The sequence below is a fragment of the Sciurus carolinensis genome, chromosome 12 (genome assembly GCF_902686445.1).
Source record: "Sciurus carolinensis chromosome 12, mSciCar1.2, whole genome shotgun sequence".
In the NCBI taxonomy this organism is placed as follows: domain Eukaryota; kingdom Metazoa; phylum Chordata; class Mammalia; order Rodentia; family Sciuridae; genus Sciurus; species Sciurus carolinensis.
Window position 1 is genome coordinate 12,177,617 of NC_062224.1, and position 60,948 is coordinate 12,238,564.

The 60,948-nt window shown below is 34.6% G+C and overlaps 1 pseudogene; it reads left to right on the forward strand.

Annotated features, from left to right (window-relative positions):
- Positions 1 to 39,769: 39,769 nt before the first annotated feature.
- Positions 39,770 to 59,408, forward strand: LOC124961657 (aldo-keto reductase family 1 member C1-like; annotated as a pseudogene).
- The last annotated feature ends 1,540 nt before the right edge of the window (positions 59,409 to 60,948 follow it).

Sequence of the window (60,948 nt, forward strand, 5' to 3'; positions counted from 1 at the left end):
TTCATTTTACATAGGTCATATGGCTGTAGACATTTGTCAATGTCTTCAATGTTTTCTATTTTATTGGAGTATAAATTTTCATATTTTTTCTGATTATCTCCTGTATTTCATTTGTCTGTTGTGATATTTTGTTTTTCATCACATATTTTAGTACTTTGGGTTTCTCTATTTTCTAATTGTTAGTGTCAATAGGAGTTTATCAATTTTATTGATTTTTTCAAAGAACAAATTTTTTTTGCCAATTTTTTCTTTTGTTCAATTTAATTGATTTTAGCTCAGATTTTAACTATTTCCTGTCTTCTACTGTTTTTGTTTTTGATTTATTCTTCTTTTTTTAGGACTTTGAGATGTAATGTTACTTCATTTATTTGTTGACTCTTTATTCTTTTAACATATGAGCTCAATGCAATGAACTATCCTCTAGTACCACCACCTTCACAGTGTCACAGAGATTTTGTTTTGTTGTATTGGTATTCTCCTTTACCTCTAAGTATTTTTTTTTTTTTCATCTTTGATTTCTCCCTCTATCCATTCATCACTAAATAGTGCATTATTTATTCTCCATGTGTTGGAGTAGCTTCTATTTTTTATTTTATTGTTGATTTGTAATTTCAGTCCATTATGATTTGATAGATTGCAGGGCAATTATCTCCATTTTTTATTTGTATTTACTAACATTTGATTTGTGGTTTAAGATATAGTCTATTCTAGAGAAGGATCCATGTGCTGCTGAGGTAAACGTTTATTCACTTGTCCTTGGATAGAACATTCTATTTATATCCACTATATCTAAATTATTTATCATATTATTTTGTCCTATAGTTTCTTTATTTAGTTTTGTTTAGAAGATCTGTCCAGTAGTAAGAGAGGTGTGTTAAAGTCACCCAGTGTTACCTTTCTATGGTCTATCTTTTTCTTGAAATTGAGTAGGGTTATTTTTTACATACATAAATGTTGCATTGTTTGGAATATAAATATTTAGAATCATTCTATCTTGCTGCTGTATAATTACCTTCAGTAGAATGAAATTACTTTCTTTGTCCTTCCTGGTTAACTTTGGCATGAAGATCACTTTATCTGATATGAGGATGGAAACCCCTGCTTGTTTACACAATCTATATGGGTGGTATGTTTTTTTCCATCCTTTCATCTTCAGTCTGTGGATGTCTCTTGGAGACAGCATATTGTTGGGTTTTTTTTGTTGTTGTTTTTTTAAATCCAATCTGTAAGTTTATGTCTTCTCACTGTTGAGTTTATTCCATTAATATTCAAGATTATTTCTGAAATATGACTCATATTACCATTTTGATTTATTTCTGGCTTTTGATTTGATTTAGTTTGTCTTTTGATTATTCCTTTAGTGTAGTTTCTGCCTTTGCTCGTTTACACTACTTTTTTCACTTCATCCTCATGGAATATTTTGTGGAGAATGTTCCATAATGCAGGCTTTCTAATTGTGAACTATGCTAAATTTTGTTTATCATGGAAGGTATTATTTCATATTCAAATCTGAAGCAATTTTTGTGGATACGAAATTCTTGGTTGACATTCATTATCTTTCAGAGCTTGAAAAACCTTGTTCCTTGACTTCCTAGTCTTGAGTATCTGTCTGGGTGGAGAAATCAGTTAAGATATAAATTTCTTCTCCCCTATACATAATTTGCCTTTTCATTCTGTCATGGCCTTTAAGACTTAATCTTTATTCTGTGTTTTAGTCATATACTTACAAAGTGTCTTGGTGTGAGTTTGCTGTAATTTCTACACTTAGGGTCCTAGAAGCCTTCTGTGTTTGATTTTCCATTTCATTCTTTAGGTATGAGAAATTTTCTGATGCTATATGTTTGAAAATATTGTGCATTCCTTTAGTGAACTCTTTTGTCATTTCGTGATAGGGTTCCATGTAACAGAACTCTCTTGTACTTATATTGACACAGTTGTTTGTAGAAATGATTCTTCAAAACTCCTTTCTTCGCAGGCCATGGAGAAGTGTAAGAATGTAGGATTGGCCAAGCTCACTGGGGCCTGCTATTTTATCTGCAGGCAGCTGTAGAGAATTCTGAATAAACCAGGACTCAGGTATAAGCCTGTCTGCAACCAGGTGAGACCCCTGAGTGTCAACAGCATCTCTTATTTATTTCCTTGTGTCTGCACAACTTCCAGGTGTCCATTTCACCACCAGCACATCTGCCTTTGTTGAACAAAAGATTCTAAGATTAGTGCCACTGTGTTGGAGGATAGTGAGGAGTCTAAGCTGTATCTCTGGAGGGTGAATCCTTAGTGACAATGAGTTTATGGAGGACTCTGGTGATGTAAAGTTGACCAAGGAGGAGAGTGGTTGTTCATCTGACTTCACGGACAAGGTGAGCATGTCCTTGAGCAATGATGGACTAAAGACTGGATGGATGAATGTCCTAAAAGTGAATCGTATGTAGGAAAGCAGGCCATCCCCAAGATTGGGCAGTTATCTCAAAAATAGTGAAAAGAGGGTAAGATCAGTGGTCAGAGTATGTGTGGAGGTTGGGTGCCTGAGTCCTTGTGTTCTCTTTTTTACCTTTCTGGAACCAGAAGAACAGTAAACGGGAAGCGTAAATCAGAGCTTAAAAGTTAAATGACTGTGAGGACGTTACAGGTGTATGCTTTTAGTGATGGTGAATGTAATCCACATTCAGGCACCTTTAACTGATTATGCAATTGGTCTTGTGTCTGAGTTCTTCTCACATAGTTTATTCTACGGTTTCTGATATGATACCTGTTACATAATTCCATCTGTTCTGTTCATGATTCTGTGATTTAACTTACTTTATGACAATTTTCAGTCATGGAGAAATTGGCTTCTTGTTGGAACACAGCTTATCAAATTAATGAATTAATATACATTGATTGAGCTCTAAAAATTTCTAATACAAATGTTAAAAATTGAAAATATTTTTAGTATTAATTTTACACCAAATTTTTAACATGGAATTTCAAACATGCATAAAACAATGAGAGAATGATACAGGCCATCCATATTTTTCACCCTGTATTTAGAGTGGTTGACTTTTGCAATCACTGTGATATGTTTATTTATGAGGTTATATCTGCATACCTATATGTAATATTTTACTAAATCTTTCTAAAGTTAATTGTAGCCTAGACTATTCACTTTTAGAGATCTAAGGGATATCTCCCAGGAATGAAGATGATCTCTCACATAGCACATTTCCATTACTAATTCTAAAGTTATTAGTAAGTTTCTTACATCATGTAAATCTAATCTGTATTCAAATTGATATTGCTTTTCTGAAATATCATTTACAGTTCTTCCTACCTTCCAGGTTGCCACTCAGGTTCACATGTTGCTTTTGGTCATTTCATACATAATGTTTACCTAATGCTCTTCCACATAATATTGAAGCAACATTTTGTTTCTTTGTTTGTTTGTTTTCCCCAAAACTGTCTTATTATATCAGTTAACTTGTTTTACATCCCAATTTTCAGTCAGTTAGGAGTGTAACTTGAATTCCTACTTGCAGACCTAGCACCTGAGGAGAACCTAAGGTAGCCAAAGTGGTCCTCAGTTACTGGCTTTTGCATCACACTAGAAAAATTTCAGATATGTTGCTCAGAATTACAGGAATGAGTTTATTCGAAAGAATAAGAAATGGAAAAATGTGTATACCCTGAGAGAGTGAATCTTCACAGAGAAGAGAGGGATATCAGGTCCACCTTACCTTCCAGTTTTGTTGGGAGTATCGTGGAAGTTGTGAGAGACCTGTCCAGGTTTACCTCTTGAGTGTTGACAGACAGTAGGATTGTGTCTGATTCACAAGTCTTCGTTCTGCATGTTCTTGTCTCTCAAAGTGGAAATTTTCAAGTCTGTGTCACTTTTGTGCACACTGACTGGTTGTAATTGGAACTTGTTCTTAAAGATTACGTTGGGGGAATTTTTCTAATTCATGTGTTCTGGAATTCAGTTTAAATGTTTTATGAACAAATTTACCCAAATGTCACCTGTAGAGCACCTACCAAATGTATTTCAAAATGTCCTCATGTATTTTTGACCAAATTCGAGATTTTTGAAACAATTTGAGTTTCATTTTGAAATCTTTTTGAAAAAAATCAGCTTCTTTTACTTAATATTTTTTCTCATATTAGCATTTGCATTTAGTAGAATCCAAGACCTTCTCTCTTCCTCACTGCAAGTAGAATGTCATGTTTATCAATACCAGAGGAAAATATTGGAATCTGCAAATCAAAATAAACTGTTCTGGTTACTTATAGTGCTCTTGGATCTCAAGGAGAGAACATGACAGAGTTTACCTAAAATTCCATTGTTGGTGAACTATTTAGATTCAGATTTCAGAAAATCAGTCCAACTGACCCTGGGAGAGAGGAGAATTTCATTTCTGAGAAAAATTTCAGAAGATATTGATGTTGCTGTTTCAGGGGTCTGCATTTGGGGACCCCTATGGAGAGTGGTCCAAACAGGCCTGAGTCTTTTTTGCAAGTGGGTCCAGTGCAACTTGCCTGTAATCCCTGTCACTCAGAATGCTAAGGGAGAAAGACTGCAAACTTGAGGTTACCCTCAGAAACACAGTGAGATCTTGTCTCAAAGTAAGAATGGAAAGGATTAGGTGTATGACTCTGTAGTAGATTGCCTTTGGATTCAATCCCCAGTAAACTACACCTCCCAGGAAAGAGAAAGAAATAAATGCCTCCTAACTTACTGGACCTTAGGACTTTCACATCTGCCTTTCCTTCCAGGTTGATCAGAGTTCCCCAGTTCTCTTGAATGAGTCAGTTCTTGGTACCTTGGAAAAAATGCACAAGCATTCCCCAGCCCTGATTACCCTCCACATTCTGGTACAGAGAAGGCTGTGAGCATTGGGGATCTTACATAGAATCTGTCACATGGGTGCTTCTTTGAAACATATAAGAACATATTTGTGCCATGTCAATATCTCCAGCATGTCCTCTGCATCTAAGATTTCAGGTGCTTACAGAAGTGTGTTATTTTACTACACAATGGGAAAGGCAGTTTAGCTAGATAGAATTAGAATTGCATAAGCACAGAGATTTGCTTTTCATCATTGCTAGACATGTATTGTGTAATCCTGTTCAAGTGAGATCTTATCATTTTTTCTTATTTTCTGAAATAAAAATTCATATTGGGTGATTTTAAATCTACAAATTATTATTTTATTTTACATTTCCCCAAATCCTAAATATATAAAAATATTTACATATTTCTTCTCTTTGAAGTTTTTCAATAGTCAACTCTCAGTTTATGAATTGTCATATAAATGATTTGCTTATCTTTTCATTTTCAAGTAGGAGAACTTTTTTCAATCATTTCTTAGAGCAGTGGCATAAAAAGACCATTCCCAATATTGAGGGTAGTACAAAGAATTTTTTTTTTTCATTTCATGATTATTTGGTTTGACTGTTTCCAGGGTTCAACCTGAACTCACTGAATGTCTTCCAACTTCACTGATTTCTCTTGTATTTTAATGAACTCTCACATGCATCTGCAGAACAGTGTGATCCCTGTGCTTCAGTCCTGCTTGCTCTGTTGTCTGGGTGTCTGAGCTTCTCTCCATAGAACTTTACAAGCATCAGTATTGCCCAGGTTTGAGCTGATCACATACCACTGTCCCCATCTAGTGAACTGATTCTTGCAGAGCCTTCTGGTCCCTAGACTCAGAATGGGCATATCACTGCTTCTGCCAAGTTCTAATGGTCAATGCACATTATGGACTATGTAAGACTTTGGAGGTTTGGAAATAGACACTGTCTCTTAGAGAAATGAGCTGCAAATACACATAGGAAAGAGTTTGGACTTTGAGAGATGTGAATTACTGTGGGAGCATTCTGCAAATAATTTACCACATTATTTTGGAAGTTTTTTCTCCTTTCTTTTCTTTTCTTTTATGGTGCTGGGGATTTAACCAGGCTTTGTGGTTGTCAGGCAAGCACTCTACCAACTGAGGTGTATCCCCAGGCCCTGACCACCTCATTTTGAATATGCTTTATCAGATGCAGATGTATTTGGTGAAATAAGTTCTCACAGAATTCTACTTCTGCTTCCATCCTCCTTTTGGTATGTATTTCTTGTCTTATTTGTTATCTTCATACCTTGACTCCATGGTTGATTAATCTCAGGATATTTTTACATTGGGAACTCAACAATTATCTATTACATTACTTTACAAATGTGTTACATTCTTTTATTTGAAAGCTAATTCAAGTGTACTTTTTTAGCATTATAAAAAATAAGGATGAATATGCACCACATAAACTTTGAAATCACTAGCTAAACTTCCTAGGAACAGAAACTACATTTCTGACTACTCTACTTTCAATGATTATCTTGTTTGCTCTTTCCCACAGTCTTAATAATGATTGATAATTAGACTTTTTGTCCAAATCACAAAGTATTTCCTTACTTCTTCACTCATTTATAAATATCTTGACTATTATATATTGATCTATTACAAAGAATTTAGAATTAGCATATCAATTTCTCCCCATATTTTCATTGTTTGCTTGAGATTGCATTGTAACTCTCACCAACTTTGAGAGAAACTACTTTGAAATATTAAAGATTCCAATCCATGATTGTGATATGTGTTTCCAATATTTAGCTAGTTATATTGCATAAAATTCTAACAGGAAATTTTCATTTCATCTTCAAACCTGAAGCTTAATTTTGTTAAGTAGAGTATCCTTGACTAGCATCAATTTTATTTGAAATTGTTATCTATGATTTTATGACCTCCTAGTTGAGAAATCAACTCAGATATGGATTTGTATTTCTCTAAACATGTCCTGTCATTTTTCTCTGGCAGCCTTTAATATGCTATTCTTATTCTGTATGTTATGCATTTTTATAATAATGTGGTTTGGTTTGGGTCTGTTGTAATTTTGTATATTTGGGGTGTCATAAACATCCTGTATCAAATTTCTATTTTTATTCTGTAAGTCTGGGATATTTTGTGGTATTATTTCATTGAAAAATTGTGCAGTCCATTGTTTTGTGTCTCAGAGCCTTTATCAATTAATTTTATATTTGAATTTTTCACATTTTCCCATGTATCTTGGAAATTCTGTTCATGGCAATTTACATATTTTCTCCATTGCCTAGTTTATTTTTAAATCATGTATTTTGTCCTCTTCTCATTTTTCTCTGGGAGTCTTTAATGTTTATCTCTATTTATATGTTAGACATTTGAAAGTAATGTGCCTTCGTTTTGGTCTATTGAAATTTAGTATATTTGTGGTCATGTAAGCCTCCTATATCAGATTTCCATTTTCATTCTTCAGGTTTGGGCTATTTCACCGTAATATTTTATTTAAAATTGAGTATTTTGTTGTTTTATATATCTGAGTCCTCATCTATTCCAATCAATATCAAATTCATTTAATTTCAGGTTTTCACAGGATTTTTCAGGTTATCACATATTTCTCAGAAATTCTGTTCATTGTCTTTCCAACTTTCTGTTTAAGATCATGGGTTTTGTGTTTATTGCCAGAAACTATTTTCATTTTGTGTGTGGATCCTTCTAATGGCATGGATCTGAGGCAGTAGATTTTCTGTTATATAGCCTTATAGTCTGAAACTATGTTCTCTCTGGGATCTACTCATTTGTTGGTGCTTGGTGCTTCCCACTGTATTTTTTATTTTGTTTATTTGTTCATTCATTTTGAGGATTTCTAGTTGATTTTTTTTTTTTGAGATTCTCTTTCTTTATATTGATGTAATCTTTCACTTCTTGTATTTCCTCCCTGGTTGCACTCCTTACATCATCCTTAAACTGGCAGATCAAATTCACTATGCATATTAAAACTCCTTCTCTGACATTTCTTCCACCATGTTGTTGATGAATTCTGTTATTGGAGTATTTTGATATGTTTGGGGAAATTTATTACCTTCCTTTTTCAATTTGTTTGTGTGTTTACCTATCTAATGGTATGATATGAGGAAGTAGATTATCTACTATGAAGTCTTATATTATTCCAGAAGGTTTCCAGTACTTAATTCTGGGGGAGATAAAGAATAACAAGAAGCAATCAAAAATATACAGCATTTACCCAAACACTTCTTGTCATGATATCTACAGTGTTGTCACAATAAAAAAATGATAGGCACAGGTTTGCTACAACAAATCATTTAGTTTGTGAAATTGTTTACAATTTCAATGATGGACAGGGAGACAACAGAGTTGATGCATGATGTGAGGAGTAAGAGGAAAGAGGAGAAAAGGTAGAAGTAAAAAATAAAGGAAGTGTGAAAGAGAGCAACAGACATATACTATTAGAAGACTAAGGGTGAGAAAGTGTCAATGGTAACTGACAAGTGAGAATAAAGGTAAAAATTTAAATAATTAATAATACAAATTAAAACAACAAAACACTAAACTGAAATATACACATAAAACTTCCTAGTCTGCCCAAAACTCATCTATTAAAAATAATTTGTTTCAAAATGTTATAACTGAGAAAAGAATAACAACTATGAATATGTGTAATTGTCCAAGAAGCAGTAATGTACCTTTGAGCAGAGTAAGAAAAGGAAAAAACAAAAAGAAAGAAAGAAAAGATCTTAATGAAAAGTTAAAGAACTCTGTCTGTTGGTGTTCAAAAATTCTCAGCTTCATTTCTCAACAGTTAAGTTGTGTTGTTTGGATAATGATTCTTGCTCCACTCTCATGGTGGTTTTGCTAGGATTAGACAGGAAATCCAAGAGGACCAACTCTTTGAGGCAGAGTTTAGGCTTAGGTAGTTTCAAAGAAGCTGTTGTATAGAGTCAATCTGTTCCCCGGGCTCCACTCATTTTTTGATGGATTCATTTCTTAATGCAATAGGTCTACTGGTTCCTAGTCTTGGATTCAGCCTCCAAACTCCATCTCTCCAGTCCCCACACTTTTGAATTCCCCACCAGGTCAGTGTCTCCCTGTGGTCACAGAAGCACCAGATTTCAGGGCTAGAGGAAATCTATGAGGGATTTCATAACCAGTTGTCCCCTCTGCTAAACCTCTCTCCACATTTGATTTTTCATGGCCACTTAGGCATACACTATGTTGTCCATGTGTGTTTTCTAAGTCTATATTTTTGGCCAGGTTTGGGTTACCAGGAATCAGTTCCTTCAGCTGCTAGCTCCATGCACCACTGCTGCAAAATGGTTCTACATCTGTCCTCCACCAATCACCATGAGAGATGAAGATTGCTTCCCACACAAGGATATTGTGCAGGGAAGCATTTAGCTTAGTGAGTCAGTGTTTTTGATCTCTAAACTCTCCTTACCTAGACATTCCTCAGTTCTCTTACAAATGTGGCTTCATTCAATTCTCTTATACCTCCTCTGTGCTAATGGAGGGACCACTATAGTTTTGCATCTAACCATAGCAATGTCTGTGGATTACTTCCTTATTATTATATTTTATTATATTCATCAAATATTAGATGGTTGAGAACTAATAGGAGAACAAATAGGAGAACTTTTTGAACCATTATATAGAGTAGATGTAAAACAAACCACTCTTAATATTGAGAACTTTTGTTTCTCTCGTGATTCTTTGGTTTGAATCAGCTTTGGTTTGGTCTACACTCTGTGAATGTCTTCCAGCTACACTGGCTTCTCATGCATTTGTGATGAACCCTCCTATGCATGTGGAGAACAGTGTAGTTCTTCTACTTCAGTCCTGCTTGCTATATTATCTGAGGTCTCCTCCATAGAGCTTTACAACAACCAATTGATGACACAGATTTGAGCTCATCACATACCACTGTCCCCAGCTATTGGATGGATCTTTGCAGAACCTTCTGATGCCTCTGCTCAGAATTGGCACATCACTGTTTCTGCTAAGTTCTAACGGCCAATACACATTCTAGACCATGCAAGACTTTGGAGGTGTGGAAATAGATACCTTGTCTTCGTGAAAGACACTGAAAATTTTACAAGGAAAGAATTTGGATACTGGGAGTTGTGAATTACTGGGGGTGCATGTTTGTATACAGTTGACTACATTTATGTGTTCTGGAAATTTTTTTCAGATTCAGATGTATTAGTTGAAATTAATACATACTCTCCAAATTCTACTTGTGCTTCCATTCTCCTTTTGGTATATTTTCATGAACAAAGTACCTTCTTTCATTGTTGCCCTCATGCCTTCTCTTTGTGATTGATGAGTCTCATGTTTCTTTTTATATTGCAAACTCAACAATAATCTCTTACATTACTTTATAAAAGAGTTATAGTTTTATTCCAAATTTAATTCAACTGCAGGTTTTTTTAAATTATGGAAAACAATGATCTAAATACACACATAATTTTAAATCACTAACTAAATTTCCCAAGAACAGGAACTACATTTCTGGCTTATTTTCTGTCATCAGTTGTCTTCTTTGCTCTTTCCTATAGTCTTAATTATGGTGGAAAATCACACTTTCTGCCCTACATCACAAAGCATTTCCTTACTTCTTCACTCATTTAAAAATATCTTGGCTATTCTAGATTGATCTATTACAAAGAATTTTGAATCATTTTATCAATCTCTCCTCAGATTGTCATTGTTTGCTTGGTATTGCATTGGAAATCTCACCAACCTAGGAGAGAAACTACTTTGAAATATTAAAGATTCCAATCCATGGTTGTGATATGAGTTTCCAATATTTAGATAGTCTTTTACCATATTGAAGTTAACTTCTAATGGAAGATTTTTATTTCATCCTCATATGCAAAGTTTAATTTTGCTGGGAAGGGTATTCCTGGTTGGCATTCATTTTCTGTCAGAGTCTGATATCTATGATTTTATGATCTCCTAACTTTGAGAGTCTGGGTTAAGAATTCAGTTCATATCTGGATTTGTGTTTCTCTAATCATTTCTTCTCATTTTTCTCTGGGAGTCTTTAATGTTTATCTCTATTTATATGTTAGACATTTGAAAGTAATGTGCCTTCGTTTTGGTCTATTGAAATTTAGTATATTTGTGGTCATGTAAGCCTCCTATATCAGATTTCCATTTTCATTCTTCAGGTTTGGGCTATTTCACCGTAATATTTTATTTAAAAATTGAGTATTTTGTTGTTTTATATATCTGAGTCCTCATCTATTCCAATCAATATCAAATTCATTTAATTTCAGGTTTTCACAGGATTTTTCAGGTTATCACATATTTCTCAGAAATTCTGTTCATTGTCTTTCCAACTTTCTGTTTAAGATCATGGGTTTTGTGTTTATTGCCAGAAACTATGGTTTCTCAGTGGTCTAGCCTTCTGTTGATGCTTTCCATTGAATTTTTAATTGGTTTATTTGTTCCTTCATTTTGAGGATTTCTACATGATTTTTTTTGAATCTCACTTTATTGATGTGATCTTTCACTTCTTGTGTTTCCTCTCTGATTTAACTTCTTACATCATCCTTTAGAAAGCAGATCAAATTAATTGTGCACACTCAAAACTCCTTCTGTGACATATCTTACATGGTGGTGTTGATGGATTCTATATTGGAGTATCTTGGTTTGTTAGGGTCAATTTTTTGCCTTGCTATTTTCATTTTGTGTGTGGATCCTTCTAATGGCATGGATCTGAGGCAGTAGATTTTCTGTTATGTAGCCTTATAGTGTTCCAGAAGCTTTCCAGTATCTCATTCTTTTGAAAGAGAAGAAGAATAACAATAAGCAATCAAACAATATGTAGCATTAACCCAAATATTTTCTGTTGTGGCATATACAGTGTTGTCACAATAAAGTCAAATGACAGAGACAGGTATTGCATACAGCAAAAACATGTAGTTTGCAAAACAGTTTTTGAAAACATGTAGTTTCAAAAGCTTATAATTTTGAATTGAGAACCAGGAGAAAACAGAGGTTATATAGAATTAGAGGAGTAAGAAGAAAGAGGAGAGAAGATAGAAGTGAAAAATTGAAGTGTGAAAGAGAGGACAGAAATTGGGCATTAGCAGAGGCAAAATGAAAGAGTCAATGGAAACAGACCAGTGAGAAAAAAGTGAAAATTTAAATGTTAATTATACACACTGAGGTAGGACCTGGGGCTGAGCCTGCCCCACACACCAGGGTCAGACCCCGTGGTGAACCCGCCCCCTCATACCGAGGTTGGAGACCAGTAGCCTGGCCGCAGCCCCCCTACTGGTGAGAGAAACTGGGTCTGCCTCCTTGCTGATTCAGCACACCCTCACTGGGGCCCCCCAGCTTCTTTGGAGGCTGGTGCAGGCATTTTGAATTATTCCTGAAGGTGTGATCATCATCATTGGAAGGGCAACTCTCTTCCTGAGACACCTACAGGAGACTTGAGGCCCCTTGACAGGTACGTGTATTTACTCACTTACATCCTACACTCTTCCCCATTCTCTTGTTCATGACTACAAATACTGTAAATAAACTGATCCTGTTTATTTTAAAAATGTTAAAGACTTTATTGGGGCTATCTGGTTCAGGGCTACATTTTCTCTGTATTGGGTACTAGTGCTATTGATCTCCCCTTCAAAGGAGAGGTAGTGGCAAACTGCAGGGTCATAATAAGCCTGAATGGGGGTAAGTTCAGTATCTCTTATCTTCACTGCTACAGGGGAATATATAGAAACAATATGAAAAACAGGGGAAGAAGTTATCCCTAACAAACCAAGATGCTATTGTGACAGAATCCAATAACAGAATGGCAGTAGAAATGTCAGAAAAAGAGTTTAGAATCTGCATAATTAAAATGATCCATGAAGCAAAAGATGAGATAAGAGAGCAAATGTAGGCAATGCGTGACCATTCCAGTAGACAGTTAAAAGCGAAAATGCAGGAAGCAAAAGAACACTTCAATAAAGAGATAGAGGTTCTGAAAAAAAAAAACAAACAGAAATACTTGAAATGAAAGAAATGATAAATCAAATTAAGAACTCAATAGAAAGCATCAACAACAGAATAGACCTCGAGGAAGACAGAATCTCAGACAATGAAGACAAAATATTTAATCTTGAAAATAAGGTTGAACAAACTGAGAAGATGTTAAGAAGTCATGAATGGAACCTCCGAGATTTATGGAATATCATGAGAAGACTGAATTTGGGAACTATTGGGATTGATGAAGGCAAAGAGATACAAACCAGAGGCATGAACAAACTGTTCCATGAAATAATTTCAGAAAATTTACCAAACCTGAAAGATGAAATGGAAAATCAAATACAAAAGGCTTACAGAACATCAGGTGCACAAAATTACAACAGATCCACACCAAGACGCATTATAATGAAACTAACTCACATACAAAATAAAGATAGGATTTTAAAGGCTGCAAGAGAAAAGTGTCAGATTACATATAAGGGGAAACCAATATGGATATCAGCAGATTTCTCAGCCCAGACTGTAAAAGCAAGAAGGGCCTGGAACAATATATATCAAGCTCTGAAAGTACATGAATGCCAACCAAGAATCCTATACCCAGCAAAACTAACCTTCAGATTTGACAATGAAATAAAAATCTTTCAATGATAAACAAAAGTTAAAAGAATTTAAAAATAGAAAGTCTGCCCTACAGATCATTCTCAGCAAAATAATTCGTGAGGAGGAAGTGAAAAGCAACAATAGAAGCTGGCAAAGGGAGGAACTACCCTAAAGTAAAGGCAATCAAAGGACAATTAAAAAACCAAAAATAAGCCAAAATGACCAGGAATACACATCATATCTCAAAAATAACCCTGAATGTCAATGGCCTAAATTCAATAAACTAAAGACATAGACAGGCAGATTGGATTAAAAAGAAAGATCCAGCAATATGCTACCTTCAAGAGACTCATCTCAAACAAAAAGACATTCACAGACTAAAGGTGGAAGGATGGATAAAAACATACTATGCACATGGACCCAGTAAAAATGCAGGGATCTCAATTCTCATGTCAGATAAATTGGACTCCAAACCTAAGTTAGTCAGAAGGGATAAAGAAGGACATTTCATACTGCTTAAGGGAAGAATAAAACACCAAGTTTTAGTAATTTTAAATATGTATGCCCCAAACAATGGAGTATATATTTCTATTATACAAACTCTTCTCAATTTTAAGAATCAAATAAACCAAATCACATTAATAGTGGGAGACTTTAACACTCTGCTCTCACCACTGGATAGATCCTCCAAACAAAAACTGAACCAAGAAACTATAACATAAATAACACAATCAATGATATAGACTTAATGGATATTTATAGAGTATTTCATCCATCATTGAGTAAATATACTTTCTTCTCAGCAGCTAATGGATCCTTCTCCAAAATAGACCATAAGCTATGCCACAAAAAAGTCATTAGTAGACACAAAAATATAGAGATCCTACCCTGTATCCTATCAGACAATAATGGAATGCAATTAGAAATGAATGATAAAATAACAAACAAAAACTTTTTATGTATCTGGAGACTAAATAATATGCTATTAAATGATGCAATGATAACAGAAGCCATCAGGGAAGAAAAAAAAAATTCTAAGAGGTAAATTAGAACAATGACACAAAATATCAAAATCTCTGGGACACTATGAAAGCAGTACTAAGAGTTCATTGCATTGAGCTCATACATTAAAAAAAAAAAAGTCAACAATTAAATGACCTAATATGACTTCTCAAATCCCTAGTTAAAGAATAACTGATCAACACCAAAAATATTAGAAGAGAGGAAATAATTAAAATCAGAGCTGAAATCAATGAAATTGAAACAATAGAAACAATACAAAAAATTGTCAAAACAAAAAGTTGGTTCTTTGAAAAAGTAAACAAAATTGATATACCCCTAGCCACACTAACAAAGAGGAGAGAGAAAACTCAAATGACTAGAATTCATGATGAAAAAGGAGAGATCACGACAAACACCATTGGAATACTAACATAATTAGAAACTACGTTGAAAATCTACACTCCAATAAAATAGAAAATACTGAAGACATTGATAAATGTTTAGAGACATATGATCCTCCCAAACTGACTCAGGAAGAAGTACACAATCTAAATAGATCAATTTCAAACACTGAAATAGAAGAAGACATCAAAAGCCTACCAACCAAGAAAAGCCCAGGACCAGATGGATTCTCAACCAAATTCTACAAGAACTTTAAATAAGAACTGATACCAGTATTCCTCAAAGTATTTTAGGAAAATCAAAAGGAGGGAACCCTTCCAAATTCATTCTATGAGGCTAGTATCACTCTGATACCAAAACCAGACAAGGACACATCAAGGAAAGAAAATTTTAGACCAATATCCCTGATGAACATAGATGCAAAATTTCTTGAGAAAATAGTGGCAAATCATGACCAAAAATATATTAAAAAGATAGTGCACCATGATCAAGTGGGGTTTATCCCAGGGATGCAAGGTTGATTCAACATCCAGAAATCAATAAATAGAATTCATCACATCAATAGACTTAAAGTTAAGAATCATATGATTATTTCAATAGATGTGGAGAAAGTATTTGATAAAATACAGCACCCCTTAATCCTTAAAACACTAGAAAAAATAGTAATAGTAGTAATATACCTCAACAATATAAAGGCTATTTATGCTAAGCCCACAGCCAACATCTTAATAGAGAAAAACTGAAAGCATTCCCTCTAAAAACTGGAACAAGACAGGGATGCCCTCTTTCACCACTTCTATTCAACATTGTCCTTGAAACACTTGCCAGAGCAATAAGACAGACCAACGAAATTAAAGTGATATAAACAGGAAAAGAAGAACTAAAGATGTCACTATTTGCTGATAACATGATCCTATATTTAGAAGATCCATAAAACTCCACTAGAAAACTTCTAGAACTAATAAATGAATTCAGCAATATAGCAGGATATAAAATCAATACATGTAAATCTAATACATTTCTATTCATAAGTGATGAATCCTCTGAAAGAGAAATTAGGACAACCACTTCATTCGCAGAAGCCTCAAAAAATATAAAATAGTTGGGAATTAATCTAACAAAAGAGGTGAAAGAACTCCACAATGAAATCTACAGAACATTAAAGAAAGAAATTGAAGAAAATCTTCCAAGATAGAAAGATCTCCCATGTTCTTCGATAGGCAGAATTAACATTGCCAAAATGGCCATTCTACCAAAGGTGCTATACAGATTCAATGCAATTCCAATTAAAATTCCAATGACATTTCTCATAGAAATAGAGAAAGCAATCATGAACTTCATCTGGAAGAAAAAGAGACCTCAAATAGCCAAAACATTCCAGAATAGAAAAAGTGAAACAGGAGGTATCACAATACCAGACATTAAACTATACTACAGAGAAACAGTAAAAAAAGCAGCATGGTATTGGCACCAAAATAGTCAGGTAGACCAATGGTGCAGAATAGAAGACACACAGTCAAAATCACATAAATACATACACCTCATACTACACAAAGAGGTGAAAAACATACAATGGAGAAAAGATAGCCTGTTCAACAAATGGTGCTGGCAAAACTGGAAATTCATATGCAGTAAAATGAAATTAAACCTCTGTCTCTCACCCTGCACAAAACTCAACAAAAAATGAATCAAAGACATAGGAATTAGACCAGAGACACTGCACCTAAAAGAAGACAAAAGGCCCAAATCTTCATCGTGTTGACTTAGGATCAGACTCCCTCAATAAGGATACAATTAAGAATGTGAAGAGAGTGCCTACGGAGTGGGTGAAAATTTTTTCCATACACACTTCAGATAGAGCACTTATCCCCAAAATTTACAAAGAACTTACAAAACTTTACACCAAAAATACAAAGAACCCAATCAATAAGTGGGTCAAGGAACTGGACAGACACTTTACAGAAGAAGACACACAAGCAATTAATAAATATATGAAAAAGTGTTCAACATCTGTAGTAATTAGAGAAATGCAAATTAAAACAACTCTAAGATTTCATCTTACTCTAATTAAAATGGCTATTATCAAGAACACAAACAATAATAGATGTTGGTGTTGATATGGGGAAAAAGGCACACTTCTATGTTGCTGATGGAGTTGCAAATTGGTGAAGCCACTCTGGAAAGCAGTGTGGAGAATCCTCAGAAAACTTGGAATGAACCCACCTTTTGACCCAGTTATCTTACTCCTCAGTTTATACCCAAAGGTCTTGAAATCAGCAAACTACAGTAACACAGCCACATCAATGTCTATAGCAGCTCAGTTCACAATAGCTAGATTGTGGAACCAAACTAGATGCCCTTCAACAGACGAATGGATAAAGAAACTGTGGTATATATACACAATGGAATACTATTCAGCCATATAGAAGAATAATATTATGGCATTTGCAAGTAAATGGATGGGATTAGAGCATATCATGCTAAGTGAAATAAGCCAAGCCCAAAATACCAAAGGCCGAATGTTTTTCCTGATAAATGGAGAATGATATAGAATGGGGGGATGGGGAGTGAGAGGATAATGGGGGAAATTTAGAATATGTAGAAGAAATGAGAGGGTGGGGGTATAAAAAATGGTGGAATGAGACAGATGTCATTACCCTATATACATATATGATTACATGAATGGTATTAATCTACATTGTGTACAACCATAGAAATGAATGATGTACCCAATTTGTGCACAATGAATCAAAATGCAGTCTGTGAAAAATTAAAAGCTAAATAAAAAATTATAAAAAATGTCATGTTGTAGAAATCTTGGGATATTCAGAAAACTACAAAGACAAAAATTAGAATCTCTATTCTTATGAGTAAAACATGTTAATTATAAAAATAAAATAAAAACTAAAACTGAAATATACTTATAATACTACCTGGTCCCCAACAAACTGACCCATTAAAAAGAACTGGTTTCTAAAATGTTAGAAATGAGATGAAATAACAAAGATGAATATGTATAAATGCCTATGAAATAATAATGCCACATGAGCAGAATGATAAAAAAGGAAATAAAGAAAAAGATCTTAATGGAAAATTGAAGAATTATGTCTGTTGGAGTTAAAAAATTCTGAGCTCTCTTTCTCAGCAGTTAGGTTGGGTTTTGTGGAGAATAAAACTTGCTCCACCCTCATGGTGATTTTGCTAGGGTGAGATACATAATCCAAGAGAACCAACTCCTGTAGGCAAAGTTTAGGCTTAGCTAGGCTCCAGACTCTTACTGAATAAAATTGTTCTGGAGATTTTAAATCAGTACACCTCTAGGACCCAGTAATTGCTGCTCCATGGTGAAAGATTGTACCCCAGGTATATGTCATGAGCTCCACTCATGTGGAGGAGGAGCCAAAGTTTAGTCCACTAGGTCACCTGGGGACTGCATGGTTCCTGACCTTGGATTTAAACGCCATCTCATCAACCCTCACCCTTTCAAATTCCCAGCCTGCAAGTCTGTCCTAGAAGCAGTTCCATTGCAAGGGGAGGGGAAAGCCATGATGATTTTCATAACCAGTTGTTCCCTATGTAAACCTCTTTCCACAGCAAATTTTCCTCCTGTTGAAATAGGCATATTCTCTACTGTACATGTAGGTTTGCTAGACCTGTATTTTGGGTCAGATTCAGATTTGCCAGGAATCAGTTCCTTCAGCTGCTGGCTTTCTGCACCACTGCTGAAAATGTGTTCCTCCCTCTGTCCTCCATATGTCACCATGAGAGATGAGGATTCCTTCACACACAAGGATATTGCACAGGGAAATTTTTAGTTTAGTCAGGCAGTGTTTTTGATCTTTAAGCTCTCCTGACCCAGACATTCCTCAGTCCTCTAAATAATACGGATTCCTTTAATTCCCTTATGCCTCCTCTGTGCTCATAAAGGGTCCACTGTTATGATCGCCCACCGCCCGCAGGGACAATCACAGGAACCAAAAGCTTTTATTCCACAAGTCTCAGACTTATATTGAGAACATCAGCCTATCAGAGAGTAGACTACCAGGATAGTCAGCCTATCAAGGAACAGTCTCCAGGCAGATACCAGGATTGCCTCATGTACAACAGCCAACCAGAGTTACTTCCTAAAACTTGTTTATGAGTGCAGCTATGTCTGGCAAGCTGCCAGGCGCCATCTTAGAGATCAGGCCAGGGTGTGGCTCTGGGGTCCTCAGAGCCCGCCCCTGACACACTGTGGCTGTGGCATCTAGCCATGGCAGTGGTTGTGCTGCTGGGAATTTCTTCCTTATTTTATTACATCCATTTTCATGAGTCCTCAGTCTATTTTGAAATTATATAAAATTTCAAAACAAAAAATTCCAGTAAAGTTCCCCCATGGTCTTGTTTGTGTACCTTGTTGAGAAAGTGCATGTCTGCTTTCTTGGTTTGATACACTGCAGTAATCAAGAAAGTGACTTTATCTACTCAGTTAATTTGAAAATTGTGCAATAAACTACTCTGTGAAGACATTTGTATATATTCTATTCGATTCATTCAGAGTAGTGATAATTTTGATAATCTTTACATTTCATATCCCTTTTCATTTGAGAATTTCCAAATACACAGAAAAGTTCAAAGAAGAATTCAGTGAATGCCATTCATGTAATTCATCAATGTTTAAATTTTCAATATTTCACTCTCGGCATTTTTAAGGAAATTGGTAATGATTGAGGTATCCATTCATTTCAGCATTTTAGCAATTTGTGAAAATTTTTTCCATATATAAAATGTCTTGCTTTTAGACAAGGTGATTCTCTTTGAGCCATATTCTTTGCTTTGAACAGGATATAATTAGTATTTTAAGAATACTGACTTAAATTTGTTGAATCTCCGTGGTTTAAGGGCTGAGGGAAGAATCTCAAATTCAAAGTCAGCCTCAGCAAAAGTGAGATGCTCAACAACTCAGTGAGAACCTGTTGTTAAATAAAATATAAAATAATGTTGGAAATGTGGCTCATGGGACAAGGGCCCTTGAGTGCAATTCCTAGCACCGCCCAAACCCCCCAAAAGAAGTCAAAGTGTGTCCTTGAACATTATTGAATTATATTTCATACTTCAAAATGTTTCCATGAGTTTCCTCTGGGCCTTTTAAGCACATGACACTATAATTTTGGAATAATATTAGCTTTACTTTGGTACAGTTTCCATTTTAGATCTCTTTTTGTTTATACTTGGTGCAGTTTCAATATATAAAATGTCAGAATTTATTCCTTTTTAATTTTCAGGTGATAGTTATCAATTACTTCAGTCTTTTGCTTGATATCTTTAATAAGTTTGGAAACTTTTCAGATTTGCAAATGTTTCTGCAACAATCTAATTGTGATTGACTTCATTGGTGATTTCCAGTATTGGCAAAATGTAGTCTACACAGGCCGAAAACTTTCTACTTCTGCGACAGGCTTTTTTTTTTTTTTTTTTTTTTTTGCGGTACTGGGGACTGAACTCAGGGCCTTGTGCCTGCGAGGCAAGCACTCTACCAGCTGAGCTATCTCCCCAGCCCCTGTGATAGGCTTTCAATTTTGAGTTGACTGTAGGAGACTCGAAAGACTTAGATGACAAGAGCAGAAATGTTCAATATCTTTCTTCTGAGTTGTAAGTAACTTTGGTAAATATGTTACCTTTGTTTGTTTTGGTTTCAAGTCTTTCCCTCCTTTTCAGTGCAGTTTTGATCAGAAACCAGACACTGATTGACTGTCAAGAGTCTTTCATTGATGCTGTTGGCAGAACATTTGGTTTTGAGTTTGAAAATTTAGACATCTCAAGGGAGAAATAAAGTATTATTTGAGAAGAAAAATACAAGAGAAGTGAAGAGTGTGCAGGAAAACACCAATGTTGAAGATAGTTGATAGTCATGAAAAATTTCTTTACTCCTTCTTGATATTCTATTGTTTTAGAATCTAATAGTGTCTATGTATGTGAGGTTGAACAAGGATATATGTCCTTTCTGCCTGTGGGAATGTTTAATCATACTAGAAATAAATGTGTTGATATTTGAAAAGGGATTAGATAATGTATAAATATATGTGCTTAAAAATTGGAAGATATTGTGTTATCATTTCTAATATATTTTTAATATAGATGAATGTGAAGGATGAATTCATAATATAATATTGCAGGACAGTAGCAAGCACCTAGCAATTCTTTCTACCTATTAAATGTTTCAAGATATAACGATTTTCTGTTATATTGCTTCTAAATTATAGAGAGCTACACACTAAATGTCAAGTTCCAATAATTTGTAGGTTCATTTTATAAACAACATTCTTTCCATATCTGAATCTAGCACCATGTTGCATGTTATTGGCAGTGAGCAAATAATTAACAAATCAATTAATTGAAAGTGAGCTTGCTAGCAATATACTGTACACCAAAAATAGTTTGCATATTGATCAATATCTGAATTGTTCTTATACTAAATATGGCACCACTTGATGTGCCCTACTTCACATTATTAAGGAAGAATAAATGGAGCAATCTAACTGTTTTCACTGAGTAGATGAAGGAAAGAAAATGAATTCTTTGCTTTGACACAGCTAAGGGAGATATATATGAGTGAATACTTTCTCTACGAATACTTGTGTTCTATTGTAGAAAAGGGAATTTACTACAAAAAATCGAGTTATAACATAAACAAATATTTCTTTTTTTAACTATGTTTATGAAAGTATAAATGGAAGACTCTTAAGTCACTCAGGAAATATAATGGAGCTCCATAGGTTTCACTTGTTTACCCCTATATATATGGAATCAGTGACTGTATGTTACACATTTTTTTCTCATTTTAGTATGGCTGACCATCCAAATTATCCATTTGCTCATGAATATTAACATGAACAACTTTGTCTTGACTTCAACTAGAAGGCCCTGCGTGGATACAGATGGAAATAATGACTCAGATGCTGAGTACATTTCTTCTGTTAATCCAAGCTTATTCACAATTTCCATTCTGCTACAGCTAAATTCAAGCTTCCAGGCATAAAATTTTCATTTATTTTTGAAAACAAAATAAACTCTTTTTATCTAGGTTCTTTTTAAAATTTTTTTTAGGCATCAATGGACTTTTATTTTATTATTTATATGTGGTGCTAAGAATCAAACCCAATGCCTCCACATGCTAGGCAAGCACTCCACCCCTGAGACACAACTTCAGCCCCCAAGATTCTTATTGTCACTGTGTCTGTTGTGTTTATGATTGGTTTCTTTTTGGCTGATTATGCATGAAATCTAAATGGTTACATGTCTCTAAGCAGGGTTTTGGAGATGATAACAGATATCTGGGATAGGATTAGAGTGAAGTTCTCAGGTTTTAGGGAAGTAGTAACTAATATCTATTAGTCAGTGTTTCTGTAGCCCATGAAGTAACAAGAAAACCCTTTGCATTTGTCTCATCATTCACAGTCTCCAAATGAAGCACATATGCCAAGGATGAGCAGCAGTCTAAGGACTCCCGTGCTGCAGCTCAAGGACCAGAGTTTCCCCTGGAAACTGAGGAGTGATGTTTTCCTCTCACATGGTTGTCAAGGAGGTGGGAGGATAACTGGACTGGAAAAAACATGAGGAATTATATGTGCAAAGTTTGAAGAGGGCAGAGTTTAACATTTTTCTACTTGGGAACTCTGTTCAAACTTCTTTTATTTTTTAGTTAATTGTAAGTTTACATAATCGTGAACTTTTTGATTTCAAATTCATACATGCACATAACATTTGATCAATCTCATACCTCAATACCTTCCCCATCTTGCCCTCCTCCCTTCCCATGATCTGATTGCGCTACTCTCCAGATCTTCCAACTATTACTGTAATTTACTTAATGTGATATACATATACATGTATCATTGGGATTATTGGATTTACTAATGTACTGTGGTATATGCATACATGGAAATTGCATCATACGGAAGGTTTCTTTTCCCAGGTACTTCCCCAAGCCTTTTCATTTTTCCTCCTTCCTCCCACTCGATTCTTTTCATCTACTCTTCCAGTCTTCTTCTACCAAATGTTCTTATAATTATATTCTGGAGAACAAAGGGGACTTTTTGCATACTAAATTCAGTGGTATAGCTGGCATGATGAATAGCATTAAAAAGAAAAGCTGAAACAATTTTAAATACAATACATTTAAAAATATTTATGTCAATTTGGATGCATTCTTGGAAAGAATCTCATAAAATACTTGGAAATTTAGAATATAGAGTGAAGTGAGAAAATGTTTCAGTAGTAAAGATCCTGTGTCTCCAATAGAAACATTAAGAAACAATGAGAATCTAGTGAATTGTCACTGTAAAAGTTCTATTAGCAGTCAGGAGTCTAAAGCAACACAGAAAGCATGCTATGAAAAAAATGGGATTCTAAATGTTAGATAATTCCAGTGTGTTTTTGCCTGCGATTGCCAAAGCTGCCTCACACATCATAGGTAGTGTCAAATGAGATATCAATTTTTTTTTAAATAACCTGCTTAGAACAGAGGGATTCCTGCAGAAAAGCCCCCCAGAAGGATCCTTCTCATGTTGAATTGTGTAGGAGAGTGTCGCAACCCCATTTCAACAGTGACTGCATGCAAATGGCAATGAAATTAACGTGAGTGACCCAAAGAAATAATCTGGAAGAAAGAGGCACTGCTACTTATCTGTTCACCAACTTTGAAGACACCAGGTAACGAGTCTGTGCTTCTGATCTCTAAAACATCTTGCATGCAGTGTAACCATGTAGATTATTGCTGAAAATAGATGGCAGGCCTTAGCAAATCAGAGAGGAAACTTGTTACTGATGTTCCAGCAAACAACTGATTTCATGACAAATGAAGATGGAGAAAATAAATTTTTAGATACATAAGAAAGGCACCACTTTTTTGTTGCCTTTTTTTATATACCTTGGAAAATAATTGTCATTTTTGTGTACCAAAGAAAATAGATGATACTTGACTTTCTTTTCCTTTTCTTTTCTTAAAAAAAATCAATTAACCACAAGTGGCCTTTCCCATTGCATGGACAACTGACTATGACTCTATAAGAGTGCAGGAGAAAATTGAGACATTTGCAACGTTGCTTGCTCTGTGAATCCCATGGTCAGCCCTTAGAAACCAATGGGGTTAAGATCTCCAGAGGGATTCAATAGTTTTCACAGATTCTCAATGTTGTTTGATGCAGGCAATGTGCATTGAGGATAGAGGTTTAAAGGATATTTGTGTTATTTTCAAAAGTGGTTTTATTTGGCTACATCATTGCAGAAAGAAAGAAAAATCTTATACAAAATCACATTGGCTTAAACGTCTTAGAGAAATTTACCCCCACAACAAAAAGGCCAAATAAAAAATAAACTCTCGATATTGTCCAACTGAGACTGAAAATTTTCCCGTTTACCCTAGGCTCTACCCTATTCTGTCTGTGGACATCATTTCCCAGCTTGGAGCTGATTGCACAGCATAGCAGCACAATATACAATATGGGAGAAGGATTCACCTCTTTTTAAAATAACCTGCTTAGAACAGAGGGATTCCTGCAGAAAAGCCCCCCAGAAGGATCCTTCTCATGTTGAATTGTGTAGGAGAGTGTCGCAACCCCATTTCAACAGTGACTGCATGCAAATGGCAATGAAATTAACATGAGTGACCCAAAGAAATAATCTGGAAGAAAGAGATGTTGGAGAGACAGCCATCTTAATCACTGCATTCATAATTAAAAGGCAATGATTTATTTAGATTTTATGTTTCCAGTCTTGTCTAGACTTTGAACTTTTGGGAGACCTAAAACCTAGTAGTATCTTAAGATTTATTTCAATCAAATGATTATGAGTCTCTGGATTGGAGACTCATGTTTAAATGAATGGACTCATATAAATGGACACAGAATGATCAGTTTTCTTTATATACATCTTTCTCCTTGATTGTTGGCACAAGAATAGACCAATAGGTGAAACTGGGAGCCTCACTGAGCAGTGGGTCTGTTAGAGGAGAAATGCAGAGAGAGTGAGAGGAGTCTGACCAACTTTCACTTACTCTGTTATTTAATGCAATCTGAATACATTGGTATTCATGGGAAATTAACTGAAGAAAGGAGAGAAACCCAATAATTTCTATTCAGGTGGATCAAAAATTTGATGAATGGAGATGTAGTAGAAGTCACAGAACAAGAGATGTGCTTAGCATGGAATGGTTAAAGTTAAGATTTTATCTAGGTTGCCTCACGTATACTCTAGGATATTCTTAGGCAAATACCAAACAACTGGAGAGTTTCCATTGTCTGCATAAAGAATGGCTCACCATATCAACATATTTTTTGAAGTAAATTCAGAGAATTAAAGGAATGCATCAAGAACTGGGTAACCCTATGTACATTTATGATTACTACAAATGGTATGAATCTACATAATGTACAACCATAGAAACAAAATAATGTACCCATTTTATACAGTGAATCAACATTCAGTCTGTAAAAATCTAAAAATAAATAAATAAATAAATATATAAACAAATAAATATTAAATATGAGAAAAAGTAGGTAAGATAGCAGAGTTAAAATGAGAGCAGCCTTAAGACCACCATTTTAGTTAAGATAGTTCCACTTCACATTTGAGAAGGAAGTTGGTGTTTGTAGGCCTCATGATATAGCTATACCAGGTCTCCATCACAAAAGCAGAAAGATCACCAGTAATGAATTAAGTATATTGAAACTTTCCCATCATAGCTCTGTATTTTATCAATATTCCTAATAGAATGATTAGAAAGCTAATTGTTCATTGACCCAGACTAGTGATCTTCATCAATTTCCTCAATTTTTTACCACGGGGAGTTGAATCTTCTCTTTCTTACAACTGAAAGCATCAGAACCTAGCAATTTCTCCATTTAACACTATTCAGCAATTCATCCAACAATAAAGGCAGTTTTTATATTTTTATTGATCTTTGTAAGGTCACAGCATGGTTTTCACTTAGAGTAGCAAGCCTTCATAAATTTAATATGTTTATATTGTTGGATATTTATGTTTTTGTCAGAAATTTTTCATAGTTTGTGCAATTATAAAGAGTCACTGATTATGAGACTTTTCTCCAGCATAGTTTTAACATGACGCCTGTCCATCCATTTCAGGCACATTGTGATGAGCCTCTGTTGATATTTTGGTTTCCTGTATCCCATCTCTTCTCCACTTGGTGCCCTTGTTAAGCTGCTGTGCTGATCACTGTGGAAGTGACCATCAGGTCAATGTGAATGGATCAGACAGTTTGAGAAGAGTGTGTCTCAGTGGAAACAGGGACTGGTGACCTGAGTGACCACCCAATGTCTTAGCTCTAAAATTTGAGATGGTAGATCCTTCTTTTAATATTTGCCAACCATTATCGAGGATGCTGCAGTCTCAATATAATTGATTTGAAAAAATAAAGATCTTGGTTCACATCTTACCTGACGTTTGGATGCAAACAAATGTGTATAATCTAGGAATAACTCTAGTTGCTCTAATGTTTAATAGCAGAGTTATTCATTCCAGGATATGGTAAAATATCTCTCAGTGTAGGAATCATCAGGTACATTTTAGACACAGAATAGTTGTTTAGAATTAATCATTTGTAGATCTAAGAATTGTTGATGATTATTGTAAACTACTTATAAACCAAGATCGTGTATTTGGGCATCATATTTTATATCTGTAAGCTCATAGTTTCACTTTTTATGTGATTTAAATTGGCCTACATATTCCTCCTCCCAAAAAAAGACCCAAGATGCTATAAATAAACTGAGTTCACCATGGATGTTGTTGAGGTTGTTGACTAGTGAGATCTGGTGGATGTGGAGGAAGGACATTATGGCTTCGTGTCCAGGACATTCAGAGAGAGAATTGGGCACAAGGTACCATGTCCAAATAGACCAGCTGGAGCCCAGGATCAGTAGACAAATATTCTTATCTCAGAGAGAAGACTGGTGGTGACAATATCCAGCAAATGCATCCCAGGTAAAGTCAGGATACACCATAATCCAAGTTTGTGTTTCACAGGAAGTGATAGGAAAATTTTAACAGTAAACCACAAAGTACTAGGGAAGACTGAGGGCTCTCAGTGAGGTTAGTGACACTGAGTCAAAGGAGTTGGAGAGAGGGCTGGATTTCTTCCAGGAAATTCTTTTCTGTTTAATTTTCAGGTTCAGAAATTTTCCCCTTTTATAAGTGAATAGAATTTTGATTGCATTAAGCACAGAGATTTGGTTTCCAGCATTGTCATTCAGATATTGTATAAACCTGTGCAAGTGGCATCTGTGTATTTGTTCTTATTTTCTGAAATGAAAGTTTGTATTGGGTGATTTTTATTCCACAAATAATGATTTTAATTTACATTTCCTCAATGTTCAATATATTTTATTATTGATATATTTTATTTTGATTATTTTCACTTGTTTACTATCACTTTATATATTGCTCATTGAAATAGTTTTTCATTATTTCATTTTCAATTATAAGTATTTTTTGGTTAAAAAAAGTAGATGCAAAGTAGAGTAGATGCAAAACCAGTCATCCCCAGTATTGAGGTTAATACAGAAAACTTTTGTTATCCCATGATTCTTTTGTTTAACTCTTTGCCTTTGCCTGCCTGGAACTCAATAAAAATCTTACAGCTACACTGGCTTCTCATGTGTTTGTAACTAACTCTCATATGCATCTGAAGAACAGTGTAGTCCCTCTGCTTAGGTCCTGGTTGCTCTGTTGCCTGGGGAGTTGAACTCCACTCCATGGAGCTTTACATCCACCATTTGACAACCCAGGCTTCACCTCATCACATAGCACTATTCCCAGGCAGTAAATGGATCTTTGTAGTCTTCTCATGTCTTGGCTCAGAATGCGTGCATCACTCTTTCTGCCAAGTTTTAATGGCCAATGAATGTTAGAGACCAAAGACCCAAGAGATGGGGATGTAGACACCTTGTCTTAGAGAAACAATGTAAAAAATTTACACAGAGAAGAGTTTGGATACTGGGAGTTGTGAATTATTGGGGGGAACATTTTTATGAACCGTGGACAACATTAATATGTTCTGGATATAGTTTTATGGATGGAGATGTATTTGTTGAAATATTTTCTCCCACATTCCACTTGTGCTTCTATTCTCCTTTTGGTATATTTTCATGAACAAAGTGCTTCCTTTTATTATTGTCTTCATGCCTTTACTTTGTGGTTAATGAGTATCATGCTTCTTCTTCTATTAGAATATAAACATTACCATAATCCATTACTTTACAAAAGTGTTACAGTCTTTAATTCCAAATTTAAATCACCTGTGTTTTTTTAACATTATGGAAAATAGTAATCTATATTTACACATAAGTTTTAAATCACTAGCTAAACTTCCCAGCAATAGGAACTATATTTCTCATTACTTTTCTATCGTCAATTGTCTTGTTTGCTCTTTCCCACAGTCTTAATTGTGGTGGAAAATTATGCTTTCTGTCCTACATCACAAAGCATTTCCTTACTTCTTCACTCATTTAAAAACATCTTGACTATTGTGGACTGATCTCATTCAAAGAATTTGGAATCACTTTATCAATCTCTCCTTAGATTTTCATTGTTTGCTTGCTATTGCATTGGAACTCATTAAATTTGGAGAGAAAATACTTTGAAACATTAAAGATTCCAATCCATGACTGTGATATTAGTTTCCAATATTTGACTAGACTTTTAACATATTGATGCAAACATCTCAATGACGGCATTTGTGTAAGTTCTGATAAGTTTATTTACATAGCAATGATAATTTTCATAATGTTTAGATAATTATCAACAATTTACTCTCTCATCCTTTTTAAAGGATATTACAAAAGACTTAGGTATCCATTCTTTTAAGTGTGTTAGCAATTTGTGAATATTGACTTCATCTCATGGGTAAAAATTTTTAAATTTAGACACAGAGATTCTGTTTGAAGCATCTCCTTTCTTTTTCTGAACAGGATATAATTAGTACTTTAACTATTTCTGACTTATTGAATGAGAAACATTGTTGGAGTTTTAATTTTCCGTTGGTAGGACAAAAAAAATCAAACTGCAAACTTGAAAATTATTCAGTTATCTTACATCAATGTAAATGTTGTCTCTTGATTTTCCTGGGTCCTTCAAGTACATGAAACTGTAATCTCAGAATAATGTTAATGTTATTTTGCAACAGCTTCCTTTTGAGATCTCATTTTGTCTGTACTTTGTGCAGTTTTAATATATTACATGTCAAAAGTGATTTTTATTTTCACCTAATAATGATTGATCATTTGAGTGTTGTGATTGATGTCTTCCATAAGTTTTGGGGACCCCTCAGATATTTTAAATGTTTCTGCAAACATGTGATTTCATTGGATTTCCAGGATTGGAAATAGGTAGTCTACATATGCTCAAAACTTTCTACTTCTGTGATTGGTTCTTGATTTCCAATTGATTGAAGAAGGCATGAAAATCTAGATGACCTGAACAGAAATTTGCAGTATCTTACTATGCAGCCATACATAACTTTGGTACATATGTTGCCTTTGTTTATTTCAGTTTCAAGTCTTTCCCTCCTTTTCAATGCAAATGTGATCAGAACTCAGATACTGCATTTGGCTGTCAAATGTTTCCGTTGAGGTTATTCAGAGAACACTTGGTTTTGAGTTTGAAAATGTTGACATCTCAATGCAGAGCATAAAGTAGTTTTTGAAAAGAGAGTTTCAAAATCAAGGGAAGACTGTGCAGAGAAATCACCCTTGTTGAACTACTTGATAGTCATCCCACTGTCTTCACATTATATATGTCCCTTCAGCCTGTCAGAATTGTAATTTATAATAGAAGCAAATATGATGATGTTTGAAAGGGGATTATACAACAGATGATTATTAGTGCTTGTATTGGAAGATATATTGTTATCATTACTGATAGTTTTGTTAATATAGAAAAAATGAAGGACCTAGTGACAGTACCAAGCAATTGCCAATTTTTGTTGCCTATTAAATACTTCAAGAAGTAATGATCTTCTGTGGCATTTTTTCTAATATAGAGATCTAAATATGATATGGTTAGCTCCTGGGATTTGCAAGTCTCTCTTATAATCAACATTCTTTCCATGTCTGAATCTACCACCATGTCCTGTGTGATGGTCAGTAAGCAAATAATTAAAGAATTTGTGAACTAAAGTAAAATTGTGAGCAATATGCTGAAAACATAAGATATTTTCTGTATTGATCAATAACTGAACTTATCTTTATACTAAACATGGCATAAATGGATGTGACTTGCTCCAACAAAAGTAAGTAAATAAATATTGTGCAATCTGTTTCTACTTTAACTGAGTATATGAAATATGAAAGGATTTCTTTGCTTTGGTAGATCAACTATCAGTCAATATCACATTCATTTCCCTTGCCTATATTTTGAATATGAATGAATTCTTATCTGTGTGAATACTTTTCTTTTTCTTTTCTAGAATTGGGAATGAATTTTGAATAATTCAGTTATAATGTTCAATAAAAACATTTCCTATAAAGCTATTGTTTTGAGAGTAGGAAAAGCAGAGTCTCAAATGAATCAGGAAATATAATGGAGCTGTGTAGGTGTCACTTCTTTAGCCCTGTAGAAATGGAGTCACTGAGTTGATGATACACAATTTTCATTCTTATTTTTGTATGGTTGACCATCTGAGATATGCATTTGCTGATGAATATTAACATGGACATCTTTGTCATGACTTCTACTAGTATTTCCCATGTTGCTAGAGATGTGGGAGATGGCTCAGATGCTATTGATTGAACACATCACTCCTGTTAAAACATGTTTTTTATCAACTCCCATTCTACTACAGCAAAGTTCACCAGTCCAGTGAAGAAGGCATTGACTTTGAACACAGTGAAATGTTTATCCTCAAGAGTCTTCCCTTTTATTGTCTGTGTTATGCTTCAGATTCATTTGTTTTGACTCATTCAGAGTAAACACAAATTTGGCTACATGTCTCCAAGCAGGGTTGGGGAGGTTGATATCATATTTCTGGCATAGGAGAAGATAGGAGTTCTCAGGTTTTAGGGAAGTAGATGTTGACACTTATTAGTAAGTATTTCTCTAGCCCATGGAGTCACCAGAAAATATTTTGCATTTAGCTCATGGTTCACAGTCTGCAAGATGAAGCACACATGTCAAAGATGAGCAGCAGTCTGAGGGCTCCCTTCCTGCAGCTCAAGGACCTAAAGTCCTGGAAACTGGGGAATGAGGTTTTCCTTTCTGATTGTTGTCAAAGAGGTGAGAGGGGAACCAGCCTGGAAAAAAAATCTGATTGGTCAGATATGTGAAAGTTGAAGAGGGGAGAGTTGAATAATTTTTTGTTTAGGAAATAGGCTCAATTACTTTTACCAGAGGGAATTAAAATTAGACATAATATTGGGATTTATAATGCCAAATTCACACATGCATGCAACATTTGATCAATCTCAAGCCTCAGTACCTTCCCTTTCCTTGCCCTGCTCCATCTCCCTGATTTCCTCCTCTACTAGACTCATCTCCCCTCTCTGATTGTTATTTTAATTACTGTGATATAAATGTACATGTACATTTATGGATGATTTGATTTATTGACTTACTGTGGCATACTCACTCAAGGAAATAGCATAATATGGTAGATTTCTTTCCCCAGGTACTTCCCCATGCTTTCCCTTTTCCACTCCATCATTCTTCTTGATTCCTTTCCTTTCCTTTTGCAGTACTCCCTCTACTGAATCTACTTTTGATAGTTATATTCTGCAGAAAATGAGGAGCATTTTGCTTACTTCATTCAATGCCATAGCTGGAGTCATGATTAGTATTTGAAAGAAAAGCTGAAACAACCTTAGTTATGTTATGTTTTAAGATATTTTTGTCAATTAGGATGCATCCCTAGAAAGGAACCTCATAAATCACATGGAAACTTAACATAGAGAGTGATGGGTAAAATTGTTGGACTAGAAATTTCCAGTTCCTCCCACTGAATCTTCAATGAACCAGTGGGCTCTGGTGAATTAACAGTATACTGCTGCAGCTCCTGTGTATACCATGGTCAGCTCTTAGAAACCAATGGGTCTTATGCTTTCCATGGGGATACAGAAGTTTTCAAAGATTCTGCATGTTCATGGGTGTGGACAAAATCCAATGAGGGGAGGGGTTTCAGGGGAATCTCATTTTCTTAAGAGGTTGCTTTTATTTGGATACAATGTGACAAGAAACTCATAAAAATATCACATTGACTGAACCCTCATAGACAGGTTGAGTCCCATAACAATAAGTCCAGAAAAAGAATAGTCTCTGGCTATTGTCCCTGAAAGTTTTTAAATTCTCCCATTTGCTCCTGGCTATTCCCTGTTTTGTCTCTTGATATAATTTTCAGTATGGAAATAGATTGCACAGTATCCTGATTTGAAAAAGGAGCTACCACTTTTAAAAATAACCTTCTTACCACCAAAACACATCTAGAACTAATAAATGAATTCAGGAAGTAACAGGATATAAAATCAATAGCCAAAAATGGAATGCATTCCTATACATCAGTAATAAATCTGCTGAAAGAGAAATAAAGAACCCCATCCCACTCACAATCACCACAAAAAATAAAATAAAATACTTGGGAATTTATCTCATAAGAGAGGTGAAAGACCTGTATAATAAAAACTAAAGGACACTAATGAAAGAAATTGAAGAAAACCTTAGAAGGTGGAAAGACCACTCATGCTCCTGGATAGGCAGAATTCATATGGTCAAAATGGCCATACTACCAAGAGCATCATGCAAATTTAATGCATTTTTATTAAAGTCCAAAGGACATTTTTTATACAACTAGAGAAAGAATTCATGAAATTTATTTGGAATAGGGCTAAAAAACTGATCAGATATTTCACAGAAGAAGATATACAATCAAAAACATTTATATAAAAATGTTTAACATCTCTAGCAATTAGAGAAATGAAAATTTAAATAACTCTAAGATTTCATCTCACTCCAATCAGAATGGAAATTATCAAGAATACAAGCAATGATAGATGTTGATGAGGATGTGAGGAAAAAGGTACACTCATATATTGTTTGTGGGAATGCAAAATGGTGCAACTATTATGGAAAGCACTAAAGAGATTCCTCAGAAACTTGGAATGGAACCAGCATTTGACTCAGCTATCCTACTCCTTGATATACCCAAAGGAGTTAAAATCAGCATACTACAGAGACACAGCTGCACCAATGTTTATAGCAGAACAATTCACAATATCTAAAGTATGGACCCAATATAGGTGCCCTTCAACACATGAATGGATAAATAAAATGTGGTAAAAAAAAAATATATATATATATATATATATATATATATATATATCATGGAATATTACTCAGGTTTAAAGAAGAATGAAATTTGGGCATTTGCTGTTAAATGGATGGAGTTGGAGAATATGATGCTAAGTGAAATAAGCCAAACCAAAAACCAAAGGCCAAATGTTTTTTCTGCTGTGCAGATGCTAATTTAAAATAATGGTTGGGGAATAGGAAAAATAGAGTTACTTTATATTAGGTGAAGGGAAAGTAAGGAGTATGGGGGTAGGAAGGCTAAAAGAGTGAAACAGACATTATTTCTTCATGTACATATATGAATGCATGACTGATATGTTCCTACAATCTGTATAATCAGGAAAATGAGAGATTATACTTCATTTATGTATGATCTATCAAAATGTATAAATGCATTCTGCTCTCATGTACAATTTATTAGAAAAATATTAAAAATTTTAAAAAGATATACTATAAAAACAAAATAAATAAGGAGAGTATATGTTGGAAGCATATAAATTGACTTCAGAGCTCAGAAAATTATGTACACAGAAAAGGAAATTATATTATGATATAAGCTTGATCTAACAATAAAAAAACCAGTAACTCTAAAAGTGTATGCACAAAAAACAGCTCTATAATATTGAAGAAAACTTGATAGAACTGAAAGAATAAATAGACAAATCAACAAGTACAGTTAGATATTTCAATACTTCTCTGTGTTGATAGAACAACTATACAGAAAATTAGAAAGAATATGGAAGAACTAAACAAATTTGTTATACAGAAGGATGATGATTTTATCAATCAATATTAATAAGAAAACTCCACCCGTCCATGGCAAAATACAGTTTTTTTTCAAGTACCTCTGGAACATACACTATTACACACCATACCTTGGTCCATAAAATAAACCTCAACCAATCCAAATGAAAATCATATACCATGTGTTCTCTGACCATGGTGATATTAAACTAAAATCACATAATGAAAACATCAAAATCTTCATGAACTTGAAAACTAGACAACACACTTCAAAATAATCCATTAAGGAATTATACTAAAGTAAAACAAAAATGAGTAGAGTGAAAACAATTGTAGGATGCATCAAAATTTGTGGGACACAGGTACAGCAGTACTTAGAGGGAAATATATAGTACTAAGTGCATATGTTAAGGAAGAAAAAGGTCTTCAGTCAATAATCCAAGTTCCAACATCAAGAACCTAGGAAAAAGAAAAGCAAAATAAATCCAAAGCCAACACAAGGTAAAGAATATTGTGTTCCATAATATGTGAAAGCAAAAACCTATGCAGAAGTATTCATTGAAACTTATGTGCAGGTTGGAAATGAACACTATGCTTACAATATTACATTTCTAGATGTTTGTGAGGTCTACCTATTCAAATATTTATTTTTGATATCAATATCTGGTATTATAAGCCACTCCAAGTTGACCAGTCTTTCTTCTGATTGGCATGAATTTTTTTAGTCAGTAATTACTTTCATTCAATCTATGGTCAAACATGTGGTCCTGAGAACCATCTTGTCTCAAATGTTTTCATGTATTTTTATCTCTCATACATTAATGTTGTCATGCTGCTGCCATAATTTCTATATTCTTGGTTGAATATTAGTGTTACTCCAATCACGCCCCCAAAAATATTTTAGAACAGAGGGATACTCACATGGGAGCCCCCAGCAGGATCCTTCTCAATGGGACTGGTTCACAGCCCCTTTTCCACAGTGACCACATGCTAATGGAAATGGAATTAACAAGAAAGACCCAAACACTAATTTGGAGAAAAAGGGAGGTTGAGTAGATAACCATTTTGGCCAAGAAATCCTAGTGAAAAAGCAATGTTTTTTTTTTTTTTTTTTTTTTTAGATTTCACATTTCTAGGCTTGCCTAGATTTGAGCTACTTGATATAATCCTAAAACCTTGTAATATCTTAAATTTATTTCAGACCAAATGAGTATGAGTGTTTGGGATGGAGATTTAAGTTTAATTGAATGGGCCTATGTAAATAGAAGCAAATATGTAGTTCTCATTATAGACATGTTTTTCCTAGATGGTCCAAGGACAGATCAATAGGTAACTGAGAGGCGTCACCCAGCATCAGGTCTGTTACAGTAAAAATGTAGGAAGAATGAGAAGAGTCTGACCAACTTTTACTTACTGTATTAGTTAATGAAATCTGACTACATCAGCATTAATGGGATCTTAACAAAGGAAAGATGAGATACCCAATAATTGCAACTCTGTTGGATATGTAATTTGATACTGGGAGATGTAGTAGAAGTCACAGAGAAAGAGACTTGCTTAGCATGGAATGGTTAAAGTTAAGATTTCATGTTAGCTACCTTAAGTACAGTCTAGGTATGTGTAGAAATTCTGAGTAATTGAACATGCCAAGAACTTGGAAAACTTCCTTTGTCTGAATGAACAATGACCTATTACATCAACATATCTCAGGCAGAAACTTAAACTAAGAGAAAGAAAGGAGTGTACCAAGAATGGGTAGTAATAAGGATGGGAGCAGCCTTAGAAGACCACATTTTACAGATGTGGTTTCCACCTGGTATCTGAGATGAACATATGGAATTTCTAGGGCTTGTGATATACATATTCAAGGTCTGTATCAAAACCCAGAAAGATCTCATATAGGAACTTAGTACCACATTTTCCTATAATACATTTATGTAGTATTCATTTTACTAATAGAATAATTTGGAAACTCATCGTTAGTTGCCCGAATTATCAGGTTGGATCCATTTGCTCACATTTTCAAGCAAGATGAACTGAATTTTCTGGGTCTCTTCCAACCAAAAGCATCCTGTCCTAGGGTTTCTCAATTTTTACAAAATTCAGTGTTTATGCAACAATAAAAGCAGTTTTTGCCTTTTTTGTTATTGATCTGTATAACATCTCAACATGGTTCTCACTTAGGGTAATAAGCCTTCATAAACTTAATATTTTCATTTTGTGAGTACTTAATGTTCTAAAATAAGATTTCCATAGATTGGAGAATACAAAAACAGTCCATTGATCATCAGACTTTTCCCTAGCATGGTAACCACATGACATCTGTCCTTAACATTTCAGGAAAAGTGTGATAATCCTCTGTTGATATTTACATTTTCTGTATTTCCAATTGGACATTGGAATCCCAAGGGAGGAGCCATCTGCTTTCCACTTGGAGCCCTTGTTAAGCTGCTGTGATGGTCATCAGGGATGTGCATGGCAGGCCAAGGTGAACGGAACACAAAATTTGGGAAGAGTGTGTCTCAGTGAAAACAAGAACTGGTCACCAGAGGGGCCACCCAAGATCTTTGTTCTGAACTTTGAGATGATATGTTCTTCTTTTAATATTTGCCAACCATTATCAAAGATGCCACTCTCTCAATATAATTGCTTTTAAAAATTAAAAAGCTGGGTCACATCTTTCCTGATGTTAGGAAGCAAACATATGTATATAGTCTAGGAATAAAGGTTTTTGTCTTGGTTCTAATAGGAAAGATGCTCATTCCATCATGTTCTAAAATCTCTCTCAGTGTAGGAATGGTCAGATATATTTTAAACACAGAAGAGCTGTTTAGAATTCATCATTTGTAAATCAAAGAATTGTTCATATCTATTGAAGAAAATTCTTATATAATATAGATGTTTATATATGGACTTAATGTTTTATTTCTGTAATCTTACCATTTCACATTGTGATTCACTTTAGCCTTAAGATCCCTTAAATTGATGAATGGATAAAGAAACTGTGGCGTATATATACAATGGAATATTACTCTGCCATAAAGTGATAAAATTATGGCATTTGTAGGAAAATAGATGAAATTGGAGAATATCATGCTAAGTGAAATAAGCCAATCTCAAAAAATCAAAGGATGAATCTCGCTGATAAGCGGATGATGACATATAATGGGGGGTGGGAGGGGTTAGCATTAGGGTTAGGGTTAAGTTTAGGGTTAGGGTTAAGGAGGGTGACAAGAATGGAGGAAGGAAGGACTGTATAGAGGGAAAAGAGGGGTGGGAGGAGTGGGGGGGGAAGAAAAAAAATAACAGAATGAATCAAACAACATTACCCTATGTAAATTTATGATTACACAAATGGTATGCCTTGACTCCATGTACAAACAGAGAAACAACATGTATCCCATTTGTTTACAATAAAAAATAAATAAAATAAAAGAGGCATAAGTTTGGAGAAAGTTTAATTTTAAATGGAATTTGTATTTTTTCTTATTATACTGAATTAAATGTATTAATTATTGATCTGTAATTATTTTTACATCTAAAACTGAAGAAGGATTTTTGGAGTATACAGGAAATAATTTTTCAAATGTCAAGGGCCTGCATAGGAGTTAATTTAGGGTCAGAGAAGAAATTTCTATCATAGAGTTTTGAATGGGCAGTGGGAAAAGCAATGCATTTGCTATTTGATTTCATTCTATAAATTCTATATGCTTACTATAATTGTGATTAAACACTCATTAAAAAAACAACAAAAAAAAATCCCCCCCCAAACTAAGATTCTATAAAGAAGCTGAGTTCAGCATGGATTTGTTGACTAGTGTGTCTGTTGGATGTGGAGAAAGGGCTTTCTAGTTCTGTGTCCAGGACATTCATGGAGAAACTTGGTCACAATGTACCAAGTCCAAGTGGACCACTTTGAACCCAGGAGCAGTACAAACATTCTTATCTCAGAGAGAAGACACATAGTGTCAATGTACAGATAATTCAAACCAGGTAAAGTTAGGACACACCATAATTAAAGTTTGTGTTTCGTGGGAGGTGGTAGACAGAATTTTAACAGTTAATTGCAACCCAGTGGAGAAGACTGTGGGTTCTCAGTGAGGTTAGAGTCACTGAGCAAAAGCACTATGAGAGAGGACTGGTTTTCTACCAGGAAATGCATTTCTGTTTAATTTTCAGGGTCTGAGCTTTTTACCTTTTACAAGTAAATACTTTTGTTATAATACAAAAGTGAATGATTAAATGCTTGGAACTGGAAAACGTACTGAAGCTTTAGCAATCACTGGGAATCCAAATATTCAGAAAGTTCATAAGTCTTCTGTTGCATCTTGCAAAATATTTTCTGAGAGTTGTTATCAATTTATCCTTCACAAAGCAGCTTGACATAGCAACATTTTTTGGTGCATACTTCTCAGGACTGCACATTATCAACAATGGACATTTTTGTTACAAAGTAACATAAGAAGATTTGTAAAGTATTTTGCAAATGAGAAAGTAAAAAATAATCATTTTTTTGCCATTTTAACTTTTGATTTTTCTTTGAGTGTCAGAGTTTGAATAATGTTCACCCATTCATTTAAATTCTGTGTGACATAGGATCGTTCATTTTATCATATAATGTGTAATCAAGAAGGGGATTTGTCTTAAAACCAGAACCACAAGAGAATAGGATCTGTGTAACGACCAGAGCTTCTCCATTTATATAAGTAAGCAATATTTTGAAATTATGGAAGTTACAAAAAAAGTCTAGTTGATTAAAAAGCTTGTCAGAGTGTCACTATTCAGAGAGAATAAGAAGAGTTTGTTGCTTTTCATTTTTTATCTTGCATCTTTTACAAATATATTATGTTGGTGGTTATACTAAATTCCCTTATTTTTCTATTGAATTAAAAGTCCTTATTTCTATATTTAATAAATGCTATTTATAAACATTTATGCGTGACTATGACTTGTTCAAATATTCCATTTCATAAGTGCATAAATTTTTACATACCTATGCTAAAGATCAGAATATTTTAAGGTTTTCCATTTTTAACTGATAATGTTGAATAAGGTTATAAATAACAGGAAATGTCTTATTTTTGCATCCTGTTTATTAATGGTTTTCTTGAAGTAATATAGCAGGTGAAAGTTGTAACAAACTTTAACCAATAGTACCTATGGCAAAACGACTTTCTGTAACTGTAATCATTTGACTTACACTTAATGAGTGCATATGTTACTGTACATGTGTCAGAACTGCATCCTCTTGGACTCTGTAGTCAAATTATGGAAAACATTTTTCCAATGTGAAAATTAAAAAGGCTAGTTTTGTTCATTTTAATATTTTATTATTTTTATGAAACTCCAAAAATGATCCATAAAATTTTTCAAAAAAATTCTGTGTTTTTATTCTTGGTGTGTTATGGTTCATCATGTGTAGTAATATATGATCAAGAAGGACTTTATCATGACCAAAAGAAAAAATGAAAACCAAAAACTACAAAACACAGAATACAAAATGTATAAGGAAGTGAGATCTTCAGCTTGACAAAAGATCAATACTGATTCAATCTCTTATTGGAACCCTTGATCATATTTTACAGAGTAAATTTCCTAAACACTATTGCACTCTTACACTGTGTAGTAATTTACATAAAATTGTTCCAAATGAAATAAGAGAACTGATTCCAATTTTCTTCTCACATATCGACTATTTCTTGAATCTCCTTCCACTTATAAAATGTTGCCTAATCATTAGATAGCAAGTACAATTGGTTAACCATTAGACAAGTAATTTGTGTTATGAAATTCAGTTATACCTACCCTGTGAAGGCAGAAGAAGGAGCAGAACCTGCTTAGATTGAGGAGAGACAGCAATGAATTCCAAACATCAGTATGTGGAACTCAGTGATGATCACTTCATTCCTCCAATGGGCTTAGGCACCTACAAACTTCCATAGGTAACAGTTGTATCTTGGGTTGAGGGTTCAAAAGAAAGCAGATAAAGGATGAATGGAATCCAATCTGGGGTGTCAAGTTTCTTCCTTCCTGTGAACACTGTGGTCTAATGTGTTTCTCTGTTTCTCTAGGTTAGATATTCCATGGACAGGACAGACAATGGTCAGACATGGTTCTACACCAGCTTCTGATGGTGTGGACACTCATTGAGTGTTCTGGTCACTGCCCTCACCACCACATTTCAGTGTATTTACCAATTTGGTAGAAAGAAATGAATGTCAGCCAAATGGTTTGCAGTGGACTGTTTTGTAGTTTTTAGTTAGTGTTTAGTTAAGTGATTCTCTCTTAAATTCTGTACTTTAGGAAATCTTTTTTAATCTCCAACATGGCAAGGTCTAGAGACATATGTGTAGCAAAATATACTGGAGAAGAGAAGCATAGAATAAATGTTCCCTTGAAGGGGAACACTTCATTTCCAATATTAGGTAGCCTTTAACTTCTCGAAGAAAATTTTGGACTTTGAGTAGAATTTTTCATGTGCTCTCAACAGCAGCAAATATACCTTACTGTATAATATTACATCCTGATAAGTCAACCTGGGGCCTTACAAGGGTACATGGGAATTATTGGTCATCAATTGTGTATGTTATATTGACAGATAAACCTCTGAGTTGGAATGAGCTAAGTTCAGTAGACTGTAAAGAATTTCAGATTCCATTATCATCCTCTGATCATTTAATTGTTCCAAAAGAGACTAGTTTCCTGAAGTTTGAATTTATTTATTTCCTCCGCAAGATTTAAGGAAACATGCAGAAAGCAATTGAGAAGACCCCTGACAAAATTTGGTTTCATTCTCAGGCAAAGTGGCATGCAAGGGAAAATTAGGACTTCAGCCCAATCCAAGTGCCTTGAGAGCTAAGAAATTCAGGGCTAGGATCAATCAACAGAGGGTGGGAAGGCCCAGGATCCCATTCATTTTGATTTCATGGAAAAAGAAATTTCCTGAAAATGTTAAAACAGAGAAGAGCAAGCTTGATCAGCATGTTTGAATAAAAAGGCTGCTTTTTATTCTTTAACAAATAAACTTCAAATCATCATCCAAATTTTGTAGACCATGTAATAATTGTCAGTTCCATTCTTATTATATTTATCACAAAAGAAAGAGATTTTGATTTAAGGGCTGATGCTTATGTGAATAATTACTTACAGGATGAGTATGATTCCTTATATGTAAGTCTATATCCTTAGAGTATACATTTCTTTCCAGTTAATGTTTAGTTCTCTCATATAGAGATATGATATTTTAAAAATATTTTTGTTGTTAATGGGTCATTTATTTATTTATATGCCATGTTGAGTATCAAACTCAGGGCCTCACACATGCCAGGCAAGCACTCTACCACTGAACCACAACACCAGCTCTTAGAGATATGATTTTGTGCCAGAATTAACATGGCATGCTGGTCTTTATCCACTCATCTGGTGAAAGGCGTCAAGTTTCATTCCATAATTTAGCCTTTGTTAATCCAACTGCTGTGAATATTGATGTGATTTCATCATTGCAGTATGCTAATTTTAGCACCTCTATATATATACTGAGAAATTTATATATACTGGGAAAATATATAATGGAACAATCTTAATTTTTCCATTCCCAATTTTTTGAGTAATTTACATACTGATTTTCAGAGGTGTTGCACCAATTTGTAGTCCCAACTGCAATGTATGAGTGTACCTTTTCCCCCATATCCTCGACAACATTATTATTACTTGTATTATTGCTAGTTGTCATTCTGAAGGTAGTGAGGTGAAATCTCAGTATGGTTTTCATTTGCATGTCTCTAACTTATAGAGATTTGAACATTTTTCATGTACTTTGGACCATTTGTATCTCTTCTTTTGAGAAATCAGCTTTGTTCCTTTCCCATTTAATGATTGGGTTTTTGTTTTACTTTCTGTTAAGCTTTTTGAGTTCTTTGTATATTCTGGAAATTAATACCTTATTTTCAGTGTCAGTGGCATAGATTTTATCCCATTCTGTAAGCTCAAAAGAGTGGTTTTATATGCTAGGCTACAGAAGCAGTGACATTATCAACATTCACTTGCTTAATTGGCTCATATAAGGAACATCCCAAGGAGCTGTTATCCTGTCATAGTTGGGAAAAACATCTTTTCCAGGCACCTTTCACTTACCCTCATTTCCAGTGTGTACAAAATAAAGTCTGGGGCCTTCAAGATAATATGTATCTGGATGAACAGGTCAGGCTTGCTCTCATTATTCTATAAGTGGCAGAAAGGGACATTCAGGGCAATAGCATTTTACTACCTCCCTTTGCCTTAAAATGATATGTCTAACATTTTTGGAGAGTAGAATTGTGTTGGGTCCTAGCATAGGGTGTCACATTAACCAGCCCCACTGAAAACTTTAGGAAATTTTCTGAATAAATTTTCTTCTAGGAAATATTTTCCATGTGGTTTCAAAATTCAACATAGAGGAAAATTATTATATTCTGTGTGTCTTCATTGGGAGGATATTAATAGAACCTTGCACAGAATTTATACAATCATTCCATGAACTCTTCCCCTGAGTTAATTTTACTTAGTAACTGTATCACAAAAATTATTGCATGAATATTCTTGTATGCTGGGTCCTGTGAGTCCTTCCAAAAACTCACTAAAAGTGAGTTGCTTCTGGAGTCCTCTGATGAGAATGTACTAGGTTTTCTGAGTCTAAAGAGGTTTCCTGGATGTCAGATTCTTATAACTAACTAGGAATAACCCAGAAAATTGGGCTTGGGGTTATTACTGCTAATTCCGATCTAACAACAAGTCATGGGCAGAGTTGAGTTATGCTTACTGCTTATAATTATGACATCCAAAATTGCTCTTTGGATACTTCCTAAGTCTAACATAGGAGAAAAATGATCAAAGTTCAGGGGACTAGCTGTTTATTACATAACTCAGTACTCTGAAGAGCACATTGGAATATAAAATTTCTTCCAGTTTAATGAGTTGTTCGTTTTGCTCACTATGAGTTACCACACTTAATGTGATTCTTTAAACACACTTTTGGTTATTCCTCTAGGTTCCTAAGAGTAAGGTAACAGAGGCCACCAAAATAGCTATAGAAGCTGGTTTCCGCCATATTGATTGTGCTTATGTATACCAAATAGAAGAGGAGGTAGGATTGGCTATTAGAAGCAAGATTGCAGATGGCACTGTGAAGAGAGAAGATATATTCTATACTTCAAAGGTATTGTATACACAGTGTAAAAATTACTGCATGATTACTACAATGTGATATACAGAATTGGAAAATATGTTAGGTGATCAGTTGTGGGTGGCATATAGATATTGGAATAATGTTTATTCACATATAAGATCCAGTTTCTAAAAAGAGCAAGAATGTGAATTACTGCCCACAGTCTACAAATTTATGAATTTATAGTTCCTTTAATTTTCTGATTCTCTAATCAGCAGTATGTTTTTTGTTGGTGGTGGAATCAGATAGAATTATGACCAGATTATGGATTCATTATCTCCTGGGTGACTTTTAAAATTTCTTATCATTCAAATTATTTGCTGTTACCTTTTTCATTATCAAAGAACAATGCAGGAGAGCTCTCTGAGTACTAAAGTAGATATTGCTGAAGTGTGTTTATTCATGTCTGAAACATATTACAAGAGTCATAATGTGTTTCCCTTCAGTTGTGTAAAAAATAATTACAAATTCTTATGTCATGAAATCAATAGATAAGATAGACTAACAGTAACTTTGTAATTTCTCTGAAGCATGATTCAGAGAGTCAATAATGTTATTATTTGTTAAAATTTTTATCACATGAGTAATTCTTTCCATAGTTCAGTTGACTTATTAATAATATAAAAATATAATCCAGTTCACACGAATAGTTATAATGAATGGAAACCCAAGACCTGAAGAGAATATCTTCCCTGTGATCAACAGTTTCCAAGCAATTGACAAATAACTATCTCAATATGAAGTTCAATAAATTTTCAAAGTATGGGTAATATACTAATCCAGTCAAATTTCTATTCTTTAACCTCTGCAGCTATGGTCAACTTTTCTTCAACCAGAGCTGGTCCAATCTTGTTTAGAAAGATCACTGGAAAAACTTTGTTTTGACTACGTTGATCTCTACCTTATTCATTTTCCATTGGGAATGAAGGTAGGAAATTTACATCATCAAACCAATGTAATTTCACAATCATCATTATCATGAATGGTTGAATTAAGATTCTATTATAAATTAAAATAAACTTAATATGACTTAGAGAAACTCCAAACTATTCCTATATTCATGGTTACATTTAATCTTCAGAAGCATTTCTATTTGTTCATCCATTACATCTACATTATTGTTTGCTTGGTTTTGTCCTAGCCTTCTCCATTGGTGGTCTGTATGACTTTGAGGGAGTTGAAATTTCATGGTTATGACTATTTTATAGTGTCTCTCCATCTTCCAGGATCAAATCAATCTTGAATATAAACTTAAATGACCATCTTTGGTGCACATACATATCCTTGATCCCACGTGTGTCCTGTTAGATAAAGAACACTCTTTGGCCTCTGTCATCACTGAAATCCATTATTTCTGGAGAATAAACCCATACATCCACAGAATTTCCCAGTGACACATTTACCCAGAAGAATATATAGAGACAATAAAAGTAGCATAAATTAACTTGTAGACCCCATTATGTGATTTGGAAAATCTCATTGAATCATATATATACACACACACATATATATATATTTAAACATATATATAATTTGATGTAAGAGAATACAGAAAACAAAACCCTGAAAGTTATTTCTTTCACATCCATTTGTAAACATTTTGTAAATAGATGAATATAGAGTTTTGTTTTACTTATTTTATGGATGGTTAGTGTCCCATTCCATAGGTACACCTAAGAATATTGCTCTGCATGGACATAGAATTCAGCAAGATTGCTATTATGATCACTTCTATTCCAGACAGGGGAAGAGCTTTTTCCAAAAGATGAAAATGGAAGAATTATATATGACTCAGCAGATCTCTGTGCCATATGGGAGGTGAGTGTTTAAGAGAATGACTGAGAGTGAGAGTTCCTGCTTTCTGCTGAAATTTTGGTGCTTGACATCATTATCTTTCAAAGAGGTTTTATTGTTGGAGTGGGGAGGAATGCATTAAATTACTGGAATGCAACACAGGGAAATAGAGGAGAAGAACTGATGACAGTGAGGATATTCAACTCCTGCCTCCACGTGCAATAATGTCAGATTCCCTAAAAAGACACAGGAATGCTTTTTCCAGCTGGGAACAATTTGTGCTATTCTATTTACCATTTTTTTCCTCCTCCTCCTCCTCCTCCTCTTCTTCTTCTTCTATTCTCCTCAGCACTTCACATTAGCTTTTATTTTATTTTTTAAATTTTTTCAAAGTTTACTTGATCTAATTAGTTGTACATGGCAGTAGAAGGCATTTATACATTTTGATATATCACAGATAAATGAAGTGTAATTGCTTATTTTTCTGATTCTACATATTGCAGGTTCACATCAGTCATGCAGTAATAAATGTACATGAGATAATAATGTCTTTTTCACTCTATCACTTGTTTCCCATAACCCTTCTCCTCCAATCACTCAGTGTACTTAATATAAATATAAAGTAACTCTTCACTTACCTATTTCCTCCACTTATTGTGAATTAGTATCCACATATCAGAGAAAACATTCAGCCTTTGGGTTTTTGGTTTTGGCTTCTTTCACTTAGCATCTTATTTCCCTAACTTCATCCATTTTTAGGCAAATGACAGAATTTCATTATTCTTTAAAGCTCAGTAATATTTCATCATATATATGTATGCATATGTAGATAGATAGATATAGATATATCACATTTTCTTTATTCATCTGTTGAAGGGCATCTAGGTTGGTTTCATTGTTTAATTATTGTGAATTGAGCTGCTATAAACAATGATGTGGCTGTGTCACTGTAGTATGTTGATTTTAAGTCCTTTGGGTATAAACAAAAGAGTGGGATAACTGGGTCAAATTTTGGGTCCAATCCAAGTTTTCTGAGGAATTTTCATACTGCTTTCTATAATGGTTGTACCAATTTACATTCCTACCAGCAATGTATGAGTGTACCATTTTCCCCACATCCTCACCAACATTTATTGTTGCTTTTATTCTTGATAATTGCCAATCTGATTGGAGTGAGATGAAATCTTAGAGTTGTTTTGATTTTCATTTCTCTAATTCCTAGAGATGTTGAACATTTTTTCTTATATTTGTTTATCAATTGTATATCTTCTTCTGTGAATTGGCTTGTTCAGTTCCTTAGCCCACTTTTTTACTTGGTTATTTGTTGTTTTTCTTTTTTGGTGTTAATGTTTTTTGAGATTTTTATATATCCTTGAGATTAATGCTTTATCTGAGGTTCATGTGGTAAAGATTCTCTCCCATTCTCTAAGTTCTCTCTTCACTTTATTGATTGCTACCTTTGCTGAAAAGAAAAACCCAATTTATCATTATTGATTTAACTTCTTTGACTTTATAGTTCTTTTTATGGAAGTCAGTTCCTAGGCTGACATGGTGAAGATTTGGGCCTACTTTATCTTCTAGCTGTCAAGGAATCTCTGTTCTAGAGCTTAAATCTTTGATCCAACGTGACTTGAACTTCATGCAGGATGAGAGATAAGGGTTTAATTTCAATACTTTACATGTAGCTGTCCATTTTTCTCAGCACCATTTGTTGAATAAGTATCTTTTCTCCAGTGAAGGTTTTTGGCACCTTAGTCCAGTACGAGATACCTGTATTTATGTGCATATGTCTCTGTGTCTTCTATTCTGTACCTTGGTGTACATGTCTGTTTTGGTGTCAATACCATGCTGTTTTTATTACTCTAACTCTGTAGCATAGTTTAAAGTCTGCTTTTGTGATGCTTCCTGCTTCTCTTTTCTTGCTTTCGATTTCATTGGTTATTCTGGGTCTCTTATGTTTACAAATAAATTTTATGATTGCTCTCTTTGTTGTATGAAAAGAGAAATTGCAGTAAATTTATGTAATGCTTTTGATAATATGGCCATTTTGACAATATTAAATCTTCTTATCCAGGAGCATGGAAGGTCTTTTCATCTTCTAAGGTCCTCTTTAATTTCTTTTGATAGTGTTCTGTAATTTTCATTGTAGAATCTATCACCCTTTTTTTTAGATTGATTCCCAACTATTTTACTTTAATTTTTGTGGTGATTGTGAATGGGAGAATGTTCTTTATTTCTCTTTCAGAGGATCCATTATTGATGTATAGGAATGTGTTTGATTTATGGGTACTGATTTTATATCCTGCTAGTTTGCTGAATTCATTTATTAGTTCTAGACTGTTTTGGGTGGAATTTTTTGAATCTTCCAAATATAGAATCATATCATTGGCAAATAGTGATAGTTTGAGTTTTTCTGTACCTATTTGCATACCTTTAATTTCTTTCCTCTCTCTAATTGTTCTGGCTAGATTTTCAAGGACAATGTTGAAAAAGATTGGAGAAAGAGGGTATCCTTGTCTTGTTACAGTTTTTAGAGTGAATGTGTTCAAGTTTTCTCCATCCAGATTATGTTGACCTTGGATTTAGCATACATGGCTTTTATGATTTTGAGGCACATTCCCACTATCCCTAGTTTTTCTAGAATTTTGAACATGAAGGGGTACTGTATTTTGTCAAATGCTTTTTCTGCATGTGTTAAGTTGATCATATGATTCTTTTTTATTTCTATCAATATGATGAATTACATTTTTGGATTTCTGTATGTTGAACCAACCCTGCATACCTTGGATGAGCCCTACTTCATTGTGGTGCACTAAATTTTGAAAATGTTTTTGTATGCAAGTTGACAGCATTTTATTGAGAATTTTTGCATCTATATTCATGAGGGATATTGTTCTGAATACTTTGCTTTATGTGTCCTTGTCTGCTTTTCATATTAGTGTGGTAACAGCCTCATAGAATGAGTTTTGAAGGGTTCCTTCCTTTTCTATTTCATGGGATAATTTAAGGAGTATTGTTCATTCTTCCTTGAAGGTCTTGTAGAACTCGGCTAAGAATCCATCTGGTCCAATGCTCTTGTTAATTGGAAGGCTTTTAATGGTGTTTTCTATTTCATTACTTGTAATTATTCTGTCTATATTGTGTATGACCTTCTGATTCATTTTAGGTAGGTCACATGTCTCCAGAAATTTGTAAATGTCTTCAATATTTTCTATTCTATTACAGTATAAATTTTCATATTAGTTTCTAATTATCTTTTGTACTTCACTTATGTCTGTTGTGACATTTTCTTTTTCATCACATATTTTACTACTTTGAGTTTTCTTTCTCATTTTTAGTGTGGTAGGAGTTTATAAATTTCACTGATTTTTTCAATGAATCAATTTTTTATTCTCAATTTTTTTAGTAGTTTCTTCTGTTTTAATTTCATTGATTTTTAGCTCTGATTTTACTTATTTTCTGTCTTCTCCTGTTTGTGGTGTTGATTTGTTCTTCTTTTCCTAGGACTTTGAGATGTAATATTTGGTTATTTATTTGTTGACATTTTATTCTTCTTTTATTTTTAGCATTGTCATAGTTTTAAAAATTTATTTATTTATTTATTTTTACTTTTTATAGACAGCATTTTGATTCACTGTACACGAATGGGGTACATGGTTTTGTATCTATGGTTGTATATGACATAGATTCATATCATTTGTGTAATCATACATGTACATAGAGTAATGATGTCTGTCTCATTCCACAATTTTGCATAACCCCCTCTCATTTCCTTCTACATAATCTAAAATTTTCCATCCTTCTCTCACTCCCCACCCTCCACACCCATTATATATCTTCATTCACTTAAATTTCCTCTGGTACTATCTTCACAGTATCCAAGAGGGTTTGGTGTGTTGTATTGGTAATCTCATTGACCTGTAAGTATTTTTTCATTTCATCATTGATCTCTTTTACTCTCCATTCTTTGCTCAATAGTGCATTATTTAGTCTTCATGTGTTAGAGTATTTTCTATTTTTGTATTTTATTGTTGATTTGTAATTTCAGTCCATTATGATCTGATAGAATACAGGGCATTGTCTTCATTTTTGTTTTTATTTGTTAAGAGTTGCTTTCTGGCATAAGATATGGCCTATTTTAGAAAAGGATTCATGTGCTGCTGAGAAGAAAAGTGTATCCACTTGTCCATGGATGAACTATTCCATGTATGTTTGTTAAGTCTAAATTATTGATCTTATTATTTAGTTCTTCAGTTTCTGTGTTTAGTTTTATTTAGAAGATGGGTGCATTAGTGTGAGAGCTGTGTTAAAATCACCCAGTATTACCTTTTAATAGTCTATTTAATTTTTGAAATTGAGAATGGTTTTCTTGACGTACATAGATGCTCCATTGTTTGAAGCACAAATATTTAGAATAGTTATGTCTTGCTGGTGTATAATTTCCCTAACTAGAATGAAATAACCTTCTTTGTCATTCCTGATTAACATTGACTTGACTTTCACTTTATCTGATATGAGGATAGAAACCCCTGCTTGTTTACACAATCCATATGAGTAATATTTTTTTTTCCCATTCTTTCACCTTCAATCTGTGGATGTCTTTGCCTATGAGTTGAGTCTCTTGGAGACAGCATATTGTTGGGTCTTGCTTATTAACCAATCTGCAAGTCTCAGTCTTTTCATTGATGAGTTTAGTCCATTAATATTCAAGCTTATTACCAAGATATGACTTTTATTCCCAGTCATTTGGCTTATTTCTGGCTTTTGTTTAGATTTAGTTTGTTTTTTGATTTAGTTTGTTTTTTGATTATTCCTTTAGTGTAGTTCCTACCTTTGTTGGTTTTCACTTTTTTTTTCACTTAATCCTCATGGAATATTTTGTTGAGAATGTTCTGTAATGCAGACTTTCGAATCCTGAACTCTTAATTTTTGTTTCTCATGGAAGGTTTTTATTTCAAATTCAAATCTGAAACAGTTTTGTGGCATATAAACTTCTTGATTGGCTTTCATTATTTTTCAGAGCTTGAAAATTGTTGTTCTATGACATCCTAGCCTTGAGGGTCTGCATTGAGAAATCAACTGAGATTTGAACTGGTTTCCACCAATACATAATTTGCTTTATTTTCCCTCCCATGACCTTTAAGATTTTATCCTAATTCTGTGTTTTATTCATTTTCATTGTAATGTGTTTTTGTGTAGGTTTGCTGTGATTTTATATATTTGAGGTCCTGTATGCCTCCTGTATTTCATTTTGCATTTCATTCTTTAGGTTTGAGAAATTTTCTGATGTTATGTCATTGAAAACATTGTGCATTCCTTTGGTTTGTGTCTCTGTTCCATCTTCTATCACGATAACTGTTAACTTTGCTCTCTTCATGTTATCCCATAATTCTTGGAAGTTGTGTTCATTGTTACAATCTTCTCTGCATAGTTCAATATTCATTTTCAATATTAAATATTTTGTCTTAATTGTCTTAGATTCTGTCTTTCAAATGATCTAGTCTGTTGATGATGGTTTCCATTGAATTTATAATTTGATTTTTTAATTCCTTCATTTTGAGGATTTCTGCTTTTCTTCATAATCTCTAAGTCCTTATTGAAGTGATCTTTCAATTCCTTTATTTTCTGTTTGATTTCACTCTTGATAGCATCATTTTCTTCACAGATCAGATTAACTATGTACTTTCTAAATGCCTTCTTGGGCATTTCTTCTATTGTGTTGTCAGAGGTTTCTCTTATTGGGGCAGCTTGGTTTGTTCCCCTTGTTTTCTATGGTCCTCTGTATGTTCTCCCATCTCATTGTATGTATGTGGGGCAATAGAGATTCCACCCTGTAGACCTATATTGTCACTGAAAATTTTCAGTATCCCACATTTCAGAATATCAACAATACCCAGTGCAAACAATATACAGCCTCAAATCTAATAGCTCCCAGTATGTGTCCACTACCCTCTCACTAAAGACAGCAATGATGAGTTCAATCACTCTCCACAATAAAAAGAGAAAATTTGCTAAATGGATTTAAAATCTCAAATAATGAACAAAGAAAAAACAGAAACAGTGCAGATCATGGGGTTCATGAGGGAGAAGGAGACAATCTAGAAGAAAATCCACAGGAAGAGTGGAAGAGAAACCAAAAGAGATTGGATGCTAGGTGGAGAAAAGGTAGAAAAGGAATCTAGGAAGATAGAAACATGAGAGGAAGAATTCATATAATGAGAAAAAAAATTAAAAATATAAGAATATGTAGCAGAACTACAAAGCACCATGCATATATCACTGTCTTCAAGAAACTGATGTACGAAAAACACATCATTCTCCAAATATGGTGTAGAGAGATGCCAGAGAAGAAAGAAATAAAAATAAAATAAATCATGGTGGAAAATTGAACAACTATTTCTGTGAGCTTCCAAATGCTTCTTAGCCCTGTCTCTGATATCCCACAAGCCTGTCTGGCCCAGAGAGGCCATGGCAGAAACAGTCACTACCTCATTGTTCTAGGCCTGAGATATCCTGGGTTAGACAATGTTGCAATCCCAACATCTCAATGTCATTGGAATTTGGAGAGAGACCACCAGGGATGAGCAATTCTGAGGGACAGTGGCAACACCCATACCCAGGAGGAAGATCCCCGTTGCAGCCAAACCCATAGATACCTGGACACTGAACTTCCAGGTTCTGGCCAGTGTGCCAAGACAGGAGAAGCTGAATTCCACAATAGCAGTGGCAGCAATCACACTGGCACCCCAAATAAGCCCCAGGCTCTGGCTGGCATCTCAAAATGGATGTTGCTTCGGGCAACCAAACCTGATGTCCCTCTGGCAGTGGACCTCTGGGCAGTGGTGGAAGTGGTTGTAGCAGGAGTTGGTGGCAGCAGGCAGGGGTTCAGCAGCAGCTGTAGACATTAGTGATATTGGCAGCAGGTGGGGGGTACTGTGGCAGCGGTGGTGGTGGAGTTGGCTGTGGATACAGCTATAGGAGCAAACACTAGGTGACCTCCAGGGAGAGACAGAGGCCTCAGCAGCAGCATTGTCTATGGCAGCCAGGTATCTGAGGCAGCATTGAGGACAAGAAACTTCCAGAAGATGGCAACTGTGACAGCATCAACTACAGCAGCAGCACCCAGAGAAAAGGCCTCGGAACACCTGTTGCAGTGGTATCAGGGTCAGCTGTGACCCAAGAGAAAACTTCTGGGCAACAGCAGAGGTGCTGGACAGTGGTGCCTAGGGAGAACCTTCCAGACATTTGCAGCAGCGTGGGCAGCCATGGTTCCTGTATTCCCTGGAGAGTACACCTCTGGGAAGCTGTGGCAGTGAACTCAGGGGAACTGCACTCTGGCCCCCAGAGAAGATCTCTGGCATCTGCTCATTTTTCTCTTCTTAAAACTAATTTAGCCAGCTAAATTGTGATTTCTAAACAGTACCACTCTTAACAGTCTGTCTTGCATTTATATTGACACAGTCGACTGTAGAAATGACTCTTTACAACTCCTTTCTCCCAAGGCCATGGAGAAGTGTAAGGATGTAGGATTGGCCAAGTCCATCGGGGTGTCCAACTTTAACCGCAAGCAGCTGGAGATGATCCTGAATAAACCAGGCCTCAGGTATAAGCCTGTCTGCAACCAGGTGAGACCCCTGAGCCTCAGCACCATCTCTTATTCTTTTACTTATTTCTCCACTATTGCTACGAGTGTCTTTGTCCTGTTCCTCAATTCATTTGTCTTTGGGGAACAGAAGATTCTAAGATTAGTGCCACTGTCTTGGAGTGTGTGGAGGATTCTCAATTGTTATCTCTGCTGGGTGACTCCCTTGGGGCAATGAGGGTAGACCTTAGTGCCCAGTTTATGAAGGAGTCTTGTGATGTAGATGTGACCAAGGAGGAGAGTGGCTGATCATTCAACTTTAGGGGTAAGGTGACTTTTTCCTTGACCTCATGGTGAGTGTGCTGTGGACAGAATTGTTTGTAGGAAAGGCCAGTATACATGAAGGTGAAGTGAACAAGAAAAGAGTGAAAATGGGAAGATCCGTGGTCAGAGTTTGTGTGGAGGTTGGGTGCCTGGATTCTTTTATCTCTTATTTAGTTTCCTGGATCTAGAGGAACATTTAACAGGAAGAGTAAAGCAGAGCTTTTGAAAGTTCAAGAATTGAGAGGAAGTTACTTGTTTATGTTGATACTGATGTTGGATGAAATCCAAAGTTAGGAACTTTAACCACAATTGTACAGTTAGCCTTGTGCCTGATCCCCTCTTACCTGCTTTCTGATAACAAATCAACTGTGTAATCCCATCTAGTCTGTGCAAGGTTCTGTGCCAATGTACACTTTATAAATTTGCTCATGAACTTATGGTCTTTGGTTGGAAACTGATTCATGAATTTTATATACGTTGATAGAGCACCATAAATTTAATATAAATGTTAAAAAGGTGAAAATAAATTTTGATTTGAATTTACCCCAAATCGCTTATCATGAAAAATTTCAAACATACAAAAAAGCGAGATTATATACAGGACATTCATATTTCCCACCATATATCTAAAATTGCTGACTTTTTGGATCACTTTGAGATGTTGATTTATGTTGATATACCTGCATACTTATGTATAGTATTTTCCAAATTCTCTTCAAAGCAAATTATAGACTAGACTATTCACTTTAAGAGACCTCAGAGAGTATCTCCTAGGAATAAAACTGATTTCTCATATTTATTATTATATCTAATGTTATTAGTAAGTTTTTAACATAATCTAAATCCAGGCTGTGTTCAAATTTCCCATTTCTTTCCTGAAATATCTTTTATTTTTCCATGATGAAACTGTTTCTCATTTTGCTTTCTTTTATTTTTTTAAAGATCTTTTCACACAGACTCTTCATTCAATGCTTTTCCAAATAATATTGATGTTTTTTCAAACTTTTCTTTTATATCTGTTAACTTGTTTACATTCCCATTCTAAGTCAGTAAGTAGTTAGATTTGAATTTCTTATTATAATTCAAGGGTCTAATAAGGAGCCAAGGCAATCAGGGTGGTCTTCGTTACTGGGTTTTGCAGCACACTAGAACAATTTCAGATATATTGCTCAGAGTAGTAGACATGAGTTTATTAGAAAGGATAAGAAAGGGGAAAAGGTGAAACTATCACGGAACAGAGTGAATCTGCTCAGAGAGGACAGGATGGCATGCCCACCCTGCTTTCCAGTTTTATTTGGAGTTCCATATAAGATTTCAGTACCTGCCCAGTTTCCCCCCTTGACTGTTGTCAGACAGTAGGGTTCCATGAGATTTCCAAGTCTCATTATGCATGTTCTTCTCCTGCAGAGGGGAGATTTTCAAGTCTTCTTCACTTTGGCCCACACTGACTAGATCTGTTAGAACATATTGTTAGAGATAAGGGTTAGTGGGAATTATTCTAAGCTGCCTGTGTTCTGGAATCTGGTTTTATTGCTTTTGATGAACAAATTTACCCAAATGTCCCCTGCAGAACAACTACCAAATGTCCTTCACACTTGTCCTCATGAGTCATTAGCCAAATTCTTGATTTATGGCACAATTTGAATCCAAGTTGTACCATTTTTAAAGTTTAGCTTCTTTTTTTGTTATTTTGTTTTTATATTAACATTAGCCTTTTGTAAATTTAGAAACCTTATGTCTTCTCCACTGCAGGTAGAATGTCATGTTTATCACAATCAGAGGAAACTGCTGGACTTCTGCAAATCAAAAGGCATTGTTCTGGTTGCCTATGGTGCTCTTGGGACTCAAAGATACGACCAGAGGTAATGAGAAAATGAGGGTTTTTACTTAAAATGGTATTGTTTATGAATAATTTATAGTCCTATAAGACTCATATTTCAGAAGATTACTCTCAACTGACCCTGGGAGAGGGGAGAATTTACATTTCTGAGAAGATCTCATAAGACACTAATGCCACTGGTCCAGGACCATATCTGAGGATGCCAATTTAAAGTGGATGAAAGAGACCTAAGTCTGTGTAGTGGGTGCAGTGGTGCTTGCTTTGAACCCACTGACTGGGAGGCTAACACAGTAAGATTGAAAACTTGAGGCTAGCCTCAGGAACTTAGTGAGACCTGTGTCAAAATAAAACTGAAAAGGTAGGCTTCTGCCTCTGTGGTAAATGCCATTGGATTCAATCCTCAGTACACTACCCACCCCAAAAAAAAAATAATAGAGAAATAAATGAAGGGCTCTTAACTAACTTGTTTTCAGAATTTCAGCATCTCTGTCTTTTCTCCCAGTATTGACCCAAGTGCCCCAGTTCTCTTGGATGATCCAGTTCTTGGTGCCTTGGCAATAAAGCACCATCGATCACCAGTCCTGATTGCCTTGCGCTACCAGCTGCAGCGTGGGCTTGTGGTCCTGGTCAAGAGTTTCAATGAGAAACGGATCAAAGAGAACATGCAGGTATAGAGGAGGCCTGTGTGTATTCAGGTTACTAAACAGTATTCTTCATATACGTGCTTCTTTGGAATATATAAGCAAATTTTTGGGTCATGTCTATATCTCTTGAATGTCTTTTGCAGATAAGATTTCAGATACTTTTAGTAATGTGTTTTCTTTCTACAGTGGGACATGGGGTACAAAAGGATAGAAGCAGGATTGGATAAAGCAGGATAATGGTTTTCATCATTGCTATCCAAGTATTGTGACACCCTGTGCAAATGACATCTTTGTATCTGCTTTTATTTTCTGAGATGAAAATTTGTTTTGGGTGATTTTTATTTTATGAATTATGATTTTATTTTACATTTTTCCAAAACCTAAACCTATTTTAATATTCATTTTTTTCTTCATTTTGAGTATTTTGACTTGTTAACTGTCAGTTTATGAAATGCCCATTTAGTAGGTTTTTTGTGATTTCATATTCAAATAGAAGATATTCATTGAATCATTACTTAGAGCAGGTACAAAACAAATCATCCCCAATATCAAGGTTAGTGCAAAGAGCATTTGTTTATCTCATGAGTCTTTGGTTTGACTATTTGCCTTGACTTGGCCTGAACTCATTGAATGTCTTCAGGCTCCATTACTTCTCAAGTATTTCCAATAAACTCTCTTATGCATCTGCAGAAGAGAGTGTTCCCTCTGCTTTAGTCCTGCTTGCTCTGTTGTCTGGGCTGTCTGAACTCCCCTCCACAGAACTTCACATCCACCAGTTGATGATGCAGGCTTCACCTCATCACTACCACTGTCCTCATGAAGTGAATGGACCCTTGCTGAGCCTTCTCATGCCTCTGCTCAGAATGGGCACATCACTGCTTCTGCCATGTTCTAACGGATACAGCAAGTTAGAGACAAGGCAACACCCTGGAAGTGGGGAAATAGACATTTTCTCTTTGTGCAAGGTGCTACACATTCACATAGGAAAGAGTTTGGAGACTGGGAGGTGTGAATTTTGGGGGGGAGCATTTTTGCAAACAATTGACCATGTTTATGTGCTCTGGATATTGTTTTTCAGATGCAGATGTATTTGTTGAAATATGTTCTCCCACACTCTACTTGTGCTTTCATTCTCCTTTTGGTATATTTTCATGAACAAAGTTTCTTCTCTAATTTTTGTCTTCATGCCTTCAGTTTGTGAAGAATGAGTGTCATATTTTTTTCTCATATTGAGAAGTCAACAGAATTCTATTACCTTTCTTTACAAAAGTGTTACTGTCTGAAATTCCAAATTTAATTCAACTGCAGTTTTTTAACATGTTTAAAAAATCCAAATATGCACATAATTGTAAAATGACTAGCTAAACTCCCCAGCAGCAGGTGGTATATTTCTGGCTACTTTTCTCATCAGTTGTCTTGTTCGCTCTTTCCCATTGTCTTAATTACATTGAAAAATCAGTCTTTCTGTCTAAAACTGTGACAAATTTCCTTAGTTCTTCATTCGTTTGAAAATATCTTGGTATTCTACATTGATCTATTACAACAAATTTAAATTCACTTTATCAATCTGTATGCATGTTGTCTCCTTTGGCTTCATATTGCATTGAGGCACAAAATAACTTTGGAGGAAAATTGCTTTTTGAAATAGTAAAGATTCTAATCCATAATTTTCAAGAGTTTTTGATATTTAGCTAATTTTTGAACATATTGCAGTAATTTTAATCTATGAAAAAAATTATATTAATTTTGTGAGATTTATTCATACAGGAGTGATAATTTTGAAATCTTCAAATAAAATATCCTTTTTTGCTATTGAGAATTTCCAACTGTACAGAAAAGATTAAAAAAGAAGGCAGAGAATGCTATGTTTATAATTTATCAGTTGTTAACTGATAAATATTTTACTCTCTCACCATTTTTAAAGAAATTTCTAAGGATTTAAGTATTCATAGTTTTCAGTATGTTAGCAAATAATGAAAATTGTTTCCATGTTGAAAATGTCTCACGTTTGGAAAAGATGATTCTCTTTGATCTAGCTCCTTTTTTTTTTTTTTTTTTTTTTTTTTTTTTTTTTTTTTTTTTTACAGGATGTAGTTTGTAGTTTCACAATTCCTGTCCTAAAAATGTTGGACAAATCATTTTTGGAGTTTAAAATTTTCATTGATGGGATATAGAAATCAAACTTTCCTTAACAAATATTGAATTATCTTACATATTTCAAAATTTTGCTCTAGATTTTTTTTTTGGTCTTTTAATGCATGAACAGAGTAAATGTTTAATAACATTAGCTTTATTTTGCTGCAGCATCTTTCTGAGATTTCTTTTTGACTGTAGTTAGTGCAATTTCTGTATATTACGTGCCAAAAGTGATTTCTATTCAATTTTCACCTGATATTTATTGTCCATTTCTGTGTTGTGCTTGATGTCTGTAATAGCTTTTTGAAATTTATCTGATTTCTCTGGATTTCTAGGATTGGCAATATGTACACTAAATGCTAAAAGCTTTCTACTTGTGTGATAGGTTTTTGATTTTGAGCTGACTGCAGAGGACATGAAAGATCTAGATGGTCTGAACAGAAATTTTCGATATGTTACCTTTAAGTCGTAAGTACCTTTAGAAGACATTTGGCGTTTACTTGTTTAGTTTCAAGACTTTCTCTCCTTTTCAGTGCAATCTTGATCAGAACTCACATACTGCAAATGGCTTAAAAGTAGCTTCCAATGATGCTGTTGGGAGAATATTTGGATTGAAGTTTGAAAATGTGGGCATCTCAATGCAGAGGATAAAATCGTTTTTGAGAAGAAAGATACAACAGCAAGGGAAGAATGTGCAGAAAAAATACCCTCGTTGAACCAATTGATAGAAAATACAAAATCTTTATTCTTTTGTTATATGTTTTCTGTTTATAGAATCTGGCATTGAACATATACTATAAGTGAGGATAAACAAGGAATATATTAAAATCTGCCTGTTGGAATTTTAATTCATAATAGAAATAAAGGTGATGATGTATGAGAGGAGATTTGCTATAGCATCTTTTTTGTAGAATTAAAATAAAGGTGATGATGTATGAAAGGAGATTAGATAATGCAAAATTCCATGTGCTTCAATACTGGCAGATATATCATTATCATTCCTAATATCTTTGCTAAGATAGCTATAAATGAAGGACAAAGGAAGAACATGATGTCAAGAGATAGTGGCAAGACTTTGGCAATTCTCACTACATATTAAATACTTCAACAAGTAGTGATTTTCCATTGTGCTACTTGTAAAGTATGGAGATCTTAATATGATAGGATGAAATTCTAGTATCTGCAAGTCTCTCTTATAATCAACATTCTTTTCATATCTTAATGTAGCATTATGTAGCATGTGATGGACACTGAGCAAATAATTAATGAATTAGTTAAATGGAAGTGACGTTGCTGGCAATATACTGTACATCTAAAATTCTTTGTGGATTGCTCAGTATCTGAATTTGACCTTATACTAAACATGACATAAATGGAGGTTTCCTCCTGCATAAAGTAAGTAAATAAACATGGTGCATTCTGTTTTTACTTTCACTGAGAATATGAAATATGAAAAAAGAAGAAATTTCTTGGTTTTAGTCGATATAGTATAGAGGTAAGGGAGATGAATACAAGTGAATTCTTGTCTCTGTGAATTTTTTGTGTTCTCTGCAAAAGAATAAAATTTGAATAATTTAGTTATAAGTGTAAGAAATGTCTTCTATATGCTGTGATCATGAAAGTTCATGAAAGAAATGTTGTATTCTACCCCACTGGGGAAATATAATGAAGCACTTGTTTAACCCTTTTGAAATGGAGTCACTTAGTCTGTTACACATTTTTTTTTCATTTTAGTGCTGCTGACCATCCAAATTATCCTTTTGCTGATGAATATTGATATGGACACCTTCGTCATATCTTCTACTAGTATCTCCCACCTTGACAGAGATGTGTGAGATGCTAAGGTGCTGATGATTGGATGCATCACTTCTGTTAATCCATGCTTCTTAGCAATTCACATTCTGCTACAGCAAGGATCACTAGTCCACCAAAGAGGGCACTAAGTTTTCAACAATTTTTGAAAACAAAATAAAATTCCTCAAGATTCTTACCTTCACTGTCTCTGTTATATTTATGTTTTATTTCATTTTGACTCATTATGAACAAAAACTAATTAGGCTACAAGCCTGTAAGCAGGGGTTTGTAGATACTAACAAAGTTCTAGGGTGGAAGTAGAGAGGAGTTTTCAGGTTCTAGGGAAGTAGCTGTTGATATTGATGAGTTATTTTTTTCCAACCCATACAGTAACCCCAAAGAGATTGCACTTAGATCATTCTTTTTGGTTTGGAAGATGAAACGCAGAGGGAAGAATGAGCAGCAGTCCAAGGGCTCCCTATCTGCACCTCAAGGAACAGAGACCCTGGAAACTGGGAAATGAGATTTTCCTTTCAGATGAGTGTCAAGGATTTGAGATGATAACCTGACAGGTTAGCAGCATGAGGAGTCAGATGTGCTAAGGTGAATAGGGCAGAGTTGAACATTCAGGTGCCTGGGAAATATCTTTGAAAATGTTTTTTTTGGTTTTTGGTCATTATACATATACATAATAAAATATGCATGATGCCAAATTCATTCATGTACACAATTTTGATTAATCTCATTCCTCATTACTTCCTCCTTCTTTGTGCTCCTCCCTCCCCCTGATCTGCTTGTTCTACTTTCCTGAACTCCCTTCTATTAATGTTATTTTAATTCAAATGGTATAATGTACATTTATATATGTAGATGATTTGAAATATTGATTTACTCTGCTATATTCATGCATGAAAATAGCATAATAGGGTAGATATTTCTTTCCCCAGTTACTTCCCCATGCCTTCCATTTTGACCTGCCTCCTTCCTCTCATTTTCCTCCTCTACTCTGTCTTTCTGCCTTACAACAAATGTTCTTTTGATAATTATATTATGGAGATATAAAGGAACTTTTTACATAATTTATCTAGTGCCATAGCTACAATCATGATTACTATTTTAAAGAAAAGCTGAAACAATTTTAATTATAATATGTTTGCAAATATTTATGTCCATTAGAATGCATTCACTGAATGGAATCTCATAAATAACTGGGAAATGTAGAATATAGAGTGATATGCGAAAATGTTGCATTAGAAAAGCTTGAATTTGTCCCATGGAAACATCAAGAAACCATTCAAATCTGGTGAATGAACACCATAGATGATCTATGAAGTTTCAGTTATATAAAGAAACAAGAAAGCATGCAATAAAGAAAAACGTGGTCCAAATGGCAGACAATGTCAGTGTGTTTGCCCACTATTGCCAAAGCTGCCTAGCACAATATGGTCTTGGTGCATATGTGGTGTCATCAAAGCTATAAATTTCTACCCTCAAAGCAAAGTAACTGTACTTAAAAGTCACTGCAATTTCTCTGGGCACAATCTTTGGAAGATATTGGGTAACAAATCTGTGCTTATCATCTTTAAAACAACTTGCTTCATCCTCCCAGCCAGGGAGGCAGCTTAACCTCTTAGATAGTTTCTGAAATTAAATGACAAGCCTCAGCAGATCAGAGAAACAGATTGTTACTCAAATTCCAGAAAGCACCAGATTCCATGGCA